This window comes from Mustela lutreola, chromosome 9 (genome assembly GCF_030435805.1).
Source record: "Mustela lutreola isolate mMusLut2 chromosome 9, mMusLut2.pri, whole genome shotgun sequence".
In the NCBI taxonomy this organism is placed as follows: Eukaryota; Metazoa; Chordata; class Mammalia; order Carnivora; family Mustelidae; genus Mustela; species Mustela lutreola.
In genome coordinates, this window is record NC_081298.1 from 137,223,587 (window position 1) to 137,295,184 (window position 71,598).

Sequence of the window (71,598 nt, forward strand, 5' to 3'; positions counted from 1 at the left end):
AAAAGGGGACAGGGCCGCAAAGCGACACTGAAATATGGTGGGTGTGGCATGACAGAGTGTCAGAGAGTGAAGGGGCCAGCCAGCCTCGTGGGGGCAGTTTCTGGAAGCTTTGTGAGAGAGATCACATCACCTCTGTGTTACAGAGGAGGAGAAACACAGACGCAGGAAGTTGGATGACTTGCTTCAGGTCGTAAATCAGTACGTGGCGCAGCCTGGAGTCAGCCCAGTTGGGTCTGGTTGCAAAGATGGTTCTCTTTCCAGTACCATCGTTTTGAACAACTTTGGGAGCAAAGGGAAGAAGTATGATGCTATTAAAAAAGAAAAAAAAAAATAAGCTTTTTCCTGTATCAAGATTCTTAGATTAAGGAAGTAAAACCCTCTTCATGCCTTCTTATTCACTAGCAAAGGCCTTTTATTCTGGGACATCCGTCCTGGTGTAACATTTACTGTGTTCCACTGAGATCCAGGGGTTGCGGAGATGGCTCTCCTGAAACTCACCTCTCCTCCTCCCTGCCTTTCCCATTCACGGAGGTGCTGTAGGCTCTGAAGGACAGTACCTACAGGTCACCGGGCGGACTCTTGAGTCCCACGGAAGCTCTGTTACCTGCATCCCCCCTAACTTAACCCTCCACAACTTTCTCCCAAGTTCACCCAACCAAACCTGATCTGTTTTTATTTCCTGAGGTGCCAGTAGCAGGTGCAAGGAGTTAAAAGAAAGTAGCCCTTGGAGTCACAAGATCTGGCCTCAGCTCCCAACTCTGCATGAATACTCGTCTGTCAACTTGAGAAAAATTCCTGGGGTCTCTGAGCCTGTGTCTCTTTGTTTATAAAATAAGAACATAAACATTGACCCATAGGCTTGATGGGAAGCTTAAGTGATGTTCTTTATTACCGAGAGCCTGGGAAAGTGTAACATCTCCGATGGTAATCAACATAGAGGGAAATCCATGGATAGGCTTCTGATCTGGAATCAGTTCTTTTTCTTTCTCTCTTCCTTTCCACTCCTCCAGGTTTACTGAGATACAATTCACATATAACATTATGCGAGTTAAAGATGTATACCTAATGATTTGTGCATATATATTGCAAAATGGTCCACAATAAGGTTAACACCTCCATTGCTCATGTAGTTACCATTTTTGAGTGTGATGAGTACTTTAAAGCTCTACTCTCCTAGCAAATTTCAAGTATATGATACAGTTTTGTTAACTATAGTCACGATGCTGTAGTTAGATACGTACAACCTTCCAGTTATAAGCTCTTTTTCTTTAAAGATAGGACCGTGCTGAATGCCTTCAATTCTATCTCTTTTGAAATGATCATCTTTCCGGGAGATGCCTCTTGCCCCTTAAGCTCTGAACACATAAATCCATCCAATCTCCAACAACTTGCCTGCTTCCAATCAATGCATAATTTTCTTTTCCTCCTCCGTCTCCTCTCCGCCTCCTTCTCCAACTTTCCCTCCACCTCTTTCGCTTCCTCCTCCTTTTTCTTGCAAAATGCATCTCTCTTTTCTAACGAAGAGTCCCTCCCGATATTAGCTGGTTGGAGCCCAAGAACACAGCATTTGGAATGAGGTTCAGTGACTACATGCTAGGGCATTTGGGCCCAGTATCAAGAGTGATCGTCTCCAGCACAGTCCAGACTGTTGACTGGAGTTCCAAGGGGAAGTAGTGGTAGCAGCGCTGTCTGAGTCATTGAACCTTTGGGCCAGGACCTGAGCAAGCAGCCTGCATCTTTCTTCTCAGGAATGCTCTCTGGCTGGCAGTGCCAGGCACGGGATGACTTTAGGGAGGGAGGCTTTGTCTCTCACTTCTCCGAATCTTCCTTGCATCTGTATGACATAGCAGCTAGCTGTAGGTTTTTCTGTGTCGTTCCCCTGGAAGGTTTAGCCAAAAGGGATAAGTCACCCCTTGTAGATTCTTCAGTCTTTAAGTCTAAGCTTACCTCGAAACTGAGGCAAGGGGGAGCACACATCTCTACCCTCCTTCGAGGAGCCTGATAACTGGCATAGTTCACCGAGCCCTTCTTAGCTCCATTGTGTGTCTGTGGGAGAAAGCCTGTAAGATTCCCTTTCAACACAGTAGCAGGAGGTCAGGAAGACAAGTTTAATTGCAGTGTCTGCCACCTTAGGCTAGAGACCAGACTTCCCTGAGCCTATTTTCTCAGCTGTAGAAAATACATAATAATGTTGCATTTCATTGAATCCAAGCTGCCATTATTTTATGCACTTCTAAGAAAGAGGAAAAAAAAAAAACTGCTGCCAATTATACCGATACATATTGACAATGAAATACATCCTGAAATCAGAGCTGTTGGAGTGTTAAAAAGGGGGGGTGGGGGGGAAAGCGTGCTAGAACAAATTAAATGTGGCACCTATCTCAGAGGGGCTCCTATGAAGATTAATTAAGATCATGCATCTGAAAGTGTTTTGAAAACTGTCAAGTATGGTAGATAAGCCACTATCTGTAATAGAGATACCACATTGCCGTAGAAAAGCGTGGGTTTTGAGATCGGCCAGCCTGGGTTCACACTCCAGCTGTGTGATCTTGGACAGTGTCTCTCCCCCGGTGGGTCTCAGTGTTCTGCTCTGTAGAGGAGTTGTGATTCCTGCTCTGCTCCTGTCACATGTGTGTGATCACAAGGATAGGCAGGACACACATTTCCTAAAAATTTATTATCTGAAATTCATATTTAACTGAGGATCCCATGTTTGTATTTCTAAATCTGATAGCCCTGTGTTAACCACAGGGATTAAAAAAATGTAAGGTATCTGGCCACTCTGGGTCAAAGGATTGACACTTGAGTTCAAAGGGCAGAATTAAAGGTGAATTGATGATAATCTGAGTCTAAGAATTCTTTTTTTTTTTTTTTTAACAATATTTATTTATTTATTCATGAGAGAGAGAGAGGGCGGGGGGGGGAGGAGCCTGATGCAGGGTTTGATGCCAGGACCCTGGAATCATGACCTGAGAAGAAGGCAACCACTTAACTGACTGAGCCACCTGGGTGCCTCCTAGCCTAATAATTCTTATAAGATCCCTGGGCAGGGCCAGAGAAGGGGTGAGGGGGCTATTCTGACAGTGTGAAGGGGGGGGATCCTGCGAGACAAGGAGGTGGGTAGACACCATCTCTGAAGGCTGAATGCTTGGGTGGCAGAATTTAGGCAGTGCTCTGCTGGTGTCTTAGGAAAAGCCAGGAGCAACAGACTCCAAACAAATGTCTTTAAAAAAAAAAGAGGAGGAAGACGATGACTAAGTGAGTACTAGCTTCAGAAGGAGAACTCAAGAATTGCATTAAGAACATGTTCCAATGTTTTTCAATAAATGAAGGAAAAGCTGTAAATTATTCATTTGTTATTTTTGTAAGATTTTCAAATCTCTGATTTTTTTTTCTTATTTCATCTCCAGTTTTTGTATCCGCCAAAATGTTTCTCCTCCTCCCTGGTAAGTAACTTCTTTTTTGCAGACGAGGTCTCAAACCACACCAAAACTGCAGATGTAAAGCTCATTTCTCCCTTTTGGGTCCCACTGGACAGAATCCAAGGTTGGCTGTGGGCTTAATACTACTACCTTGTTCTGAGGAGAAGACAGAGTGTGTGTGGCGCTGGGTTTGTTTTGACTCTAGGAGTTGCTAAATTCGGGTCTTTGATATTTGACCATGTTGCCGAGTTATTGAAATAGACTTGGATTTCAGTCAATAAGAAATGAATGGCATTTGTATTTTCTCAGAACATACTCATACCTGTGAATTAGGTAACCTGGGGTCACAGTTCCTGGCTTACCAGTGGGGAGACTAAGTCCCAGGGCCATAAAGTGCTAGCCCACGCTCCCGCAGTGAATTGGCAAGAGCTGGATGCCAGCCCTGGGTCTCCTCCTTCCCCACTAGCTGTCTTGGCACTTCGGTTAAAACCATCTGGGTCTCATTGCCTCATCGAGGAAACAGGATGAGTACTGCTGATGTGCAGGGTTATTTGTGCAGATCCTGTGAGATAGTAGGTATGGGAGGGTACAATAAACTGTAAAATGGCATATTAATATCAGCAGTTCTTCCATACATAGTTTATGGGCAGAACTGGGAGAAGAATCTCAATATTTTTAGATGAAGCCTTTATTCCTTATTTTCAACATATACACACCCTCATGTAGGTAGAAGAACTATCTTTCCAAGATTATGACTTGTTCCTGCGTTGAGATGTCTATCCCTTTCTTTGGAGTCAGGGAAAGCTAACCATAACATTCAGATGCCCACATGCAAGGTAGGGGTGGGAGGAGACAAACCCTTTGAATGACTGACAGATTCAAGTGCATAACACAAGGAGAAGCTCCAGAGGAAAAAAGGTCTTTCGGGGCACTTTGAATCTTAAATTCTATTTGCATATTGAGGGGGAAGACTGTTCATAAAGAGTAAACTATTAAGAGCAATGGACATTCAACGTCTTTTTCAGCACAATGTAAGTTTTGTTAAGAAATCAGAAAAAAAAACAATAATATGTTGGAAATATGAAAGCTGACTGCCAATGAGCAAGACCAACTTCCAAAAACTACATGTGGAAAGCAATATTTTCACTTAACCAAACAGGCATCATTTTTCTAGAATTCATATTATTAAAAATATGATCTAGATATGGACATTTAAAGCCAGAAGAAATCTATTAATTATATAAACCAAGACTTGCATTTTCCAGATTTTGAAAACAAAGTCTAAATAGAAAGAGATTTCGACAGTCCCTCATAGCAAATGAGAAGAGTCAGAAAGAGTCTACGTTGCTTGGCTCTCAGGAGCATTATTTTTTAAGTGCACCAAGCCCTTTTTCCCTCTAAGTGGAATTCATGTGCATTCTCCTACCTGGAAAATAGAAACGTTGCTTCTTCTTTGTAGTCCTTGTCCAAGGAATGACAATGCAGCAGTAATGCACCAGCATTATACTGTGGGTATCAAAATTATCTGAAGGTGACTCCTGTGTAGTGACTTTCTCAATGTCAACTCGTTTACAATGAGTTCTCATGGTCCCCGTATTCTTACTGAGACAGAAGGAAAACAGTTCTGTCTGAGGAGAGCATGGTTGGGGCTGGGACTTCCTGTGGCTCAGAAACTTCTAGAGTGATCAGCTGACCCTCAGCATTGTTACCTTCTTCAACACTGTCCAGCTCTCAGTAGCATGGTGTTCTCATTTGAATCATGTTTTTATTTTTTTTAAGACTTATTTATTTATTTTAGAGAGAGTGTGCCCATGTGAATGGGGAGAGGGGAGGAAGGAAAGAGGGAGAATCTCCGCGGGGCTCGATCCCATGATCCGTGAGATCATGACCTGAGCCAAAACCAAGAGTTAGAGGCTTAACTGACTGAGCCACCCAGCACCACCAAAGCACATCTTTAAAAGATTCTGGCTCTGTTTCCTTTTTGCAAAGGTTGGATAAAGAACCTTCCAGAACCTTGTAGAGATTGGCTAGAAAGATTATCTGCCGGTAAAACAAACACACATACACAAATTACACAAATTCCTCATAGACAAAAGTGTCTGGAACAAACTAAAGTCAGATCTCAGGGGGAGAAAAAAAGTTTGTTATACCTTGGCAGCTAGATTCTGACATCAGTAAATGAAAAGCACGCACCCTATCTTTTCCTTCTACTTTTTATCTCCTTCTTCTTTTTCTTTTTCTCCTCTTCCTTCTCCTCCTTTTTCTTCTCCTTTTTCTCTGCCTCCTTTTTCTTCTTCCACTCCTTCCCTTCCCCCTTCTCCTTTTCCTTCCTTGTTCTCTTCCCCTCCTCCCCGCTCCTACCATCTCCTCTGCCTACCTCCTCCTCCTCCCCCACCTTCTCCTCCTCCTAATAATTCCTCTTCCTCCTACCTCCTCCTTCTTCTTTCCTTCTTCTCCTCCTCCTCCTCCTCCTTCTTCTTCATCCCCCTGGAATTCTAGAAACTTACAGAAGAGATTGTATTCTCAGTTTTTATGTCTTCTTCCTAGAGTGCAATGTTCAGTCCGTTTTTGCCTTTTACCTTGAAATCAAGGATTTGTGTTCTAGCTTTGCTATGCTTTAGTTTGAGCTGCATGGAAGCATCTTTGAAGTGAGTCAATATTAGTAAAAATGGGTGATAGGTTACAAAGAATACTATATCAATTAGAAAGAATTAAGTAATATAATAGGCTGTGATACCTTAGCTTTGGTCTTCCTACCTGTGTATACTCATCCTTCTTTTTTTTTTTTTTAATAAAACTATTCTTCCATTTTTGTTGAATGCTGGTGAGACTGTCCATAATAGTGCCTCGTCCCCTCCACTGGGGTTGGCACCTGAACAATTGTTGGCTTCTAAGAGTGTCCCTCTGCCCTTGGCTTCACTGATTCATTCAGAGATAATCAAGTAGAACAAATAATACTCTTCCCTAGGATGACTAAATGCATATAGGGAGAGAAGATATGTCTTTCTTCTGGAAAGTATAAATCTAGGGCTGTCAATAGTCATATCATCACTATTGGAGGCCAGTTAGGACTAATGAAGCTGATAGGAGATAAGCAGAGTGGAGAAACGAAGAGGGAAAAGAAGAGAGAGCAAATCTGGATGTTCTTGTTTATGTTCTCAGACCTAGACTTATTTGAGGCCAAACTGAAGGGAAAAGCCCTATCAGTTTGAGCTCATTGACCTGCCTAAACTTAAAGCTTGATGCATCCAAAGATTTTCAATAAAGTTTACTGTTTCTGTTATCAAAATAATTTGAGTAGGTTTTTTGCACTTATGGATGAAAATGTTCTGAATAATAGAGGCAGTCTGGATTGACTTAGTAGATTAATCAAAGGAATCTTGTCTTCAAGTGAAATTTTACATGAAGTCCCAGTATCAAAAGACACAAAATGGCACCTCTAAAGGTGACATGGTGATGAGTGGAGGGAGCGATGCGGAGCCCAGCTTGATTTCCTCTGCATCCTCATAGTAGACCTTGAAACATTTTTGTGGGACCTGATTGCTTCATGCAACCAGGTTTAAAACCATGTATGTGGTGTCAACTCTAGAGCTCACTAGATTATAAACTTAGAGAGGACAGTGACCATATCTGTCTTATTCTCTCCCATACCCCAGTGTCTAGCTCTGTGGCTGGGGAGTAAATGCACAAGTAAACTGATGTAGAATGAATGATAGAGTTACATCCTGTTTTTGTCTCCTTCACTAAGTATCATATTTCCCTTCTTATCTTCCATCACTGCTGAGAGGTCTAGCAGGAACATGATGTGTATAGTATCTAGCATGATTCCTTTCCACCTAGACTCTCCTAGGAACTCTGTAGATGTCTGTTGCATTTAGTAGATTACACATGAGTTGGTGTGATCTAATGAAACTTCCTCTCTTCTTTGGGCCTCCATTTCCCCATCAGTAAAATGAGGGAGCTGGGTTAGATGAGCCCTGAGATTCCTTCCAAATCTACCACTCCATGGCTTAGTACAGAGCAGGATATTGATGACTCACTTAGCAGGATAAACAAGTTCTCCTAATGTGCAGTCTGCTAAAGTAATGAGCAATGAGTGGAACTCTTTCTAAACAGAAAAAATTTTCACACCAGACAGAGTCCAAAACCTCTGAGGGTTAAATGAGGGGAACTATAATACTAAGCAGATGAATTCTCTAAAATAACATTGCAACACCTCCTGGCATTCCTATCCTTGTTTCCATAGGATCTCTCCTGAGTGACTGAACTACTATGCATGGGGACACCTGAGGTCACCTCCAGCCCTGGCCCTGGTCCTGGCCCCACTCAGCCCAGACCACTTTGCATATTGGGCACACGGAACATCCAGAGACTTCCTAGGGAAACCATGGATTCATCTACTGCCAACTGGTAGTCATGCTTCCTTTTTCTTTCCTCTTAGCGTGTGTTTGGTTCCAAAGATTGCGAGGGTTCATAAGAAGCAAATTAAGATAGAAAGACTGAAATTGGATACCTAAAAACCACAGGATACCATTTTCGAATCTCTTGCATGAGTTATCCCAATATCACAATAGACAAATGAGGTAAGTAATATCATCCCCAAATTACAGAGGAAGGAACTGAAAAACAGAGAAGTAACTTAGACAATATTCTGCTTCAAAGAGATAGAGCCAAAATTCAGACCAATTGTATCTTACTCCCCTCTTTTGCTTTCAACTCCATTATGTCTATAGGCCTGGGAAGCTCTGTTTTCTTTTAATAAATGCGAGAAAGTAAGTTTTTTGAAAAACAGGAAGAATCTATTTCTTCCAACTGCTACGATACAGGCAATATAACCTGAGTCTTGGTGAAAGAAGATCAGGTGTTGAACCTGGGACCCAGAAGATAAAACGGCCCAAGAGGATGAGATTCTCATTGAGCAATGCTACCTGAGTTGACGGTGTAGGACGGAATTCGTTCTAAATGTTCCTGCTTGATTTTGCCCAATCTGGGCTATCCTCCACAACGTTCTACAACAAGAGTATCCCGAAACTAGAGGGTGAGGTCCAGCTCTCAGCAAACCCAGTATCAAGAGTTACATAATCCCTTCTGGCAGAAATTTTAATCCTAGGAAATCAATAAAGGCTCAAATTTAAAGGCATCTTTCCAGAATGTCTTTCCAGATGACCTCAGTCCCATGGAACTGTCTCTCTTCATTAAGGTTTTACATTCTCTGGCAGGTTGTGCCACCCGTGTCAGTGTCGAGCACACATTTGTTGGAACTTTTAAGGGACTGTGAAATCTGATCAGAAAAAATTTGTGTCTATGCCTGGGACAAAACTGATCCTGAAAACATTGCTTATCGTATTACTATATGCTCTTTCTAACACCTGAGGGGGACAAATTGTCAGGAAAAGTGTGTTTTCATGATTAATTCTTGAATTTTATTTACTCGGACACAGCAGATTTCAAACTAATTGTTCCAGCTTTGGGCAGCCATAGTCACCTAAGGAGGGGCTTTCTGATAGTTCTGCCTAAAAATACTTATCTACCTTCTTGGTTCACATATTGTTACTTATCCTTCAGGACTTGGTCTGGCCATATTTTTTTCAGTGAGTCCTGCTTTACCTCCCCTTAGGCTATATCAAGAGGCCCTTTAATGCCTCCAGCTTACCCGTATTCTAGTAATTCTCAAGGAACATTGTGATTGTTTCTTGTCAGCTGCCCCATCATACTCTGAGTTCCTTCTATGCAGGAATGATGTAGCCTTCATGTCTACATATCCTGAACAATGTATGATGCAGAAGAAGTCACTGGGGATATTTGCAGATTTAATGTCTGACTCAATAAATACACAAAGGAAGGAAGGGAGGGAGGAATGAAGGAAATGAAGAGAGTGGGAGGTCAGAATTAAATTTATGTTCAATCCTAAAAATGATTACCCTAGAGCTTTCAGCTACTTACTTTTTCTTCCTCTATCCTTTTTTTTTTTTTTTTTAGCCATGATGGCCATGTTTTATTTCTGAGGTTGAATAAGTACCCAGATCCCCATTATAAAAATTCTGCACATTCTTCAAAATCTGAAAGATTTCATAACATGTTTTTAAGACCTCTCCCCCAACATGTACACACTCTCCAAAAACAGATACAGCAGTAACTCTAGTATCTTCCTCTATCCTTTTATTCTATGGTTTCTATTCTTAAAGTTGTATAAAAATACTTTATTAAGAAAGAGTACAGGGGCACCTGAGTGGCTCAGTCAGCGGAGGATCCGACTCTTGATTTTGACTCAGGTCGTGATCTCAGGGTCCTCAGATCAAACTCCGCGATGGGCTCCGAACCTAGTGCAGAGCCTGCTTGAGATTCTCTCTCTCTCCCTCTTCCTCTTTTCCTGCATGCTCTATCTTAAAAAAAAAAAAAAAAAAAAAAAGAGTAGAGTGATACAAGTAAATTTATAAATATGCATAAAATCTCTGTGGAGTCACTTAGCTATAATAATACCAATACAATTGACAATTCTGCTAACCCCAGGACTCACCATAGCCCAGAATCACAGAGATGTGAACTGTCGGGACATTGGTGTCCTGATAGGTAAATGGACGATAGGAAAACTGAATCAATAAACTTTATGGATCAAAACTGCAAAACTGTAGCTTGCATCAAAGAGGCAACTGCAGTTTTTAAGCCCTTCTCCCTGCTTCCAACCTGGTGGGGTGCGGGAGACGGGGAATTAATGCCTTGAGATAGTCTACAACTAAGCAGTTCAAACTAAGAAGGGAGGCAAGTGCACTTAGCAGTCGGGCCTTCCTCTTGGCCTTGGGGTTTGCAGTCCGCACCCCTACCCCATCCTTTCCAGGCTAACTCCATTCACAGAGTGTTTTAGAAATCAGCAAAATAGTTGTCAATACTCCAGTTTTATAAATCACACTTGGGCCTGGGGAGTCTAAGTGATTCAGCCAAATTCACACATTAAAAGAGTCTCGGCACTGGAATTTGAGCCATGACTTTCTCATCACTCATTCATTATACTGCCTCTCAACTGCCAAGGGCCCCTGAAATTTCTGTGGGACTCCATGATACGGGTTATTGAGTCCAGGGTTCTGCTCTCGTGATTGGATGATTTAAGACTTACAGAGACATTTCCCACAGGGGAAGGTCAAAATGCCATTTGAGGAGGATGATACATGTGTGGCTTAAAAAAAGCTTGTTTAATAACTTAGCAAACTTATATTTAGAGAGATATGCATTCTAGAAATATATTAGTCTCATGAAGTTGAACAAAAGTGTCCTTGTTAAAATATAGTTAACAAAAATCTCATCATGAAAGTAGCTGAAAATAAACTCGTAGGGAAAATACCAGAAAATCCAGCTTGATGGATGGGGAGCAAAGATTGCCAAGATTTAACCGAACAAATACTGTCCTTCAAGAAGTCTGTCTAGCAGGAATGGCCTTCTATTTATACCACACTGAGCATCCCCAGGCCACTACCCTAAGTATCTATCTCAATAGATTTCGAACTGGCACTGAGGAACATTGTAAAAATAATTTAAAAGAGTCTTAGTCACGTTGAGATTACTTCAAAATTACTCTCCAGAATAACATCCCTGGCACAAAGGTCTCCAGCTGCTTCGGCTTTGTGAAGATCCAAGTCTGTTAAACCCCGTATTTGTTCTCTCCATGAATATTGGTTGATGGCCACTTACCAGATCCTGTGAAAGTTCAAGGATATAACGTGATGCCTGCTTAAGATGCCCATAATGTCTAGATGTCAGTCCCTTAAATGGTATGAAGAATTCAAACGTTCAATGAGATCGTGGCTGCACTGCAGTATTTTCAACTGTGTACAGCATCCCAGCTGCCAGCTGGACTCAACGTGGTAAAAACTACAAACTTCCTATGTCATAAAGAGAATTGTTAGTCATCTTTAGAAAAGATACTTTCTTCTACCCACCAGTTGTTCCTTGGTATCCTCCCTCTAACTGCCCTCCCCACAACTGCCTTTCCTCCCTACCTGGGCATTATCATCTCAGCTGTGAGATTCCTATCAGGTTCCTGTGCTCTGAATAACTGTGTTCAATGTATTTCTCTGCCTTGATCCTGAGAATTTCTCTGATCTATCTTCAATCATCCAACACTCATTGGATGGGTATTGACAGTGCTAAGACCTCTATGGACCACTGGAGGTAGAGAGAGTTCAGCCAAATCCTGCCCTCCAGGAGACCACAGTCCAGAGGTAGAGCAGAGCTCTTAGGCAGGTGACAGCTCAAGAGCAGTTTCCTGGAAAAGGTGACTGCAGATCCCTGTCTTGAAGGTTGATGTGAGAACAGCTTTCCTTCACTGAATGAAGTACCCTCAACCAATCAAGGAGGGGGCCAAACTAGATGATTCTTAGGTTTCTTTGCCATCCAAGTAGGAAGTATTTAAGGATAATTATTGTACAGGATAAGACATATGGAAGATTTCATATACACGTTCATTTTTATCACTAATAAAACCTTATATTTTAAAATTCCTTTTCATGCCCTAAGTGTGGTTCGGTTAGATGCTCATTCTACTAGAAGTCAAAATACCTGGCCACCAACCCTGGTATGGTGTCTTCCTGGGAAAGGAAGCTGTTAATCAGTGTCGGGAGCTGGTTTCACAGGACAAATCCCTTCGTTTCCTACTCCAGTTTCCAGGGCCTTGTGGGAATAGCAGTGTTGGCAGCAGAAAGTGTTGATGAGCAGTACTCACTTGGGGGGAGGGGGGGTGTCTTCCTCTGAAACCTCCTCCAAGGCTCCTCACCAAGAAGTCCACTCAGACCCCCTTTCAAGATTCCTCTGGGCCCCAAGCCTCCACCACCACAGCCAGGGGGGGGAGGGAAGATCTGGAGCTTCAACTTCCTGCCAGGCCCTGGAGATGTCACTTCCTTCCCAGAAGAAGAAAAGCTGACCCAAGGATGTGACCCATTGTTTCTCCTTGCTATGGGCTGGGTGGCTCCAGGGAGGATGTGTACTTCCCTTTGAAGTTGGAATTTATTACTTTTTAATGAGGAACAATCAGAGGACTGGGAATCCATAGGATTTTAAACCTGGGTCTCTCCAACAAGCTCATAAGCTCCTTGCAGTAAAAGCCATGCCCCATGCCAATCTCCCAGAAGGGGCATATTTAATTGAGAAGCCAAATCTTCAGAGTGGAATTTATATTTTCCTAAGAGTCATCCACTTGATCTACCCCACAAATGGTGTGAAAAGAGGTGGGGGAACCCAGGAAGGCTCGCACTCAGATCCCCCTTCAGGGAAGGATTCCTTGGGTGAGACTGGTGGGCAGCCTGCAGCTTTTAACAATCCCAGGTCCTTCTCAGGGTGGCCCAACGGAGGACTAAGCAAGATGGCGGTATAACAGTAATGATCACTGTGGGTGGGCTGTCCAAACCTGAATTTCCCAGATTCCTTCCAGAGGAATTTCACCTTGGAGATGTCCTACATGTGTGATTCTGACTTAGCTTTTTCTTCGAGCAGCCCCAAATGGCATGGTGGTACCAGAATTAGCAGGACCCAGAAAGCATGTGTTAGGATGGGATTTGAAGACTGGCTCACTCAACACCCAGCGGCATGAGGGACTCCATACCAGTGGTGTGTGGGACGCAGATGGGTTCTACTACAAAGTGGTGCTCAACTACTAAAACTTTCATGAGTGGTAACTCTCAAAGAATGTGTGGTGAAGAAGCATGCCCTGGCCAGAGAGCTGATTCGGGCATTTAGAGAATGGGGGTGAACAGTGCACAGGGGAGTGAGATTGCACAACAGTGGGGAGGATAGTGACAAATCCTGGGCAGTTAACAACTGGAAACAGTGTGAAAACCAGAGAGGCCTTTCAGAAGTTTGTATCTGGGTTAGTGAGAGCACACGAAATACTGAAATTTAGACTCAGGATTTAATACTTAGTAGAGACCTTCGAAACAATTTAATGTGTACCTAAGGAGGTCCATTGTATCAAAGCCAAGGCCCTGGCTGGGAAAATCTGGGTCACTGAACATCTTAGTGGGTTCCTCCAATGATTTTGGCTCCTCAGAATCCTGATGTCTCACAGTGGCCCTGTGAAGAAGTGGCCTTCTTTTTCCATTAGGAAGTAGCCCTCCTCCTGTGTGGGGAGAGACATCAAGGCTACAAGGCATCCTTCAAACTCTCTTCTTTTGGAATTACCAAGCCAATAAATTATGTGTAGCAACTGCTTCAACTGGCTAAAAATATGTACCATCATTATCTTCTAGACATTTCAAGGACCTTTGGTCATATAGTAAGATTGACAAAGATAGCCAGAACTCAAAGTGTCATCATGGCTCCGGATGGTACCTAATAAGGGAAGACCGGGACTATACTCCAAATGTATTACGGAGCTGGTGGGTATTTATGGTCCCAGAGTTTAATGATTCTTGATCAAGGGGACTAGAACATAAAACTAGGTAAAGGAGAGTCTATTAACTTCGGGATATGCTTCTTGGGTATAAGGTTTACTACGTCCAAGAGGCAGAATAGTGACCCACCCCTGACAATGTCCCAGTCCTAATCTCTGAAACCTCTCAATATGTCAGTTTACTTGCATTTGGGTTGCAGAAGGAATTAATGCTTAAGTAGGGAGGTCCTTAAAAGAAAAAAGGGTCAGAGGAGGAGACATGATCATGAAAGCAGAGTCAGAGAAATAGTGTGTTGCTGGAGGAGGACAGGAGCTCCAAGCTGAGAAAGGTGGGTGGCCTCTGAAAACTGAAAAATGCAAGAATGGATTCTCCCCCCAGAGCCTCCAAAAAGAAGGCAGCCTTGCTGATGCCTTAATTTTGAGTGTTTACAAGGAGTGAGTCCTATTTGTTTAATGAACCTATAGAACTCTATAACGTAAAGGGGCACGGGTTTGCTTTCTTGGAAGAGCACTTGACTCTTGATCTTGGGATCACATGTCCGAGCTCCATGTTGGGTGCAGAGATTACTAAAATAATAAATGAACCTTAAAAAAATAGCATAATAGATTTGTATTATTTTAGGCCACTGAGTTCATGACACATCGCAGCGAGGGTCGTGTAGATGATACCAACATGCTATTAGGGTGAGTGTTCCTAGAACCCTGGAAAAAGCAAAAGCCAACATCAAGTCGAGCTAAGATGCCCAAATTACTAAGGCAAACAGTACAGAAAGGGATTGAAGCGGCAGGGAGGAGAACATGCTGGAACAGGTGTTATGCGAGGCCAGGAGATCCACCAGAAGACTTTGTTTCATGGTAGTTATAAATTAAAAACAAAACAAAACAAAACAAAACAAAAAAACAGTTTGTGCTGGCATGGAAGGGACAATAATATATATTCACCAGTTTGCCCAGAGCTATGTTAATGCTACTGCTTTGTTTCACAGCATTGTCTGACGAGTGCTGGGCCATCGGGAAACCTGTAGAGCATCACCTTCAGCCCTCCCATGGATAAGATTCTGCAGTCAGGAAGGAAGAGCAAGGGCTGGCTAGCCTTCATAAGATGCCTGTAATTAAAGGATGGGAGATGAACCTTCTGAAGATTCAAGAGCCTGCCCCTTCATCAGTTTTTAAAAATCTGATGGTCCAGGACACCTTCTTCAAAGTGAACTATATATGGCTCGTTCTTTCATTGGCTACTTAGAAGAAAGTACAATGTCTCCTAGGCCTCCAGGTAGAGGTAAGGTGTTGAGAACTCACCATGGTTAATGGAAGAAGGGTTGGAAGATTCTTGCAAGTATGTTCTGGGCTCAGGATTTGTGAGGTTAAGGTCAGAAACAATAGAGCTGGGGAGGCTCAGCCTGGTGGCCCAAGCTCCTTTCTTTGGGGGGTCCTCCCTGAATCACTACCTATTCCACAGCCTCTGCGGTAGTCTCAGAGCCTGGGCTCATAGACCAGGAGCTCAGAGGGTGTTGGAGGAGTAGTCTCACTGGTGTAGGAGCTGCACCATGGGAAGGGGAGCCTGGGGCCGTGCCCCACGGATACTTCTTCACTTCATGGAGTCCTGTTGGCCCCCACCTTGCATCTGACTTAGAGTTTTAATTTTAGTACCTTAACGAGGTAACATGTTTCAGGCTATCTGTCCTTGTAAAAGCACGTGTGGACCACTTTACAGTTTACATAGCATGCACACTAACAAAAAACCAGTTACCCTCACAATAACACTTCTTCCCATTTCACACACGAAGCCGCTGGGACTCCGCCATGGAAGCGACATGCCAAACACTGTGCAGGAAACAGGCATGCGGACTGAGACCATCTCTCCAAACCACGCTGTCTTTTCATTAAACCTACATGTCCCTGCTTTAAAAGCTTCAACAGTCTGGATGAAGAGAAGTTTCTCTTCAGGGAAGGAAGGAAACTCAGGTGTGCAAAAGCTGCTGTCCAAATCCCGCTGAATTGTGAATCAGTTCAGGGAAATGCAAAACCTTCATTTAGTCTCACTATGATACCCTCAGCTTGTCTCCAGTCCCACGCCTCTGGGAGTTGCAGGAAACATTCTCCGCAGGATTTGGGAATGGGGGAGGGCCAGTCTCAACTTTCCCAGTTTTAGAATTTAGGTATCTGTGCTGAGATGCATCAGCATTTCCTTCTGGCAGCGTGGAATGGCTTTACAGACTGTAAAACCAGGGTTCAAACACAGGATTCAGCATTAAGTACCTGGATAGCATCCTTCAATTACTTTACTCTCCTGGAGGCTCACTACTCATTTATAAAACTTGCCTCCTACATTGAAAGGCTTATGCATGGATTAAATAGGAAATGCTGATTCCTATTTCCTTCTTCCCTTCATTTTTTTCTGGCCAGGTCTTTGTTCCAAAGTTTGGTTTCCTGCAGTGCCAACATATAGAGAGAGACTCAGTAAGCAGAGAAATTACACAGATGTGGTGGGGGTCACCTTTGGGCTCAGCAAGGAACTCCATCTCCAAAACTGAGCTGCCTGACTCTTGTATGTACTTGTGACACTGGGCACTTCTCTGACTTGTATAAATGGGGACACCTAAAAGGCAGAGATGACGAGTGAGAACACTTTGGGTTTAGACAATTGATATAGTGGTGTATAATAATAGTTATGGGAGATTGTCATCTGATACCCATTAAAGACCTAAAGATGGGTCACTGAGCTAGTCACTGAAGAGAACCGACAGAGTTAAGGACAAGGGCCACTGTGGAAAGGACCTAAGGTCACAGTGAGAGAAGCCAGGTGAATAACAAACCCACTGACGCTCATTTAAGGCCACCCACCTATAAAGTCCTTGCACACCTTGGTCCTCCAGTTTGAAGTCCATTACCTACTTTCTGAATGATTCTAGCGATGCCTTTGATTTCTCTGGATGTTGGATGCTTTATCAAGTTCGTTTGTTATCCCTTCAACGATAGTGGGACTGCTTCAGTAGTTTTCAAACCTATCTTGCAGCAGAAACTTTAACATCTTGCCTGAAAGTGTACATCAGAACTACACTCGGAAGTGCAACTGCTTTCACTGTAGCATGGGGAGAGTCTCAGTGGGTCTCTGTCACCTCTTCTTGAAGGCCTTGATAAAGGCTGATAACTCTCAATTCCAGTAGCACTCCCCAGTCAAAAGAACAGCACCCCATCATGCCCTTGGCTGATCAGAGTAACAGTCTCTATTCCGGCCAATCACAAGACACTCCCTTGTCATACCCTAAGTTGGTTTCATCTTCACAATACCCTGGGTTCTTACAAAAGTGAAGTGATTTTCCCAATCACAGCTAATAAGAGGGTAAAGTTTCAGAGCCCTGGCCTACGACTTCTCCAATTCCTGCCCTCACTACCGGTGGTCCAGGCCCCTTGCCCTGCCCCAGATCCAGATTATGTAGCAAGGGGGTGAAGTACCAATGCCCAAACGAATTAAAGAAATAAAAGATTTCTGTTGGCAAAGCCTTGAGACATGAAGGGGGAGGGAGCGTCCTGATTCTGGGTTCCCACCAAGGTGGAACCTCAGTACAGAAAGGTCAGAAGTGTGTGTGCCAATGCCCCCCGCCTCCAGTCGCCACACATGCAAAGGGTTGACAGAATGCAATTCAACCAGGCGTCCATTGGGCAACAGGCCCATTTCTGCTTAATCACAGGCAGTGAAAGAGCAAAGAAATTGGATCAGACTATCTGTGCCCTAGCAAAAGCCACCAGTGGGCTTCAATACTCACAAAGGCTGTTTTCTAATGATGTGCTGCTTAGAAACCTGGGGTTGGGAGGAAATTTAGCAGCATAGTGTCCCCACACAAATTATACCCCAATTCACAGTTGTTTACTGAACACCTCCCATGGGCCAGGCACTGGGTCAGGTGTGGGCTGAGGACAGACAAGGAAGTGACACGGCAGGGTAACATTTTGTGAGTTTAGAAAATAGAGCCAACTGCCTGGGAAGCCTCTGCGTTAGCCATGTCCTTTCAGATTCCACAAACCCCAGTCTTTGCAAGGACTTCGATGAGATCTATCCACAGCTTGGCACCAGTGATGCTCATTTGGGCGTGTCTCCAGAAAGTTCTCAAGGCATAGCTCCCCCTGCGTTTGCTACTGTTGTTTGTCATCCATCATTACCCAAAGCCACCACTTCCTGGACTCTTGATTCCACGGTCACCCCCTGCAAGACACCTGCCGGCACACGTACACTTAGGGGCTTCCGTGGATGTGTTGACCCACCACTCCGTTCTGGCCACCGTCTTTGTCTGCTTTCTTGTCTGTTCCCCATCCTGCACTGAAGGGATGGGGGAGGCACATGTTAGACGTTCCAGGATGGAACTGACCCTCTGGACTGTAGTTATTTCTAGTAAATGAGGTGCAAGAGAGAGATGGGATTGCCCATGGAGCCCACGTGTCTGACAATCTGTGCATCTGACCAGGGGAAGGGCTGTTCAGTAGGGATTAGTTTCTGGGAGTTCAGTGGTCTCCTCCTTGGAGGTTTCCAATGGGGTCTACAGCAGATGCTGCTTTTCCTAAGGAATCGTGTAGAAGCCTGGGTGGTGATTTGAGTCCAGGAGAGCCTGACTACTCCAGCACTCCTAGCATACTTGCCCTGGAAGCCTCTGGGCTCTAACATCATAGAAAACATAATGAGCTTCAGGATCGATCGCACCGTGGCCCATGCCTACTCGATCGCTTACAGGTGGTTTAACCTGTAAAGGTGCAAGTGATGCACCTTTCTGGGCTTGCTTCCTTATCTGTGATAAGAACATAATTCACATCTCCCCAGGCAGTAGTGACGGTTAATTCAGTGAGAGATTACCTCTAAATTGGCCAGCATATGTCCGCACATGACGGAAATTGGCTTTGGCTTTGTATTAACAGTCACTGATAACACGTCACTGATATCACGCTGAACCAGTGGGCCGCCGGGAGGACGGAGGTGTTCCTGGCTGGTGTGCGGTGGCCACAACAAATCCCAGATGGCAGAGACTCAGCATTTGCAGAACCTCAGCATTTTAGTTAAATACGCACAATTTTATTGATTGAAGAGATTAGGACAAAAACATTAAACCAAATACAGGACAAAGCACCAGAGGCCATAGATTCCCACCATGCACGTCACCAACCTTTCCTCCTACGGGGTACTGAAAAAAATAGGGGGCGGGGAAGAAAAACGGGTCCTTCTTGACACAGCACCATCTTTAGAATGTAAAACAAAACAAAACAAAACAAAAAACAAACAAGAAAACCCCCAAACCAAAAAAAACCCTCTCCTTTCTATCTCCCATTATCAAAACAGAATCAAGGGCAAATCCATGGCCGCCTTGTCTCCTGACTATGAACGGTGAAGCCACTCTCCTGGGAACACGAAGGCCGGGCTCCTGTTGAACAGGCATAAAGCATCCAAGGTTTGCACACACATGCCACGTACTATAATGAAGCACAGATTCAAGTAACATTTACACACTAGAGTCCACGTGTTACCTACCCAAAAACAGGACCATTTCACAAAACGTATACAGGCAGTAAAATCCAAACAAGTGAGGTACTGGAAACACAAATATTTATGCCAAAAGAGTTCTGTATCATACAGCAAATAGAAAAGCCGTAATAAAAAAACGTTTGCCACTCGAAATCAAATAAAGCTATCTAGAAAAGCCAAACAAAAGGTTACTTCAGGGACAGAAATACTCAAACAAGAAAAAATATATAGATGTTACTCACTACAGCATGTAACATGTCATCCCAAGTCAACCCGTAATTGAAAAACTGGCTTAATACATCACAATGTGACATTTTCCTTAATAAATAGAAGGATTCTTGAAAATACAAAGGTGCGTATTGGGATAGAGAGCTGTTTTTATTTATATCATCCTAGCTTCCAGCTGATTTTTCTCCCCGCTTGTCTCTACCGAGGGTTTCTGTCCAAACCAGAGGGCCTGCCAAGCGAAAAGGATCATTCTTCCTAAAGAAAAGGAAATAGCTGCCCTGTATTTCATACATGTGGGACAACCTGCTTGGTTTCACTCGTTTCCAATAAAACAAAGACAAAAGGTGTAGCTGAGACCAGAGTGGCCTATAAGCTTCAGACTCCAAGCATCTCCCGTGATCGCGCCCCGTTTGTCCCCATCCCGGCAGAGAGGACCCCCTATGAGGCAGCCTTCATCGTTCAAAGGAAAAAAAAAAAAGAAAAAAAACCAAAAAACTCATGAATTTCTCCTTTCCTTTCCCTTCCTTTTCTTTCTTTAGACTATGAAAGCAGTTAATGCATCTAGAAGTTTGACTTCTAACAGCTTCCTGCCACGAACCCATGGACACAGAACAGAATAGCTTGTTAAAGAACAGACTTTTTTTTTTTTTTCCCCCTTCAGGGAGCAAAGCATCAACATGTCATTTCCTGACCAGGATATTAAATAGTTTATTTAGAAGAAATGAGTTAAAAGAGCAATTAAGAGATTAAGAGACACAAACTGGATTTCTATTTTCTTTTAGGTTAGCACCCAGGTTTCTGGTCAGTCTGTGTGCACCGAATTTTGTTGTTGTTGCTGTTTAATGAACCGCATTGATTATCAGATAGGTGGTTGTCTTGTTTAAAAAAAAAAAAAAAAGAAAAGAAAAGAAAACAAAAAAGAAAAGAAAAGAAAAAAAATCCTTGGCCCATTGTACCTTCCCTGAATCGTGACAGGAAGTTAAAAGCTAACAGTGCGATGCCAAGATGTGTGTTTGAGGCAGAGAGTTTTGATTCTGTTGGGATCTGCAACTATTTTGGAACAAATGAAAAGTGGGGTAGGCAGAAGCAGCCCAACGGACCGGGGGTTCTCCAGGGGGGCTACATCAGGGAAGAGAAGCTCCGGGGCACCCGCCCCGCGGACCGGACCCCAGACCCCCACCCCGCGTCTCTCGCGCCCATGCTCCATGTTCAGTCAGCTCCTTGAAGGTTCTCCTTCTGTGAATCAAGAAACTTGAGTGTCAGTGTCTTTCTTGCCACCAAGCCAGGCGATCCGTGTCCCCTGGAAGGACTCTCCGCGGCCCTCTCTCGTTCCTGGTACCTGCTAAGTCTCTGTGGGGCACGAGCTCAGTTAAAGAAAGGGTCCAAGTTCTCTTCCATGTTGACATCCGGCACCAGCTGATCTGACCCTTCCTTAGCACCATATCCTGAATTTGAGACGCTAAAATCTGTAGAAAACCAAGGATGGTCCAGAATTTCCTGCGAGGTCAGCCGCTCTGAGGGCTCCCGCCGCAGGATGCTTCGTATGAGGCACTTGGCCTTGGGCGACAGAGTCTCTGGAATGTTGAACTGGCCACGTCGGATCTTGCTGAAGAGGGAACTGGGCTCAATGTCATGGAAAGGGTACCGCCCTACCAACATGGTGTAGAGCATCACGCCCAGGCTCCACACGTCGGCCGCTTTGCCCGAGTAGCTGCCACTGGTGTTCAAGATCTCTGGGCTCACGTAAGCCGGGCAGCCGTGCTTGTCGGAGAGGGAGTCGTCATCTCCCCGCAGAATGTAGGCATCTTCCAGGCTTTCCAGCTTGACCCGAGTCCTGCAAGAGAGAGAGAAAGGGTGAGCTCCCATGGGCACACCGAGGCACGTGAATCCCATCACCGTATCTTAGCTCCCGCTTTAATATCTCCAAGACCATGCATTCATTCATTCAACCAGTCAAACATGACTTAGTGAGCGTCAGACTGTGTCAGACACAGTTCCGGGATGGGGGGATCCAGGAGCGAATAGGACTGACAGGGAATTGGCATGAAGCTTAAGATCTACTGTGGGAACCCACACTTCTAGCGAGTACACAGACCATAAAAGACATGATTGTCTCCCCATCTCAGTGATGAGGGAACGGGAGATTTATACTATTCTCAGACACATCTAGGTTGTTGGGGATCCCCAGGATTTTACTCAGATCCAACCAACCAGGAAGCTCCCAGGAGCTCTATCGACAACTTCTGGATGATATGATGTAACAGTCTGAAAGGACCTTTGATCCAATGGCGTCTTGGCTTTATAACAGTCCTTTTGTGAGACGCGGAAGATTTGATGATTCCATTTTACAGATAGGAACATTAAGGTTCATGGAGTTTGAGTAACTTGTCCAAAAGCCTTTTAGCTGAGAGAAGACTTGGTCCCGCACCTTCCTTAGTCAACCTTGCCCACTACCAAGCTGCCTTACTTTAGGACACAGACCGAGCTGGGCAATGTTTGAGCAGGCAGGCATTACCATAAGCCCTTCCAAGGCTGACATCTTCATAGCAAGCCCATCTTCTTTCCAAGATTTGCTGTTGAACTTGCCTCCCGTCTGGCCTACCACACTCCCAGGGGCTGGTCCTTGACCTGATGCTTACCTGAGTTAGTTACCTGTATCCTCTACCTGTGCCAACATGTACATCTATGTGCGTGTGTCCATCTTCCCCTTGCCATTTAAGCACGGCTGAGCTGGCTGACAGGTTCTAGGACTCTCCTGGCTGCACTCATGAACAGAGGTGGAGAAACTCCACATTGAACTCTGAGTCCCTGGGGCCCAGTACTACTTTTTATACAGCAGAGCCTTATATGACCACTGGGCATAAAATAAGTGCTCGGTAAATATTTTCACAAGTAAGTTAAATTTTTAAAATTAACTATAACAACATGCAGTGAACAAAGCTGAAGACCAAGACATGAAGCGACTCTCTCAAGACTGGCAGCTGTCCCCTACCTAGCAACAGAAGCTCCTAGACCAGCATCCCTCCTTGGTTCAGGGCTTCTGAAGAATCCTATTCCCCCATTCTGCCATTCCTTGAGGGGAAACCTAGGTATTGTGACTTTCCAGGGCTTAAAATGGAAATCCTCTTCCAATCTCCTGCCAGAACCCTCCACAACAGAGCTCTTGTGTTCAACCCCGCAGAGTCAGCCCCATTCCTTCCCATGACGAAGACTTGCCACGAAGGTGACACGGGCCAGGGAGGAGGGGCTGGGGTGAGGGTTCAGGGCCTACAAGGTCACAATCATCCACACCGGTGGGTTCCTTCATCTCAAAAGTGCACATCACGGTTTCTACCCTGTTGTCCTGAGGGGTGACGAGGCTCAAATGAGCAGAGAACAGGAAAATGCTTAGAGAAAAGACATCGGGGCTTTTGCCTAAATCAGAGCTTGTGACTCAAGTCGGTAAGCTGCTTCCCTCCTCCTCCCTGGGTCTACGGGTCTTAGCCTTTCAGAGCGATCCCCTACTCAGGGAGCCATAGAAGGAAGGTGAGGTTCAAGTTAATCAGTTAGCTCTCTTATAGCAAAGAAGCGGACGAAATCCCGAGATTCTGAGATCTCCTTTTTGAACTGCAGAAGTTTCAAAGGCCAAGGCGTGACTGCTTCCCTATACTCATTTCTTCAGTGAGCAATAACATGGTGGTGTCCTCTGGAAACGGTGTTGGGCTGGGAGCTCGGAGAGCGGACTCCAGGCCAGACGACATCTCTCATCTGCCGTGTGGCTGTGGGGAGGTCACTCAACCTCTGTGTTTCTCCAACTTAAAGAGGAGCATTGGACAAGGCAGTCTTCTTTGTAATCATTATTATTATGGTTCAATGTACATGAAATTTATCATTTTAACCATTTTGAACTGTACGGTTCAGTAGCAGTAAGTACACTCCCACTGGTGGGCATGAATCTGGACAAGCCGGTGTGAAAGTCTCTGCCAGTTTTACCATTCTGGGTGTCTGTAATACAGAGCAACACGTCTTCTTTACTTGCTCTCCCCATACCCTGCTGTAACCTGTAGCACACACGTTCTTCTCCTCCCCCTTCGGCTAACGATCTACAGACGCGGGAAGGGTCTAGATGAGCTCATCTGGAACTGGGCTGATGGAAAGCAAAGCCCATTCTTCCTGTTGCTCTTTCTAATCGAAGGAGGCAGGTGAGGTGGACCCACACCAGCTTCCCTAGATGTTCCAAGATCGGAGGTGAGTCAGGGAAACCCAAGGGGGCAGAGGAGAGGGGGCGCACACCACGGGGCCAAGCAGGTTCCTTCAACAGCTTCCTTCATCAGACCCTCCCCGGCAGCAGCCCCTAACCCAGAGCTCAGGAGCTGGCCAGACTCCTGGCCTCCAAGGTCACTGTCGTGGCAGCAGGATAGCTATGGGAATCACGATAGCTGTGGCAACGGTCATCAGCTGTGGGACAAGGGGCAGTCGGGTGGAAGGAGCACTAGACGTGGAATCAGGTTTGGGGCTGGGTTCCTCTGCGGCAGCCCTCCGGTTTGCACGTGGGGCTGACGTCTTCTCCAAGGCTGCGCGGAGAGCCTCGGGCCCCCTGACTGCGCCTGCCACCCCGCCTGCTCTCTGCTCCAGCCCCGCCCCTGCTCCTCCAACACACTGAGCACCCACCACCCTGCCCGGGGCCGCTGTGCACATTCTCTCCCAGCCTCTGCCTGCAATGTTCTTCCCTCGGATACTTGGCCGGCTGATCCTGCTCACTTCTTTCCGGTCTCTGCTCAAAGGAGCTTGTCTAGAGAGCCCTTGCCTGACCATCCTCTAGAGAGGAGCACCCCGCCCCCGTCCTCTCCTGCCCCTCACGGCCACCCGGAGTACTGTGCATTCCTATTTGTACGGTCACGCATTTATACTCTGTGTTACTCCCGTGGGCACTGCAGGGTCCTCGTCTCAGTCCCACATCCAGGAGCTCAGGGGCAGGTGGCTGAGGTCACTCTGTATGCAAAGAACGTCACCGGTGTTGACGGCTGTTTCTCCTGCATCGAGACGAGTAGGGGCCACCAAGCCGACACTCAGAGACTGAAGGGGCATCCACACCACCAAGCCCTGGGAGCTCCAGTGTGCCCATCTTTGAGGGAACGACAGCCCTGCTCTGCGCCCCTAGCCAGGATTAAGTGGATGTCAGGGGAAGTATCCACGGGGAACAGGCTTTGTAAATTCTAGTACCTCAGTCCCTGGCGGGGGTGAGGGCAGGCGCGGATGTGCCTCCGGAGACCTGAGCGGCTACTAGCTTAGCCCTTGCCGGGGACAGACGTCAGCCCTCAAGCTCTTTATGCTGCACCACATCTGAAGCCCTTTTCCATTCTTACCTCCTTCCAGGCCACAACCCGAGACGGTCAGTCTCACCTTCCCTCTCTAACCCAACCAACCTCCCTTCGCCCGGGGGCACAGACCCTAACTCCAGCCTGACCCCCTTCTGGAATCCTTCTCCAGTTCAGAGAAAAGGGCCTTCAGAAATGGCCAAAGGTTCGATCTTGTCCATTAATGCCCTGCCCAGCATTCACCTCTCTCCTCCCCACTATCAAGGACTCAGGGGCTGTGCAAATGCCCAGTGGACCCAACAGGCCAGGGGAAAGCGCCGCGCACATGCTGTGGACATTCGGCTGCCCCAGAGCCGCCCCACCTGCCACATCAGGCTCCTCCCTCCCGAAGCCAGGGTCTAGATGGCCCGAGTCTGGATCTGCTCGTTATGTTCGGCTCCGTGAGAGCGGTGCCTGAGCGGTCCCATATACACTAGGGCAGCTCAGTCTTCAAGTCAGAGACCCGAGTTCCAGTACCGGCTCTGAAAACTACCAAGTACCAAATAGCAAACACCATCTAGATAGGTGCTAGGTATCTTCAGATATTTCCTCTTTAAAGCTGATAAATCAATGTTCAAGGCAGGAATTATTATCCCTTTATGTGGACATGGAGCTTGATGCTGGGAGAGGGTGCGTAAGCCCGTATGAATAGCGAGGCCCCTCAGGGGCTGAGGGCTCACCCCTCCCTGGGGCTCCGAGCAGCCCGCCCGCAGGCCTGGCCCTTCCACTGCAGCAGCGAGTGCAGGAAACCACAGCCGGGATGTCCCCGTCGGTGAGGCCGCCTCAGAGTGGGGAGCACATGTGCGCCCGGGGTCAGGGAGAGCCAGTGCGCGGGGCAGGAGCCTGCTCCTCCCAGGGAGAAGCCCAGACATCCCAGGCAGGCGCGGTGAAAAGAAAAAGAGAAGCCTCAAGAAAGACGGGGAGGAAGTGCATACTTCTGCCCCTGCCTCCTCCGCAGAACTCCCGGAACTTGTTTACATCACTCCTAGCCAAGGGTCAAGGCAAGTGGTCTGGATTGCGTCTTTAGACAAGGACCTTCCGGGGCGCACGCATGTCAGGAACCTGAGGCCGTGCTCCAGTCCCCGCGCCAGTCCCCACGGACTTGCTGGACCCTGGCAGGGACTCTCAGAAGGCCTCTGGGGTTTGGTTGCCCCCTTTCGGGAGCAGGTTGCCTCTGTCTGTGCTGGGGCGGGGGGCATGTCTAGCAGAGCACCTGCTCCTGTCAGCATGGGACAGACAATATGAATGAACAGTCTTTCAGCTTCCGCTGTCCCCTGAACAGCCTGAGGGTTATGCATTCCCAGGCAAAGGAACTGATTTTCCTAACAATCCATAAGAGCCGGGTGGTCCTATAATCATCGGCACCGCGGATAAGGACATGACAAGTAACACCGAGCTTCTTGGGTTTTCGCGAGGACTGAAACAACGGAACAAGGAAAGCCTGATCTCTCCCAGGCTGCCGAGCGTAGGAAATCTGCAAAAATCTGGTGGCAAGTCTAACGGATCTTATTAGTAAGATAACCCCCGTCAAGCCTAGAGCCTAGAGAAGACAGAGGAACAAGACTCAGGCAGATCCAAGTGGACGTGAATTCTGTGCCTGTGGTTTCTTCTTGGGCTCTGTGCACTTGCTTCCCACCCCGTCCCCCAGAATGTTCTTCCCACTCTCCCCCAAGGTGCTCAGCTCATTCTGCTCACTTTATTCACGACGAAAGCCATCACAATGGGCCTCGTGAAGGTCATGGGAGTAAAGATGGTACATGAACAGCAGAAATTTCTGAAAAGGACAAGGGAAGGTTGGCAGAGAATTTTTGCGACCAAAACGCTATGAATGGTCGTGGAGATCTCCTGTGACTTCTTGGAGGAAAGAGCCATTAGCCCGGGGCAGGACTGACTTGGCCAAGAAGCTGTACCCTGCGTGCAACTTGCAATGTATCCCTGGCAAAGGCAGGAACAGCCTGCTTTGCATTAACTTCTGAATGAAAAAGGCTTACACAGGGGCAGCCTGTGGACTTGGCACCAGGCCTGGTGTCTTCGGATCCCCAGCCAGGTGAGGCAGCCAGGACCAGCAGGATGTGCTTCTAGTCCCTGCCTCGATAGAGCAGCACGCAGCACAGGCCTTCAGGGTCCCAATGCCCCACCCCTTCCCAGCAGAGGCCCGTGAGCCTCCCTCGGGGCCCTTCTATCCAAGAGCAGTGGGACCATGGGCCCGTCTGGCCTCAGTTTCCCTTCTGTAAAATGAGAACACGGCTGCATGGCCTGAAAAGGGCTCTCCTAGCTTCCAAACTCCTGAGTTTAAGTTTCCTTTCTTCTGAAACTAGGAACCGCAAGACTTCCTCTTGGACACGGTGGTCCTAACAATAATGATCACAGTAGCAACACCAGCGGCCGTGAACTCAACACCTAATGCCACTGTGACTGGCTCAGTGGACAGGGCTACTTCTCAGTACGGAACAGAACGGCAGGTGTTACGGTACGGGAAAACTTCTTACACGATAAGGAAACTGAGGCACAGAGAACTGAAGGTCTCAGGCCACAAATGGTTACCTGAAAAAACCCGGGATTGTCCTCCTGGGTCTCTCTCTGTCATACCTCCTGACACCAGCACCACAGACTTGCTTAGTGTCAAAGACACAATCTCTGGAAGGAAGATTCTGTGTTTGTGCAACCAACATGGCCCCGGGTTTATTCTACAAAGACAAAGCCTTCGCATCCGTGCCCCCTCTGCTGGAACTCATGAACTGGAGAGGTGGCCGGACCTGCTCGTTGAGGAGAAGAAGAAACGGAGGTACAGAAAGCAGAGGGGACTTGCCCGAGGCCACCCTGCAAATGAGTGACAGAGCTGGGATTCAAAAGCAGGTGTTCAATGTGCAGAGTCGTGCCCCATCCAAAACGTCAAAAACGGCCTCCCCCAGCAAATCACGCTCTGTTTTGAAATCTTTAAACGCTGTCCTGGGCTCTCGCAGCAGGAAGGGATAGGGACAGGGTGGGCCAGGGTGGGGCAGGGCTGGGAGTTCAGCCAGACCCAGTGGGCCTGGCCTGGCCGGGAAGTCCGGTGGCCTGAGGTCAGTGGAATTCGAAAAGTCGCTGAAGGCCATTCCGCAGGGTGGATCCAAGCAGGCGAAGGGTCAGCGGAGAGAGGTCGGCCTCCACCAGGTCTGGCCTCACTCTGCCCCTGACTGCAAAGCTACCCTCCGCTGTCAGTTCGGTTATACGAGCAAGGGTGCCCCAGGGGGCTGCCATGGGGGGAACAGGACTGTCCCAGCCCCCCAGGCCACGTTCAGCTGATCCGACAGCCACCACTGGGACTTGACAAATAAGCGAAGCTAAATCCTGCCAAATAAACTGTAATTTATTTGTAATTCTCTGTTTCCTGTGTGCGTAGATTTTTTTTCCAGCAGTTGCCTCTGAGAACCCCTGATGGGCCAGGTCCCGCAGACGCCGTGAACAGACCCGACGCCCAGGTCAAGCTGCTTCTGCAGCAGCAGGAAAGCAGCAGGTGACCCACAAGGAAACCCTTCACCTCAGGGTGAAGGAAATCTCCAGAGAGGGGTCTGGCTGGTGGTCCTAGGGATTGTGTCCCCCTTACTACTGGGAGCTACTGTAGTCAGGGAAGGGGGTGGGAGGTGGGGGTCCTGCGCTAGTTTGATCTACCGGAAAATCGCAGTTAGCAAGATGAAGCGACTAGTTCGGGGACAGCGCTGTGGGGACAAGAAGCCCGATCCAACTCAAGCACCCAGGTGTTTCCACAGCACCAGGGTCCTGTTGTCTGTGCCCTGACTTATCATGGCCCTGGGGCGGGGAAGGGGCAGTGGGGGGAGCCACCCCACCTCCCAACTCCGAGGCCTTCCCACGGCAAGGAGGCAGCTCTGGAGCGCAGCCGGGATCTCCACAGGAACAGACAGGGAAGGAAGGCAGTGCAGCTTCACACCCCTCATTGGGACTCTGTTTGCCTCTTGCCCTCTGCATGAAGATCCTAGTCTCAGAGGATCCCCTGACCTCGAGTCAGTCGATTGAGCTTCTCAGAGAAGCTTTTGCAGGCACCCCAGCGCTCGGTGCAGGCCGGGGCTGCGCCAAGGGCCCCACGCAGCCTGGATTGTTCCAGGAAGCCAGAGCCAGGCACACCTCGAGGTGCTGCTCTGCCCTTGCTGCTTAGGCTGATTCAGAGTCCGGAACATTCCTATCATGCACCATTGGCAGGGCGGGAGCGGGCTCAGGCCAGTCCTTCTGACCCTACCAACCCAGGAACACTCTGGGCAGCCCAGCCCTGGGCCAGACAGGGATTTCCACTTGGCAGAGTCCTGAACTGGGGCTCACCCAGATGGCCCAGGCACATACTACACACGTTCCGGGAGCCAGAAAATCTGGGCTGCGCTCTGGGTCACTCCACTAACATGTTCTAGAACTTTGGAGAAAGACGTTTCCTCCCCATTTCTTCATTTGTCAAGATCAAAGCATGGGTTTAACCCGGCCTCTTACCCACCCCTCCTTGGTATCACCTCTTGGGTCCTGGTTCAGCCTCAGCATCCCGAAGTACCTATCCACCCCCAGGCCACCCTGCGTGGACACTTCCAGAATCACAACTAGACCCCAACCCATCCTGTCTAGGAAAAACAACAACAACAACAAAAAAAAAACCACAAAAAACAAAACAAAACAAAAAACAACCCTTCAATGTCTCCTCCTGGATTTCAAGTCAAGGTCAAGGTCATGGGCAAGCCTCCAGGTCCTAAATCTTGGCTTCCCTCTTCAGTCTCATCTCTGACCCCCCACAGTGTTCTCCACCAGCATGCCCCTCCCTGCCCAGGGTTCCTTCGGGTCTCTTGGCCTTTATTCATACTTTCTGGACACCGTTCTTCTTCACTCAGAACAACCCGAGAAGGAGCCCGTCTCCCCCAGACCCCCTGACACGCCCATTATCTACACTCCATTCTGCCATTAGGACATTTTCTTCTTGCCCCCAGTGAGCTAACACACACCCATCCTCTGTAACACGGTATGAAGAATAACTTGTTACACGATGTCTTCTGTTAGACAAGGATTCTCCAGAGGTGATTTTCATACCCTTAAACCCTTGCGCCAAAAGTACACATAATAGATGCTTACTTAACATTTGCAACAGGTGTGGCTCCCATATCGAAGACGCCCTGGCTGCAACGCGCTGCCTAGAGTCCAGTGTATCTGGTTGTGATTCTGCTTAAGAATTGCCCACTCTCTTAAGTCCAGAGAAATTTCAAACAGGCTTGACTCTATTTCATGCTTTAGAGAAACTCCCAAGAATCCTGGATGACGAGCATTTAAAATGGGTTTCCATCCACTGCCTCCTGCCATCAGTATATCCAGGGGATTTTTCTCATAATATTTATGCCTCCAGGGCCTAAGGGGCAATTCATACACCCATGTAGTCAATGGCCAGACATTCGCAAAGTGTTTACAAGGCTGGTCCTGTGCTAGGAAGGGGAGACAGAAAGATCATCGGACCCTACTTCACAGTTCCATGGAGAAAGCAAAACCCACTCCATAAACTGGAAACGCATAAATAGGACTGCCTGTGGGCTTGGTGAACCGGTGGCCCCTCGACCCCTCAGAGAAAGGTAAAGTACTGAGTGTTAGTACTCAGTGCTGGTCAGGTCCTTCTGGTGTTCACTTCTTACCCAACCGCATGAGAAAGTCCCTCCTCTAGTGGCACACAAAGGGTGGTATTCTACCTGGTGTCTCTTTCCTAGAGTCAGGGTGGTATTTGAGGGCCTGCACATGGGACTCTGGCGTCCTGGGTGCACAGCCTGAGGTCTGCCTCTGATTAGCTGTGGGACCCTGAGCCTCAATTTCGTCATCCATAACACGGTGATAACAGCACTAGTTTACTCGCTGGTTTTAAACTGGTTCATGTAAATTAATTACAATAAAATACAGAATTGAATCAGTTCTTTTAAGTGTTGTAGTTAGAACAGGGCCTGGAGGCCAGATAATGTTTCCTTGAAATGCAAGTCCCACAAGGGAAGGGTTCCGTCTCATGGGGCACTGAGTATCTGTGGCACCTAGAACAGTGCCTGGCTCATGACAGATGCTCAGTGCTGTCTGTTGAATAAGTAAATCTCCAGGTTGTTGGGTGGCAAGGCCCAAAGCCATTGGCTGGTGACCAGGAGCAGTCAGGACAGGTGCCTTTTGAAGGCTCTGCAGTCTGCTAGGCACGGAACTGGATACTGCAAGTTCATGATCTCCGACCCACGCCAGAGAAGGTAGGCCAAGGTGTAATGGCTCAGTGAAAGAGTAAGAAATCCGACAGCTGTGCCCTTGGCTCTGGTTGGTCAGTGTAGCCACTCACCGGACCTACTAAGCACAAGCAGTGAACTGCTCAGCCAGAAGCTCCCAGGCCAGCAGATGAGGCATAAGGACAGTGGAGGGATGCACACGGGCAATTCGAGTAGAGGGAGAACTATGAGGGCGCTGTGGGAGGGGGATCACTTACCCACTCAGGGAGAAGTGGAGGAGTGAGCCTCCCCCAAGGGCTGGCAGTGCCTGAAGCACACAGAAGTGGTCAGCGTGAAGAAGGGACTTCCAGGAGCTGTCTCCCTCATGGCAAAAGGTCAGGTCTTTTGCTAAAATACAATGAGCCTACGAACTACGGTGTAACTGGCTACTGATGAAAGAAGGCAGGGTCGGGTCTCCAGTCTGGTCTCCCTATTTTGTTAGATATGAAAGCCTCAATGGAGGCTGAAGATCCACAAGAAGAACCAGTACAGAAAGTACTGAGCGGGGGGGGGGGGGGGGGGGGGTGCGCACAGACCTCAGCTGGTGGGGGTGGCATAAGGCCTCCCTCACCCCGGAGACACAGGTCCTTTGCCTGGGCCGATGGCGGCAGGGGACACTGAGAGCCCCAGGGCTGCTGGGTTCCTACAGAGGGTCCAGCCTCCCTCCTGCAGAAGCAGGTGCTGACCAGCTTCCACAAAGCAGAGGAAATGCAACCCGTGACGTCAAGAGATAACAATCTTCTCCCCAAAGAAGAACACGGACAGAGGCATGTTTCTCTATTCACAGGGGTGATTTCTGTGCAGGGAAATGTCAACACTGAATGGAGATGGGGGGGGCAGGGAGCGTGGGGTGGAGAGTGACAAGGAGCCTGGTCCTAAGGGAGAAGAGAAAGCCAGCGGGCAGAACAGGGGCTGCTGCAGGAACACTGGCTCGCTCCCGGGGCAGCTCGAGTTTGCATCTACATGCTCGGCTCTTCTCGTCCTGACTCAGCAAGCCGCCCTTCGTCACTGGTCGGGAGGCAGGGGGGTGGGGGGGGGCGCGGCAGCAGGCTCTACACGCAAGGGAGGTGGAGACGGTGGGCGCTACGGCTTGTCCGTGGCCAGGTGTTTTTGATATGTTCATGCGCCAAGCCCTGGGCTCACCTGCATTCATTCATGGTTATTTCCACGCTGCGGATGAGGCGATCTGGACAAAAGAGGTTATGTAACTTGTCAAGATTGAGTCTGCTGATAAGCGCAGGAGCAGGGACTAGAATCCAGTGACTCGTCCTCCACACAGGAATAACCCGGTCTTCTCCTGAAGCTCAGGCCTTCCTTTGGAGGCTCTAAGTGAAACTGGTGGCCTCCTGCAAGAGGCCACCCAGGCAGATCAGCCTATTACCACGACAGGGAGGGGGAGAAGCTGGGGAAGCTGGGCACTACCCTCCAGCAGATTCAGGGTCCCCTCCCACACACGCCCCTCCCACTCTACAGGGCACATCTGATCTGACCACGGAAACCATGGATGCAAAGGGTGTGTCCACACTGAGTACAATCTGGGGAGGGGTTTAACTTCCTCAAAAAGCAAACAAAACAACCTTAGTTTGGCCCTGCAGAAACATCCCAGGGATGGAGGAGAAGCAGCAGCACAAGCCTGGGAACGCTGTGGCCAGTCCAGGCCTGGGGAGCGGGGTCTTTCACTCTGCACGCACCTGGTATCCGCCTTCCCCTGTGTGCATCTGGTCGACCTTCTGGCCTTTCTGAGACGCAGGTTCCCCCATTCCTTGCCCGGTCTATCACCCTCCCCAGCACCGATCTACTATTGCAATTAAACCAGAAAGGAGGAACCCTCACATCACAAGAGGTCCACTCCTCGTGAATGGCTGCCTGGGAGGCGGAGCTCATTCTCCATGAGCCTCAAGCGCCCTGGGAAGGGCTTGCCCACAATGGCACCGCTTTATGAATGACTTTAGGACCGGCTGGCTACCGCGAGCGCCTCCCCCGACCCCGTACATGTCTGGATCATTTCACAGCCGCCCGCAGAGAGGCAGTCTTCATTTCTGCTGGAGGAATGTGCAGCTCAGAGGCATGAAAGGACTCATCCAAGACCAGGTAGCTAATGAGGGGTAGAGAAAGAATCCAAATCTAGAACCCAGGTCGAAATAAAATGGAAGCAAAGGAATCGGCGGTGCTGCTAATTCAACAAAAGTTAGCAAAAGAAGGCACGTTGACAGCAGGCCCTCAGGTAACATGGGTGTCATGTGTGTATCATGTCTTCACAGGTGCTTGGGGGGAACTGGACTGATGGCCCTGACCGTTCTACCAAGAACATGTTCATGGGTGGTCATGGGTTCAGTTACACATGGTCATTGGAAATCCACACGTAAGGAGTCAGCACACAGGCTGGCCTCGTTCTGAACCCAGTGGGGCTTAGCCAACTTCACTCTGTAAAGCTTTCCGCTTTAGTCTCTTGCAAGAGCATCGGACAGTAAGAGGCACATCCTTGAGAGAGAGAAGACCATGCGCAAAAGAGGGGGTCTGCTGATTTGAAGCTTAATAAAGTGGTACTTCCAAAAGCCTCATCTGTCTTTTTTCCCCCAAAGGACCAATGCATAAAGGACCAGAAAACAGGCTGTCTCCATCCTTCAATGTTTCAAAAGCCTTTCAATTTAATCCCTTTGTTTTGTTGTCAGGAGAGGCAGAGACTCTAGTCCTATGGAAACACCTACTGCTGAGGTCGTGTTGCTTAGGATGGATAGTGAGGGCTGCCAGCAGCACTGGCCCTGTGAGGTCCCAGGCTGCTGTCCCCTCTCAAAACACAGGCAGCATGCTTCACACAGGCCACTGTGCAGACCGAGAAAGAGAAACTGTGCCACAAAACTCTACAGCTGCAGGGACACACGGAGGGAGAAATTCGCTGAGTGACAAAACCAGTCTCCTACTCTGAAATTGAGACATTCGAAAGCAAAACAACGAGGAAGGCTACAAGGCATTATTCCTCTTCCACAAAAAGTTGACCGCTGGCTGGAGAAAAAGTTCTTATCAGCTACTGATGAGAACATTTGGAATGTCCTTGAACATGAGAGTGACCTTCTCAGAGCTGCCCAGACAGAGACACTTGTCATGCCAGGAACGGCCAGGTCCTCCAGGACTTCAGCGCAGTGGGGGCAGGGAAAGGGCTCTGGAGTGAAATGAAAGGATTTCCAGGCCTGCTCCAGCAGCATGCTGGCTGTATGACCTTGAGCAAGGTCACTTAACTCCTGTGCATCCCAGTCACCTTGCCCAGCTACCATAGCCTGGTCTTTGATAGTGCATGGTTTGCATCTTTACTAATAAAAGGAGAAGAGGGAGCTATTCTAAGATCTCGAGTGTGGGGTGACACCTTTTCTCTTCTTTGGCCCAGAAGGAGAATGGTAGCTCCCTGCTGCAGGGCTGCATGGGCTCAGATCCTGTCAGACAGGTTGGGGACAGGTGATGAGCAGTTTCCTCCCTGTCACTACCGCTTCCTTTTTCCGAAGATAATGCTCTCTCGAGTTAAAAAGGATTCGCTTTGACATGCTTACTCCAGTGAGGTGTTCTGGTTTCACATCCACATGGGATACTTCTTTCTAGAAAGGATCATGCTCTTTTACAAAAGTCAAACTCAGCTCCAAACTCAATGTCCTTGTATTGGAAGCTTCCAACGTCTTGGGATTTCTTCCTTAGGCCCTGGGACATCAAGGATTTCAGCTTTGTCACCACACACTCCTGGGCACTCTTCACTTCCCCTGAAAGACAAGCCAGGCCTGAAGGAAAAGGCCTTCAACAGCAAATGTGAGGTATGTCTCAGTTCCACTTGCTTCCAGCCAGCTGTGGTCACTGAGGCCAGCATTCTCACCTTGGGGCTCTGATTCCAGGCAGCAACAGGAGAGGACTAAAACACGGCCCCTCAGGAGACCCTCGAGTCCACATGTGCTCCCATGCCCTGTGACTTAGAGATGTCCACCCTTCTATGACTCACTTCATAAACACGTAGTTACCATGCGCGTGCGCTCACTGGACACGCCCCCCTGTATCTGTGTTGGTGCCTGAAATTCCTCTCGAAAGAGCACAATCAAAGGGGACATTTAAAAACTTGGATCCCTGCCAGAGAGGACATTCATTGCCCTTACTCCCTGTGGCAGGCAAATGAATTTCTTGAGAGCAGATTTAATAGAGAATATGTCCTCACTTCTGCTCTTTCTAGTCTATAACTTTGAGACTTCACACAAGGTTTTGAAGTTCTCCTCCATCAAATGAAATGATGGTACCCACCGTACCTCCATTCACAGAGAGAATTATAAGTTAGGTCAACAATAACCTCATACTAGGTCTCTAAAGTGGTTCCAAACAACCACCTCATATTTTTGTAGTTACAGTGATTACATTTCCAAGAAAGGTGGAATGCAGAAGGACAAAGAAACCATCTTTGGCAGTATTCCGCTGGGGGTCAAGTAGCTATTTAATTTCCAATGAGAATTTTCAAAGAAGCAGACACCTGATGTTATAACTGAGAAGACCTCAGAACCAATAAAACAAAGCCAGGACAATACAGGGATAAGAAACTTGAGGCCAGGAGGAAGGAATCAAACTAAAAGTTCATAGAAAAGGGTGCCTGGGTGGCTCAGTGGGTTAAAGCCTCTGCTTTCGGCTCGGGTCATGATCCCAGGCTCCTGGGATGGAGCCCCACATCGGGCTCTCTGCTCAGCAGGGAGCCTGCTTCCCCCTCTCCCTCTGCCTGCCTCTCTGCCTACTTGTAATCTCTCTCTGTCAAATAAATAAATAAAATCTTTAAAATAAAATAAAATAAAAGGTCATAGAAAGCATTAAAGGTGAAACCAGAATAATAACCAGAGTCTGCAGGCTCCAAGGGCAGGTCCTTCTGGGCCAAAGAAGAGAAAAGGTGTCACCCCACACTCGAGATCTTAGAATAGCTCCCTCTTCTCCTTTTATTAGTAAGGATGCAAACCATGCACTATCAAAGACCAGGCTATTAGCTGTCACAATGCCGAAGATACTTGTTTGAGAAAAAATATGGAACATAACCAGTCTCCGCAGCCAGCAGCTCTCTGCACTTTCTATACTCAGTTGCATTATAAACCGTCATCAAATTATTTCATTTGGGTTAAGTAACCACAGATCCTTTACCTTTGCTAATCCCCAAATGCTTCCCAGATATTTGCTTCCCAATTAGCTCTAACCATAAAATGAAAAAAACAAAAACAAAAACAAAAAACAAACAAACAAACAAAAAGCAAAAAACAAAGCAGACACCACGAGATGTCATTATATGTCTATTCTATAGGATATCATTCTACAGGACAATAATCGATAGCCTAAAATATCCCAGGCCATTGGGATACATGGCACAGTAACTGGCAGGCAGAAAGGGCTAATAGATCTGCACCAAACACATAAAAGAAACTCTAGGTTTAAAAAAAAAAAAAAGTACTCCAGATATATTTGTTGAGTGAATGAATGAATGACGTGCATGGCTTTGTACTCAGATGGTCCTTAATAGCTTCATGACCACGGATCTCCACTTCATGAACCACTTTCCCAGGAGGAGCCGAGGATACCCAAGGTCATCATGGTAATTCCACGACCCACGTGGGTAGAAACTCTAGAACAATTTCTGGAACAGTCAGCAGTGAATGTAAATCACTTGCCTCCACGCCTCTAAAAAAGCAGATGCTTCAGAAGAAAAGGAGGGGCTCGGCAGAGTTTTACAATCAAAGTCAGCTGGAAGAGAAAGCAGGCCCCGTGGGTTTGCTCAACAGAATGTCGTGAGTGAATGGAAGAACCAGAATGGAACCCAGATGCCCAGCGTCCTGCCCCACTGTCTCCCACAGTAACACAGACCCTCACATCACTGAGTACGCGCCTTGGCAGCTCCCTTACCTGCAACACCGGTCCTTCCTACATCGTCTGTAACAAACTCACCTTTCTAGGGAAGCCCAAAACACCTCTTCTATAAATACTTTCTTGACTTCCAAGTCCTACTTAGAGTGGACATCCCAGCCCCCAGGTCCCATCTGACCCCCTACATAATCTCCATTCAGGGCGTGGAACGTTCCTTTGTAGGTGAGTTGACTTGCTAATGCACCCTGATATTCACAGGACTGAGAATTGTGAGGAAAACACGCGCAGTTCATCCGTGCATACACACGCGCTTGGGGAACATCCACTGAGTGAAGGAATGCACGAATGAATTAGAAAGGACTGATGCCAGGCACGGAGCGTTCTGAAGGTAGGATTATTTCCAAAGCAAAATTGGTGCCTTTACTCATATTAAAAATGTCACACCGGCTTGCAGCCACCTTTAGAATTCACGACACCAAAAAAAAAAAAAAAAAAGCAAACGAACAAACAAACAAAACCCAGAAAGAAACAAAACAAAACCTTAATCAGGCTACCCTGGCACCGGAGCTCTGACATTCACTAACACCCTGGAGGAGCCGCAACGTGGTTTCCCGGGGCACTTAAAACATCACAATAACCCATTCACCTCCCTCTGTCCTCCCTGCCTCCCTTGGAGGGCAGGCAGCAAAAAAAAAAAAAAAAAAAAAAAAAGTCCATTCGAACCTCTCAAGCAAGCCGCTCCTGAGCAGCCCGTCAGAGCACCAGCTCTGGACGAGTGACACTCACCTTTCTTCGTCCTTAAAGATGAATTTCCGCAGCTTCAGATCCCGCAGCACCAGCCCCCCATCGTGGCAGTGGGCCACGGCCGAGGCGATCTGGTAGAACAGTCTGGCCGCCTCCTCTTCCCTCAGTTTCTTGCAGGTGCGGACAAACGAATGCATGTCCCCATAGCTTCGCTCAAAGAACACATAGGCTTTGGTCTCTCCCAGGATGATTTCGGTGATTTGGTTGATGTTGCTGTGGGCAGACAGGCAAAAGCACGGGGCCAGGGATTCCTGGTAGCAGCTTATATCGAACACCTAGGACAGGATTCACAACAAGACCAAGAGTCAGGGGCGCCTCGTAAACCACCGAATCACAGAATGGCACGGGCTTTTGAGGAGACAGAAGGCAGACGGAACTTGGGACACAGACCACACTGGCCCTGCCTGTTCCCAGCTGTGTAATGTTGGATAAGCTGCTTGACCTCTCTGAGCTTCCAAGTCTTCATGTGTAAAATGGGCAAATGACACTTGACTTACACCGTTGGGAGGATTATAGGACAACATGGGGGCAAAAGCACTTTGCAAGATGTAACACGGGACACAAATGGTTAAGTCTTATTACTTTTTTCTCTCTATCCCCATCACCTGTTTATAAAAAACACTAAGGAAAAATCTAAGTGACCTACCCCAAGCTACACAGACAAAGCCTTGTTTTCCTTCCAAAAACCAAAACAGAACAGAGACGGACATCACTATACAACTGTAGCAATTGTGTACAACATATTCTATGGTATGCAAGTGTGTCGTATAGCACTCCACAACATATTAGCAATTCACAGAGTAAATAAGTAGGCTTTGCCTTAAGGTCCTCTAATTCAATACCTTCATTTCACAGATGTGGATATCGAAGCTCAGAGAACAAGTCGAATCGAGCCCCAGCGGCAGAGCTAGGAATAGGGCACACGGTCCGTAATAGGGAAGCAGACACGTTTCTCGATTCCCTCCACAGCTATCTAGCTCAATGAATCAGTTATGCAATGATTTTCTATGAATCAAAATTAGCCTGTGAAATGCCACCTCATTGTGGGGTTATTTAAAGAGAAAATCCATCCTCAATACCTTTTTGAAACCAACCTAAGAGGAATTAACACTGCAGAGAATCTTTGAGGTTATAAGAAAAAAGGCTTTCATTCATTTCAAGACCTCCACTAAATCGGAAATACAAATCCCTGGGTTTGGAATGTGGTTTCACTCTCTGCCTGGGAATGGAGGCACATGACTCTCTTCTGTGCCTGCATGAGTGAGGGGCAGGCACGAGGTGCTTCGCTGGAAAGCCCTGCAGGCCAAGAAGGCTCCAGCAACGAACACTTAAAACGGTCCCCGTGCACCATCATTCAGCTTCTTAAATCTTCGTCATTAGTTGGAACATCCTCTCCCTCATCCTTAGTTTGCAGCCTGGCCTAGAAATCGCCCAACAGAGACTCTAATCCTGGTGTGGCCACCAATAATCCGGATAAGATGGATAAAGCACTCAGGGACCCCAGGCCTCCCTCCTCTTCCTAATTGGAGATGTGATTTAGAACCCAGTTGACCTTTTTGGGTCCGGATCCCACGTGGGAACCTGAGAAAAGCTCTGTCCCCTCTCCCAGGACAATGCCCGTTCTCTAAGGAATGCACAATACTGGATTCATTTTCGAGGGATTCACAGGCCTTCGGAAACCCGTCCAGGGACGCAGGCTGCCATCTGAGAGCCAGGATTGAAGAGAAGTCGCCCTCAGGTTCAAAAGCCTGAAGATATCTGTGAGTCAAAGGAGGACAGTAAGAACCTCAGGAGGGCTGGTGCTAACCCAGGGCGAGGAAGCAAAGTAACGTTGTGAATGAACCATAATGAGGCATCTCAGGAAGGCGGCACAGCTGCTGCCACTATAACCTAGAATTTAAGAATGAATACTTCAACGTCTCCGGAGACCACAAATCACACCGTGATACTGTCAAATGATGACCTACGAGCCGTGACCTCAGAGGTCCGTTCAATTAGGAATCTGAAATGCCTGAGTCAACTCTAACACCCAGACTGCGGGCAGCAGAAATCTAGGAAAGCCTCAAAAATTTCACAGAGAGTAATAAACGTTTTGCAGTGGCTAATGTCAACACGCTGTGTTATATAACAGGGGAGGAGGGTGATGTGTTCTGAAGCACCAGGCTGCAGACTCTCTCTTCAGTGCTCCTGGAGTTACCATGCCTTATCATATACTTCCTCCTTCAAGTTGCATTTAAAAAAAAAAATAAAAGGTGGTTTTTACTCAGCACCTTCAGTCTGCTATTCTGTCCCACTGATGAAAAACTGAATGGACATAAAAATTAAAAAAAAAAATGCAGGCAGCTTCAAGAAATAGCCTGCACCCTCTGTAGGAGATCAAATTCCAAGATGGTGGACAGAGTATGAAAAATAAAACAAATACTTCTGTTCTCCCTAATGGGTAGGTACCAAACTTTCAGTAGCAGCTGTAACAGGCATTTATGGGGTTGGACTGGTATTTAAACCATCATCTTCAAATGCAAAATCAAGCCATAAGCCTGGTTGCCAGCTTCTTTTAAATGTTTAATTTGGAGCCTTAGTAATATAATCTGGCAGTTGAGATAAGGCAGTAAGATTAGGCCATCATTAGTAGCATTTGCAAAAACAAAAAAAATAAACAAAAAAACAAAAAGCAAAACCATGTGCCCATTATGCCAAGATAGTAATTATGTCCATGGGCACAGTAGCTCCCAGCATTTCATGAAAAGTATAAGGTAAAGACCCCCTAAAGCTGCCTTCCTTCATTTGCCTAGCTTACAGTGGGCTCGGGGAGACAATGAACAGGCTTGATTGTCTTGGTTAAATGACCCCAAATAGTGTCCTGTAGAATTCCCTTCTATAGTCCGCTACAGGAATGGCATCTTTTCATTTGGTCTGTTTTTGCAAAGACTTTTTCCTTGGGTCAACACAGAGCTAGGAGACAGGAGCTCTGTATTCTGAGACATCAAAAGGAACTTGATTCAACGTGTAGATTTCACAGTGCCTTGCAGTAAGCGGAGTTCACGCTGTGTATCTGAGGGAAGCTGCTGGAAGCAGCCTTATAAAAACCCCTTGGAGCTTCCTAGGATATACACAGCTATGCCTGCATACAAAGTCACCCACCCACATCACCCCTGGTAAAAAGGCAGGAAAACAGGCCGCCGTGTCTTAAAGGGATGACCTCTGCCAAGCAGAACAATGATACTGCACTTAAACCCACTGGCAGCCCCACAGTAATTGGTGAGGGGCTGATTCAATCTTTGCAAGAACTAAACCGGCAGATTAAGTACAGTTTCAGGCCAAAGAGCACGTCTACAAATGACACAGTGAGGTCAGCCCCAAGTGAAATATGTCTTGAAGAATCTGGAGGGAGAAAGAAAGAGCCAGGGCAGGTCGCCCTGCCTTTAAACAACAACAACAAAAAATACCAGTAAGATGCTCCTGCAGAATGTGAAGGCAGAGTCCCTCTACTTAAAAGCGTCTCCAGCTCTGGAGAAATACTAAAATGCTATACCCAAGTTAAGCAAAAGGAGGGAACACACTCACTGCTGGGGGACTGTGTGTATATCATAGGAGAGTAGCAGCTCTGTGGAATTCATTCATTTCAAAGGATGACTCCCCTATTGTGCAACCTTCTAGGTCTTCGGAGAATTCAATCCAGCTCGGAATAGCCTGCTGAATTTTGGTTAACAGGGCACAGTCACTTGCTCAGGATCTCAGTAACTTAGGAGAAGATGCAAAATACCAAATCCTCCGGAGAAGTGGAGGGCTGTATTTAAAGAGCCTCTGATTTTCCCCTGAGATCTGAACTGAGGAATTGCGAAACTGACTGAAGACCTCCACAAAACGCATTATTTACAATGCAAGACTCCAGCCCCCTACAAAATAAAGCAATCTGTGGTTAATGGTAAAAGTGCAATGTATTATCTGTAGCATAGCTGTGCAGGGCTCCTCACTCCTCACTACCCCCCTCCCCCAAGAAAAACCAAGAGTGACCAAATGTAAAATTAAGTGATAATGAATTCTTGATCTGTGCCCAATGTCTGGGGAGCTGTATGCCTTACTCTATCCTTTTTTTTTCCCCCCACTGTTCCCCTTCTCATTCCCTCATCTGGAGTGCGCACACAAAGACACACAGACACACCAGTCCCTGTTGGGGGTCAAAGACAAAAAGGAAACTGAAGTGCCCATCTCTGTATTAGCACTGCTAATCCCTGCAGCTCCAAACGCTGGCCTATAAACCATCCTGGCAAAGGTGTGTGCTGGGGGTGGGGGGCGCGAGGGGGGTGTTCAGGCACGGAAGTCTGGAGATGAGAAGAAACGAGGCAAGAGAGGAAGACCCAGAGGACTCACTCTTTCCTACACCCAAAGGTGCGCCTGTGGCTTTGCTTTCCACCCCCCAAACCTCCTTTCAAGGCTGCAGGCAGCAGAGAGCTCTTTGTAAACTCCTTCCCCGCGCTGGGCCCCTGGCTCAGCCAGAGGGGACACCTTTGTGTGTCTCTTTTAAAGGGCACCTTCCGAACAAAGGTTTAACACCTGCACGCTTCTAAGAACAATGGCTGCGAAAGGAACCCAGTCATCAGTGCCTTCAAATTAGCGGGGGATTCCCTACTCCACGGTGGAAGGGGAGGGGGCTGGCTAGACCCAGGGAGAACCCCCTCGGGCAGCGGCACCCGGCCCTGCGCCGAGGCGCTCCACGAGCCTTCGGGAGAACGCGTGTGCGTGGCCCCCGCGCAGTCCCGCCGCCCTTCCGAGCCCCGGGCTCTCCCCGAAACGCCCCCGCCGCAGCCCGCCCCATTGTCTGCAACGCACTAAAAACTTCGCAACTAGTCGAACGTGAACAAATAAATAAACCCATTTAACGAGGCCACAGATCATTATCCCGCGAGCCTCCCTCCTCCGGGCTCCGGAGCTTGGCGACCTCCCGCCCCCTCCAAACGGCCGGCCGGGGAACCTTTTTAAAAGACAAAAAGCGAAAACAAGCCCCGGGCTTTTTACCTTGCACACCAGCTCCTCCCCACTGTGCAGATGCACGGCACGAAAAACGTGGTCTCCCTCCAGAGGTTCCAACAATAAGTATTTCCCGATGCAAGAAACGCAATGCGACAAGTTCGGAGTCTCGGGCGGGCTCGGGGAGCCGAGGTTCGGGCTGAAACTCTGGCTGGGTTCGGCGGACCTTATAGACGACAACTCTTCGAAATCCTGGGTTTTGTTCCGCGATCTCCCATATCTTGCTATTGTGATGGGGGTAGACCTGTGTATGTTCATGAGTGTGGGGATCGCACTCGGCAAACAAAAAACCCGCTGGAGAGATGAGTCGCCGGCGAGCGCGGCTGCAGGCGCCTCCGTGCCACGGATTTTAAAACGGAACGAGAGGGGAGGGGACGGGAAGGGGGCTACGTGGAGAAGAGAGTTGGAAGCCCCCAGATGGGCGCCGCCAGGCACCTTGTCGGCTCCGAGCCCGGCTCCCGGGGGTGCTCAGTCGGCAGGAATTCGGGTCCTTTTGTTACCCCAAAGCAGCCGGCGATTTGCAGAATCTCCGCACTTTTAGTTTCTCTCTCTTTCTTTCTCTCTTTCCAGCGCGGATCTAGACGAGCGACCAGATTGCTAAGGTGGGGAGCTGCAGCGCCAGGTCTCCCGAAGCGATCCCCACGCAGGCTTCCGAATCGCAGACGGGGCGGGGGAGCCCTGCTGTAGTTTACGCGACCCTCGCGCGGCGCGCGGCCGCAGCTCGGTCCCCACGCGTTAGAAACCAAACAAAAAGAAAAAGGAAATAAGCACGGGGCTACCGGCTCGCGCCGCACGGCACACAGAATCCGCGCTGCACCCCCTTTTTTGGTGGAAAGGGTGGGGGGCGTGGAAGGGGGGGGGACGCCGGAGAGGGTAGTTACCTACGTTTTAACTGTAGATGGCGTCTGAGACTTTTCCAAGGATCGCAAGAGCTCTCCAAAATTTAAACAAACAGACAAAAAAAAAAAAAAGGAAAAAAAATAAAAAGAATAGCAAGGGAGCATTTAACTTAGAGCGGTCAGCGCTGCCAACAAAAGATTGCAAAAGCTGGGCACAGAGTTGCGGCGCGGGCCGGGCGCAGGTACCGCGACAAAGCCCAGGTTGGCCCGCCGGGCGGAGGTCAGCACAGGCTCATGCTGCCGCTGCTCGCTCGTGCTCCAGATCGTCCTCCGAATAAAGCGAGAACTGCGGCCAGGGACGAGGGTAGATCCGTGGTCTCCGATGCCCCCGGCACGAGCTTCCGGGGGGGGGGGGTTCCTCCGGGCGCTGGAAGGGGATGAGCCCCCAGCCAACCTGCGGCGTTCCTTTCCCGCTCGATAACTGGATCTTGCCTTGGAATAATTTACAACCACTCCGTCTCCCCCGACCCTAAACCTAAATTGCCCGGTGGGGGTTGTTTTGGAGAAAATTGATGGCTTTTCTTCTTCGTCTTTTTTTTTTTTTTTTCCTTTCTTCCCCAGAGGTAAGAAGAATGTGTATTTAAAATTGAAGGGGATGGCCGACGGTGCCCGAGGCCAATCCCCGAGCTCAGCACGCCCGCAACTCCCGGCGAGGCGGTATTAATAGTTACTTACGTGGCCGGGGATCTCGGAGCGAGCGGGGCCCTGTGTGCGCGTGTGTGCGCGCGCGCGCCTCGCTCGCGCTCCGTCTCCCCATTCAATGTCACCGACACATTTCCACGGAGCCTCCGCCCCCCCCCCCACCCGCAGCACCCGCGACTGGCTCAGCCCAGGGCCGGCCCCGCCCCACCCCCGCCCGGGCCCCCCTCATTGAGCCGGGCGCCCATCAATCAGCCCCGCCGCTGCCAGTCCTCGGGCGGCTCCCCCGCGCCCGCCGGCCGCTGCCACTGCCTTTGCAGCTCCCGGCCCCGGCGCGGGCGCGGGCGCCGGCCTCACGGCTCCCTGGCTCGGCAGCCGCGCAATATCCTTCCGCGGCCCGGGGCTGGGAGAGAGCGCACCCGCGACCGGGAGCGAGGGTCGCGGCACCTCCGCCGTCCTCGGCGGCTGAGCGGGAGTGGCGGGGCCGCAGCTGCCCGCGCGTCTCCCCGGAGCGGCTCCATCGGCGCTCGGGGTGCTTCTGGGTACCTAGTTCCTCTTCCTGGCGCGCTTCCCCGGAAAGCCGGGCATCCTGAGAGCACCGGGCCACTGCGCTTCTGAAGCTGCCAGGAGCTCTTCCCTGCTGGTGATCCCTTGCATCAGCGGTGCTGCCAGTAGTTTCACAAAGTAGTTTCATTATCTCTCCCCAACACTCAAGTCTCCATTTAAAAAGAAAACAGTGGCTTGCTTTGGGTTGATACCGCCCTCCTGTTACCACCTCCCTAGCCCTCACTCTCCACCATCGGGGGCTTTGAGTGTTTTCAGCATGAAGACACCTTTTTAACTCAGACCGAATTTAATCACTAATTCTCCTGTCAGGGCAGTGCCCAGAGGACCTTGGTATCCATTGAAATAGACCCCCTCATGCACGCTTTCACGTGCGCTTGGCTCCCACCAAGCGCGGGCGGGGCTGTGCAAGATCTCATCCGTTATCCACCCCCGTGCCGTTCCCCCACCCCGGTGCACACAGTACAACAAACGCTTTCAACGTGGAGAATCAGGTGCAGTTTCACAGGTCGCCCCTCCTGGTCAGTTATTCTCAACTTTCTGGGAAGGCTCCAGTCCTCTGGTTTGGACAGAAGCACCCCAGGCCAAGATCTTGAACTCCTCCAGAGGCTTGGGTCTCAAGGCCTGAAACTGGTATATCTTGGGAAACCAAAAGCAATATGGTTGTGGATGAACATCTTACAAAAAAAAGAAAAAAAAAAAAAAAGAGGAAAGAAAGAAAAAAGCAAGGGACTGGGAAAAGTGATTTAAAAGATTCTTGGAGTCCTCTGAGCTTCTATATGGACGTATGCATATTTTCTAACACAGGAGGGACAGGGGACCATACAATTTATTGTCCACAGTAGGACTGTTTTGAGTAGAAAGGGGACCTATTTATAATTATGTGCAGCTGAGTTACTCTAGAGATAAGAAGTTCCTGGAAGCTGGCCAGAGAGGACATGGAGGAGTAGACAGAAGGCCACCACAGGGCCAGAGTTTGAAAAGAAGGTCAGGAAATGGCTTTGTGGGTCCTGGCACTTCTCACCATCGTAGTGCTCTCACAAACTACCTAGGACTCTGTCCCTGGCCCCATGGGAGTTCATGAGTTCTCGCAGACTATCACCGTGACTGCCAAGCAAAGTCCTTTAATCCAGTTCTGTCGCCTGAAGACACTGGAGTGTTTGTGTCCGTCTCAGGAGCAGACCTGAAGCAGCCTCTGCAGATGGGTCAGAAAGGCACTGGCCTCCTCCGTTACAGTGGCCACCAAGACTGCTTTATTATAACGAGGGGCTGGGAGCATTGTCCCAGTCCCATCTGGGCCTCTGATTTCAAATGAAAATTGAGTCAAGACTTTTTTCCTCCCTGGGTCCCTGTTTCTTCAACTGTAAAATGAGAAGCGTAACACCCGCCCTGCTCAGCTCACGTGATTGCTTTAGAATTATATTTTCAATTCCAGGAAATCTATGCAGGCTTCCTATAAGCCAGGCCCTGTGCTGGTTGTTAAGGACCCACATATGAGTAAGATTTGGTCTCTGCCACCCAGGAGCTCAGAGTCTAGCCCCAGAGAAGGCATGGAAATACATCATTTCATTGCATAACAATGTGGCAATTAGAATATCAAGGGAGCATACAGGAAGAAACAACTTTTCCTGGACTTCAGGGAGTTTTCCCAGAAAATGTAATTCCTTTTTTTTTTTTTTTTTTACCTTGAACTAATCCAGAGCAAATGTTTACTGAAGCCTACTACGTGCCAGACACTGGCTATGAAGATACAATGATATAGAAATATATATGTGCTGTCTTGGTGGGCCTTGGAAAAATTCTATGAGCCATAAGATAATATGAATAAGAGATCCTCGTGGACATTTCAGGCAGAAAGAAAAATGTTCAGAAGCAAAGGAGTGGGGGAGTGGGATCCTCTGAAATCTCTAGTTGACTCACCACGCTTCAGTATTGGCAGTTTGGGAGCAGGGGCCAGGCCTGCAGCTGGCCAGATGGGTTGAAATTAGAATGCGAAGGGACCGGAAGGCCATCTAGAGACCATGCTCTTCTTGGTAGCGGGGATATACAGCGTCAAATCTGGCGATAAACTGAGAAGTGGCAGGGTCTGATTGGGGTTTTAGAAAAATCAGGCTGCAGATCATGTGCATGCTTTCCAGAACATTCCAGCGAGCTTCCCAGGAAAGAGAGAGCTCTGTAGCTAGAGAGATCAAGAAAATTATATACTGATAGTGGTGTGGAACTGATGCTTACATGACTGATAGTGTATTTATTACTTCTGATATGAAGTATGCAGTGACTACTTCCTCCTCATTCTCCAAGGCCAGGTTCATGTCCTTTGGAAGCTACTGCCATACACGGTAAATTAGATAATTATACCAAGTGCTTTCAACATTCTTATGCTTATTAACAGTCCTCCTGGTCAGATGGGGGGGGGGGGAAGCAAGTAGTGAGAAGATCTAGGTGGGACTTCTCATTCACGCACTATTTAGCCAGATGGCCTTGGATGAATTTAGAATATCTTAACTATACAGTAAAATTATTATCTAACACATGAAAATTCTGGAAGATGTGTATAAGGCAACAAGTATAATGTCTTGCAGGTAGTGGAAAGAGTTATTATTATTATTTCTATTCCTACTTTTATTATGATTAGAATATACATCTGCAGAGCAATCCAGCATGCAATGATTAATAATAGTAATAATAGATACGGGCGCCTGCATGGCTCCATCAGTTAAACATCTGCCGTCAGCTCAGGTCGTGATCTCAGAGTCCTGGGATCCAACCCCTGATTGGGCTCCCTGCTCAGGGAGGGTCTGCTTCTCCCTCTCCCTGGGCCCCTGCCAGCTGCTCATGCTCTCTCTCTCAAATAAATAAATAAAATTGTCTTAAAAATGGGAATAATCGATAAAATAGATAAAATGCCTAGAGTATCAGAAAGGTGTGTGGGAGCTGTTAAACATACAGTGGTAGGAATGGCTACATACCATATGTAGCTATGATTTAAAAAAAAAAAACAAAACGGTAATTTAGAGAAGGGAGGCCCTTGTTAACCCATCTACTTTAATCCAGACTGGATCAAATCCAGTCGTCTTAGTTTATTAGCCTGCTGTGCATGCTTTCCAGAATATTCTCCATTTTGCAATGAATTTAACTGCCCACTCCTTTATGTCAAGGCTCATTAGTTCATCCATTTAGTAGGCATGTAGTAGTAAATACCTGAGAGGTGTGAATTCTTAAGCTAAGGGCTGTGTTTATTAACTCGATCAATGGTTTTTGAAAACAATTCCTAAGATGACTGTATCACTTCAAGTCTACCAAAGGTGATGACCTTCAGCTTTCTTAAGCAGCTCATACAGCAAAACCTAGCTAGGCTCAAAAATTTGTGACCAACTTCCAGGACAAATTGTAGAGAATGCACCTTATGCCGATGTTCAGACTGTGGACCCCATGACTTCAGAACAGTCTGTTTCCATTGAGGTCTCTGTGAATGACAGCCCTGGAGGCGTTCAGAGCAGTTTTCCCAGCTGGATGTGGACTGTGGAGTGTGGAGTTTAGACTCATGGGGCTGGAATTCAAGAAGTAGACCACTCGAACTCCTACTCTCATCTGTTCTTTGTGTAAGGAGGAAGGGGAATATCCAGGGAAGAAGGTGCACTTGTCTACTGCTGTACCCACTGGAGAAGCATTTCGCCAGGTTTCCAGTGACCCTAGGGTTTAAGTGCAGTCGGGGCTGGGAGATACATTTTCAGTGGCAATGCGGCCTGTGGTTTGCTTCTAGGTTCTATGCCATAAATTGCCCCATTACTTTGGAATCTTCTCAATTACTAACTTTAATGTTAGTTATATTTAATTATGCCTTTTGAGTATGACTTTCTTTCTCTCTGGTTCTTACACAATGCTTCAAAATGAGTATCATTATCCTCGCTTTACAGATGAAGGAACCAGGACCCAGATAGATCAATTAATTTTTTTCCATGGTGACCGTGCAGGGGTGTGTGTGTGTGTGTGTGTGTGCATGTGTGTGTGTTGGGGAGGAAGAGGAGCAGGGCGATGAGTTCCTTCTGAAACTCTGATGTTTTACTACATCATGTTGCCTGTCATCAGGCATTCTAGAGAGTTCTAAACCTTTGGGTTGAATGGCCAACTCAAAACCTTCCCATAATGTGACTTCTTTTCTCAATTTTTTTTAAGCCACTCATGCCCAGAAAGCGGTTGTTTATTTACAAGATGATTCCTAGGAGTGCCTGTTAAAAGGTGACTTCTTGGGGCACCCAGGCAACTCAGTGATTTAAGTGCCCATCTCAATCTCAGCTCAGGTCTTGATCTCAGGGTCATGAGTTTTTTTAAAAAAATACATAAAAATAAATTAATAAAAAGTGACTTCTTGTTCATTTTATCACGGCAAGGTAAGGGATGTGTTTTTCTTTTTGGATAAATGGTCCAATGTATAAACACTAAAGAAATTGCCATGTAGGAAACATTTTCCTCCCAAGCCGTGGTTTTGTAAGCTCTTCTTCTCACACAGGAAAATAGCTCTGAGTCCTCAACAGTGAAATGAGCAGAAGAGAAGTGTTACTGATATTCACATTAAGAGGAGGGTAGGAACTCCAGCTTCTGGGAATTTTCTGGGTCTTGCTGATGGTCTACGATCCTATTACCCATTGTTGAGCAGCGAACAGAAAAGTGAAAGCAGGTAAAATAAACCGACCCCTCCAGGAGGTGGTCTCCATTTACAAGTCATTAGAGTGCTAGGTTTCTGTCCAGAGGAACTCAGCCTGAAGCTGTTACGGTAAATCCTGGGTGTGTTTCCATACAGGATAGGAGGAGGCCCCACAGGCTGGAGGGCTCTGAAGGGAACTTAACTTTCCTTCCCTTCTCGGCGTAAAGGTAATAATACTTTGCTGAGAGAGGGAAGAGGAGAAATAAGATGATTGCCTCAGTCCCCCTCCAGCTTTTAAGATCCAAATTTCAGTGGCGGGGGCGGGGGGGGGGGGAGGCAGGGCAGGGAGGGGGACACAGGCTGGTCACCAGGAGACCAATGTCCGAACAATGGTGCATTGAATTTTCTTCCCATTTGGGCTCCAATTCAGCCAATTAACAACATGGCCTTGGATGGCCCTGATTGCTCAGATTCAGGTTCCTAAGAATTAACATGTGCAACAGGCTTGCCCACTTAGAGACCAGCTTACAGATTTGTCCCCTTCAATCCTCACAGCGCCTCCATAAGGAGATTTTATTATCAGCTCTGGAAGAAGAAAGTAAGTCTTAAGGAACAGAAATTGCCGGGGACTAAGCCCAAAACCAGTCCTTCTGATGGCACAGCCTGCGTGTGCTCTGTGATCCAGCTCTGCTTCCCACCGCGGCTCCTTCCTTTTGTCCCTTTTCCTCCTCTGTGCGTCTCCTCTCTCTTCTTCCGACTTTGTCCACGTATTATCTTAAGTTTAAAGCCCTTTTTGGATCCTATGGTGTGGGTCCTTGCATGGGATTTCATGTGATGAAAACCATAAAGTTGCAACCGAGGAAAGTATGTCTGAACAGAATAGCGATAGAAGAGCAGTTTCCACCTTGCGAGCCCTGGATCGCCAGGTGGGCTTGGAGCAGAGCACGCCGGGCGATGGGGACTGAGCCCCACGTGGGGAAGTCCACTCAGCAGACTCTGGGGTGGGGGGTGGGAACATGATATATCTCACGCTTGTCCATGGGTTTCACTTTCAAATATGCATGAATGCTTTGGTGGTTAATAAAATATAAAATGTAAACAAATCACCGATTTCATAATACATTTTTTCTAGGTAGGCAATTAAAAATTATCTCAGCGTCCTTGCTATCTCTGGAGAAAACATGAAATTTTATCTCCTTCGCCGTGGGTCCCGGAACTTGAAGGCTGAGGCTTGCTCGACACTGGATGGTTGGTTCCTGACAATTCACCTGACATTGAGAAAATGATGGCGCAGGGTCCTGAGCCTGTACATTGGAGGAAAGGTTGCTGAAATAAAGTCCCTTATAAATGTGAGTGGTGCCCCAGGACCTAGGGGTCATTCTTTTCATTTGCATGATAAAAGATCCTGCTAATAAATATGACTTTTAGGGGGTTTTGCCACAGGGAAGTAAGCCACTTTCTCTGTGGGCCCCAGGGTTGCTCAATGACCACAAGGCTTGATCCCTGACAGACTTGAGGAGACAGCCTCTGGGAAAGAGCTCAGTGCAAAAGCCAAACAACTGTCCCTCAGCAGGCAGGTCCAGAAGACATTGAGTGAGCCCTTATTTAGAACTTCAGGAGCTCTGTGGCCTTCGGTCAGTTCCAGGACATCCCTAACCCTTAGTTTTTTGCTTCTTTAAAATGGCCGCCATCATAAGGGTTCAGTGATGTGGATGAAGTGCTCAGGTTGGCCCTTACTTACCACAAAGCTACCACCACCGTCACTACTCAGTCCTGCCAGGACCCCTTTCTCCTCCCCCTTCCCCTCCCCCTTCACTTGCTCCCCTGCTTCTCTCCCTGCCTCCTCCGCTTCCTTGTCCTTACTGACCCTGCACTGGGCAATATCCTTGAAGGTAAACTAAGGCCCCCCGCCTCCCCTTGAGCTGCTGTCAGCCTGGTGAGGAGAGACAGCACATCAGGGACTGGTGTAAAGACCAAAGGCACCGCTGGGAATCCCAGTCCAAAATTCAATTTGGTTTCCATTGGCTGGGCCCATTCCTTTTCTTAACGTTCACTAAAATTCCTCAGGTAAAAGTGACAAAGGATCACATTTTGAAAATCCTTTACTTAGCTCATCATCTTCTGTCCTTGAAGGGCCCCTTCCTCTGTCCTCTCAGGGAAAAAAAAAAAAAAAAAAAAGGCCCTGACATATGTCAGGAGGCCTTATCTCCAGATGACAAGAAAGAGTCAGACCCTGGTGTCATTCATGCAGCCTGGACTCAGGCATGGGGCTATTTCAAAGGTAGGGACAATCCCAGAAGGATGTGAATCAACTTTCAGGCTAGAGGAGGCTTCCTTTGTGATTTATGTAACCAGGGCCCAAACTAAGAAAGAAGGGTAAAGATCTTGTCTCAGGTACAAAACTGAAAGGAACACCAAAAACCTCAGTAATCAAGAGAAATAGTACTTTAAAGCAATATTTAAAAAAAAAATAAAAATCAAGGGAAAAAATCCACAATGAAAAATACATCCAGATTTTAAAGAAAGAATAAATCAGAATCTGTGATGTTTCCTTTTGCCTCAGGCTCCAAAAAGGCTTCTCGGCCCTCTTACTGATCTGGGCTTTCCCGAGGGGAGGGAAGAAAAGATAGAAGGAAATGAGTAGCTTTTTCTGTGTTTAGTTTATAACCAGCTCTTTGCAAACACTATCTCCTATTTTCCTCAAGAGCCCAGTGTAAAATAGGCATGATTAATCACATTTCAAAGAAAGGAAAGGGAAGAGGTGTTCTTGTTGGCTAGTACAGGGTAGAGAGAGAATTCAAATTCAGACGAGGCCAAGCCCACGGCTTCTGACTTTTCCACACCACTGTGGACCCACTCAGCCTGCTGAAGCCCTTGATTGTGCTCTTGTCAAAAGACAGTGTATTCGTCTGCTCCGGCAACCATAACCAAATTGCACTGACTAGGTGGCTTCGGCGACAGAATTTCGTTTTCTCGCAGTTGTAGAGACTGGAAGTCTAAGATCAAGGTGTTGGCTAAGTTGGTTTCTCCTGAGACCTCCTCCTGACAGGGTCACTTTCCCCCTATGTCTCCTTGTGGCCTTTTTCTCAGTGTATGTGCGTTGCTGGTGCCTCTCTCTCTTTTTCTCCTCCTCCCCCTGCTCCCCCTCCTCCCCCTCCTCCTCCTTCTTCTTCTTCTTCTTCTTCTTCTTCTTTTCTTTTTATTATGTTAGTCACCACACAGTACACTATTAGTTTTTGATGTAGCATTTCATGATTCATTGTTTGTGTATAACACCCGTGCTCCATGCAATACGTGCCCTCCTTAATACCCACCACCATACTCACCCTGCCCCTTCCCCCACCCCTCTGAAACCCTTAGTCTGTTTCCCAAGGTCCACAGTCTCTCATGGTACGTCTCCCCTTCTGACTCCCCCCCCTTCATTTTCCCCTTCCTTCTCCTAATGTCCGCCATGCTACTCCTTATGACCCAATTTTGCATCCACATGGACAGAATTAGAGGAGTTTATGCTGAGTGAAATAAGTTAAGCCAAGAAAGTGAATTTTCTTCTTCTTCTTTTATACATTTGTATTATCTATCACTGCATTACAACAGCTCCTCAAAGCTTCTGTTTCCAAGGTCACTATGGTGTTACTGGCAGGATTCAGGCCCTTATATGTTGGCCTGAAGGTCTTATTTCTTCAGTTGATGTTGACTGGAAACCATTCCCAGTTCTTGGCCACTGGCCTCTCCGTAGAGTAGTTCATAGTATGACAGCTTGCTTCATTAGAGCAAGTATTTGAGAAGGGCTAGACAGAGGAGACAAGCCTGACGGAAGCTACAACCTTTTTTAGTCTAATCTTGGAAGTGGCATCCCATATCACTTGGCCATATTCTACTCATTAGAAGCAAACTGCCAGGGCCACCCCAAAAAGATAGAAGAGGGTTACACAAGGGGGGCAGGGATGATTGGGAGCCATTTTATTTATTTTATTTATTTTTTAAAAGATTTTATGTATTCACTTGAGATAGAGAAAGAGAAAGAGAGAGAAGAGAGAGAATGCACAAACGGGGTAAGAGGCAGAGGGAGAAGCAGGCTCCCTGCTGAGCAACGAGCCTGACAAGGGGCTTCATCCCGGGAACCTGAGATCATGACCTGAGCTGAAGCAGATGCTTAACCAACTGAGCCACCCAGGCACCCCATGGAAGTGGTCTGTCTTGGTGTTCTCTGGGATGATATATCAGAATCTTGGGATGGAGATTATTATGTTTAACTGGAAGGGGTAAAAGCTAAAAGGTGTTGACCCAAACTGGTAGAACGGATATCCTTCTAATATCCAAGGATTTCTCCCTCTGACATGATGACTCCGTGGCTAGGTAATGAGACATCTCAGCTTCTCCATCCCCTACTAACTTGATCTACCTGGAGACACATGAACATTTCTCTGGATTCTAAGAATGGGCAGACAATGCCCCAATCTGGAGACATGGAGGTCCTTGAGACTTAGGGGCATATTTTATATCCCTCTATACTCATAGTGCTAGAACAGTGATGGACACATGTTGGCTATTATCATTGTGTTCTGGGTAAGTCAATCTACGAGTGATGTTCTCTTAGAAATCTAGTGTTACGAAAAGAGCCTGGGCCTCGAAGTGGGGCAGAGGGACCTGGGATTGACCCAAATCAGTCTGTGCCTCTATACATCTGTCCCCATCCAGGACGTGCTGTTTCTGCTTGAGCGAAAGGGGCTGCACGGTGTCACCCAGTCTTCAACTACTTTATGGATGTTTCTAAATGATTGCTTTTTAAGTCCACATTTCACAACTAAAATGATTCCATTGTGTTCTGAAAATCTCCTTAATTGAATGTTCTCTTTGTCAACCCAATAAACTGCCAGTTTTGCAATAAGATTCCCCTGGCACCTTTCCTGGGAGGTTTAGTGTGAGAAATTCACTCACATAACAAGAAATATAGTAACAAATGTCTGTCCATTAGCTCAGTTCTGTTGATGGATCACTTTCTATGTGTCAAGCATCGTGCTAGCTGCTGGGTTGAGCACAGTGGATCATATAGGAACTCACAGTTTAATGGCAGAAGCTTCTCATACACTGTCCTGTTTTCCCATCTGAGATTTTTCATTTTTTTCTATCACATTTTTACTTGGTCCATAAATCACCAAGATTTTCTTGCACACATGAAGTAACACAGTAGGAAGATAAATGTGCCAGCTAAAGATGGCCACCCATTTTTGACACTCCCCTTGCTGAGAGGCAAAGTTCATTCCCCTCCCCTTGAATGTGGACTGGTCAGACTCCATAGATCAATACAGAATGGTGGATATTATGTGTGACCTGACCCAGGGCTTACCTTTGAGAAGACTGGAGGCTTCCTCCTTGGGCTCTTGGAGCCCTGAGCTACCATGCATTAAGTCCCATTGACTATTCTGCTGAAGAAACCACACAGAAAGGCCCTACAGACTACTTGTAGAGGAAAGGACCCCAGGGGAACCAAGCCTTCCAACAAACCTTGAAGAATCTCCAGACACAAGAATGAAACTGACTTGACTCTTCCACACCAGAGCAGTACCCAAGAGAGTACCACAGAGATGCCCCAGTTACGCCATCTTTCCAAATCCCTGACCAACAAAAACGTGGTCTAATAAAATTGTGGTGGTTTTATAGCGTTAAGTATCAGTTTAGTTTTTTTACTCAGTAATAGAAAACCAGAACAATGTAGTATAGTCATCTTATGCAGCCGGCTAAAGCAATTTCCCGGAAGACTTATCCATAGGAGTAAAAAAACAGAAAACAAACAAACAAACCAAAACCAAAAACAAACAAACAAACAAAAAATTCCCACAAAACAAAATTAAAAAATGATAATGAGAGAATATTTGCTAAATAGGCTGAATGAATCTTGGGCTCTCCTTCTGACAGATCTGCTAAGGAAATATCTTCTTTCCTGATGTGCACAACATCAATTAACAATGATTTTATAATGAATTCTGATTAATCTGTCATGTTTGTAGGAAGTGAACACGACTTTCTCAGGGGATCAGGAACTCTCTGAGGGCAAGGACCAGTCTTCCTCTCTTCCTTCCTCCTTGTCACAGTGTTGGGTACATCTGCAAGTCAAGAGAGTGAAACTCCATCAAGACAACCATGATTGCTTTGGTCTAGAGGCGTTAGAATTCATCCAGTCCTTAGAAGAGCCTTGACACCATTCAGGGAACCTCTCATCTGCTCTTGCTCTGCCCCTAATTTATCAGGGGTCTGTGATCCAGACGATTTTTCTCCCTAAAGCTTTGTTGCCTCATCTGTAACATAGGACATGAAATTAAATGATACTCAAGTCCCTTCTTTGTCTAACAGTCTGTATTCCAACCAGGAATTTTTAATCATTCATTTTTCAAACCTTGGTAACCTAGCTGCCACAGAAAACGTCTCTAGGTCATGGAAAGCAGCACATATTTCTTGGAGAATGAAGAGAACCTGTTCCTTTCTTTAGGGATTTGCATACTCAGGAGAATATAGATAAAGTAGGATGATTCCTTTCTCCTAATTCGAGTAAGTTCAGCATTTTACAGCAAAAGTTTCGCATGGAGATGGGCACAGTAGTTGCCATGGGGGTCGGGGCAGAGAAGCCGCAACTGCCGTAGCATGAAGACTCTCCCCGAAGTCCCCTTCTCGATGTTCAGAAATTACCGATATTTGTAGTACTAACTAATATTTTCTAATAGTGATAAATACGACTTATTTTTAAGTCATTCTGTGCAATGCAATAATTTTCCAGTAACCCGATGCTCCTAGTCTTGACTTTGTGGAATGCCCTCTCATCTTCGTAAATCTTGCTAGGATGCATCTTGAGTGCCATATCTTTCAGGAGTTCTCAGGTAGAATTAAGAGTCTCTACACTGTGCACAGCTCTATCTTAGCCGAGCCGTATTTCATCGAGATGATCTCTGCATCTATTCCTATTTTTGACTCGTCAGTTCCTTGAAAGCATGGATTACATCTTACTCAGCCCGGCACGGATCGCTCTATGAGGCCGTTGCTCTTACTCATGGTTGCGTCTATAAGGTTTACTCAGTGCCTGCGCGTTATAACTGATGGACCCAGCGCTTGCCCACTGTCACAGTTTATGAAGGGTGTTCTTTATGCTCCCCATTAAACAACTGAAAGTGACTTTCTTAAGATCACCTAGCCACACACAGAGGGGGCCCCACACAGAGGCTTGCTAATATTCTTCCCCACATCCTGAGAATTGGGGACTTCTCCCTGGTGGAAGGGAGACAGCTCGAGCCCTGTCCTCCCCATGGATACGTAGCCTTTGTTTTCAGTGTCTGGGAAATGCCCCAGGATTCCCTGCTGCGTTACCCCGGGAGACTGTTGCTCAATCCCAGCAGCTGTTCTGGAGGAAAAGAAAAAGCAGACATTCTGAATGTATCATACATACAATGCAATGTCGAATTGAAGATCGCTAATGAGCGAGAACTCTTATTGTGCAGTCTACTTCCAGCGAGGTCCAGCTCTTAATTTTCAGTGGGCGTAGCAGGAAGTGCTAGTATGTAAAATAAATAAATAAATAAAATATATATATTACTAATACTGTTGCCATATAAAACAATATTTGGCCAAGATGGTTAAGATATGATTCAGTCCTTGTTCATCAAGTTGCTAAATATTATCCAGTGAGTGGAGTCAACCATATGGCATAACTGAGTTTCCTCGGGAGGCTGGGTCAAATATTGTGTTGGATATAGAATTTGGACTTGGGCAGGTCTCCGGTGGATCGAGCCTGGATCAAGCTGCAGACTGCTAATTCCATGAAGATGAGAGACTAAAGACATGCAGAGACTAAAATGCACATGCAAATGGAAAAAGCACAGCCCGGCACGGATCGCTCTATGAGGCCGTTGCTCTCAGACGCTGATGAGGAGTGGGCAGAGCCACACATCTAGACACAGATGCAATCTTGAAAGAAAAATGTGTGTGGGCAAGCACAGTACCAGCTGGGAAAGTCTAAATGACTGAAACCTATGACTCAGAAATCTTAAATTGCCTTAAAATTAATGAAGCTCTGCGGGGAGGACTCCGTTCATTCATGCCCTTAGCTTGCAAGCTTAAAAGCTTGCAGAAGGGGCCATTGTCCGAAGTCTGGAAGGTCAGACCCCAAGGAGAAAACCAGCCTTCCACGGACAGGTGGTCTGGGATCCAGGTCCGGAAACGCTGGCTGCAGGGGCAGCTGAGCTGGGGCTCATTCTTCCCACAGGCTGAGGGACCTCGGGCAAGTGATACTCTCTCAGGGGACCTGATTTTTGCACCTGTAAAATGAAAAGGAGAGATCAGAAGATTTCTAAATGTCCATCAGCTTTGATACTCTGATTAGCCAGGGTCCCAGTAAGGAATAGAATTTGATCCAGATGGTTCACAGGAAGGGAATTTTTAGGACAGGGACCCCTTGTAGATGTGTGTGCCAGGCCAACAAAGAAGGCAGAGTGAGTTAGGTGCCCCGAGACTAGGGAAGGACCACTAGAGAGTAAGCAGGAGGCAGTCCGTCCCACGGCCAAAGGACGAAAGGAAAACAGGGTTCCTGGAGCCAGATGAAACTGGAACTCTGGAGGACACCCACCCGGAACTTGGGAGGGGGTGCAGGTGGGAGCTCCAGTCCAGAGGGTCACACAGCCCCTCCCAGACACACAATACTGACTCCAGGAGGGAGCAGAGAAGAACTCACCAGAATCGTGTCTTATCCTCTTCCTGGTCCAGTTTGCCACCAGTGCCTCTCGCGTCTCAGACCCGATGATACCAGGCAGCGGAGCTCATGTTAAACAGGCCACAGGATCTGGCCTCCTGTGGCACAGAGAACTGAAAAGAAGGGTGGAGAATACATCCGGACAGGGTGAAAACAAAAATACCAGCACCTATTTTCTGACTTTACGCGTGTCATTCTGCTTCTACCGGAGGCAAAAAAGGCAGAACGCATTTCTTCTTCCTGGAGCGACTGAAGGACAATTCTCAAGTGACAGAGTTCTGGAGGGCGGGGACCAGGTTTGGCTTCCTTTCTTCACCCAAGGGGAATCTATCACATTGTTTGGCACATGGCGGGCAATCAGGAAATATGTGTTGAATCAAAGGCAGATCAGCAGTCCGCATTTATCAACAGCTACGAGTGCACAGAGCACGATGCCGGTGGGTGCTCTGTTAATATCTGTTGAATGAATAATGAATGTGTAGGTTCAAAACAAATTACGTAATCTTTCGGATGAAAGGTTCTGCAAACCTCAGGCAAACCCCTGGTATTTTTGTTCTCAGAGTTGTTTCGACAATGATTTATGGTTGTCATTGCACAATCCGTGTAAATTTCCTGGGCTGTGAAAATGGGCGCCACAGCGTGAGGCTCAGTGATGTCATCAATTAATAAGCAAGAGTGGGCTTAAAGGAGACATCTCCTGCCTACTGTCAGGGCTGAGCTTTTTGAGCAGGAGTGCTTATAGGAGAGGGATGCCTGGTGCATTCAAACCCATATGACATCCCCTCCAGATATGTAGATGTTCTAACGGAGGGATGGTCTTCAGAGTCGGACAAGCCGAAGACGGACACCGGGCTATGCCATCTCTGGGCTTTCTGACTTGAGACGAGTAGTTGACCCAGTGAGCCACAGTGTACATCAAATTTCTGTCGAATGAGGTGCGTTTACCCACGCAGGGACATGATGTGTGACAGGCACCTAGGAAGGAACCCGCAGAAAATAGACGTTCACCCTCTCTCAGTTCCAGTTTTCGAGCATCAGCAATTTCCTTGGAGTCGATGTGAGGTATCGACCAAGAAAGAGAAAATGTGTTTTCTGCATCGCTATGAATAAGATCTTTATTTATTTTTCTTTTAAAGATTTTATTTATTTATTTGACACAGAGAGAGATCACAAGTAGGCAGAGAGGCAGGTAGAGAGAGAGAGAGAGAAAGGGGAAAGCAGGCTCCCCGCTAGGCAGAGAGCCCGATGTGGGGCTCCATCCCAGGACCCTGCGATCATGACCTGAGCTGAAGGCAGAGGCTTAACCCTCTGAGCCACCCAGGTGCCTCCTGAATATGATATTTAAAAGAGAAAGGAAGAAGCATGAAGAGATAGTAAAAGTTACAGACTTATTATTACTTCTTCGTGTTTAGGGACTGATGTTCACATGCATCCCTTAGCATATAGAACATCAACAGAGCTATGGGCAATTCTCGTTAGTGTTTGTTTAACTCATGCGCAGACACAATTGTCTGCAGAGCCCACAACCTTTCCCGGACCCGTCCTCTATCGTTCTCTCGCTGGTGGTTGACACTCCAGATGCCTTTTCCCCCAGCCTTCCTTGCGACGGAGCCAGGCCATACGGTATATTCTTGACCAGTGGAACTGAGGAAAGCATTCTTGAGAACACTTCCCGAAAGATTTTCCTCCCACTCTGGTAAAAAGAGTGCTTCACTTGTGAAGTGCTTCACAAGCCCTTCTCTTGTCTTGAAATTAATGTGTAAGGATGTGATGCTTGAGGCTTTACCAGCATCTCGTGACCACAAAAAGAAAGCCAAGACGGGACCGTGGGGCTTAGAATAAAAAATGGACTTTGGGTCTTCCTCCGCAGTTCCTGGCACACAGCTCCTAAAACCCTTGTAACTTCCTATACAAGAGCCAAAGGGGCACCTCTTTTAGAATATTTTGTTTTGTCATCCCGTTCCTGAAATAGCTACCACAGCAATAAAGGTGAAATGGGTGACTTTGGTTGTTTGTAACAAGCCCCTTTCAATTACAGCTGAGTTTATGTTGATGAGGTGATTTTTGGAAACTCCCCAGGATATGTGGGGAGGGAGGCAGTTGCCAGGGAAACCGGCCAGGATTAGAGGGTTGACACTTTCAGCTCCACCCCCAACCTCCGGGGAGGGGAGAGGGGCTGGAGACTGAGTTCACCTCTAATAGCCATGTTTTAATCACTTATACCTATGTGATCATAAAGACCCAGAAAGGTGGATGCAGAGAATTCCAGGTTGGGGAACCATCTGTGGACTGGAGCAGGGTGTACCCCAGACTCCATCAGGACAGAAACTCCTGTGCTCAGGACCCTTGTAGACCTTACCCTATGTTTCTTTTCATCTGGCTAGTCAGTGATATCCTTTAATACACTTTGTAATAAATGGGTAATCTAGTTACTAAACTGGTTTCCTGAGTTCTGTGAGTCACTCCAGCAAATTAAATTGAACCCTGGGAGGGGGTTGTAAGAACCTCTGATTTATAGCCTAATCTGTCAGAAGCACAGGTGACTACCAGCTTTGGGGTTGGGGTGTGTGTGTTGGGCAATCTTGGGGGACAGAGCCTTGAACCCGTGGAATCCAACGACACCATCTCCGGGTCAGAATTGAGTTCAGTGGTAGGGACATTCAGTTAGCGTCACAGTATTGCCTGATGCATGGAAAATCTACATTTCTAGTGTCACAATGGAGTTGGGCTGGGGTAGAGTCCTGGGAGCAAAGGAAACATACCCCAGGGGTGTTGTTTTTTCCTCTGCAGAAGAACCAGAGAGAAGCTGGTCTACGCCTTGCTTCATTCCTGCGTTCTGTTCCGAGCTGCCTAAAGCACTCTGACAGAGAAGTTCTCTTTTCAGATCTGTTTTGGAGGAATAATTGAGTTCCTGTGCTTCTGCTTCTCTTCTCCAGTGGCGAATTAAAAGCCTAAAGGTTAGACATCACACGTTAGGTGTTTTTGATCCTTCTATCCACTTACTACTGATCCATTCAATGAACCAATCATTGTTTGTTCAACCAACTCGGTATGTATTCAAGACATACCGACTTCAATCTGGGGGTTGACTTCTGCGGGTCTTCTCTCTGCTCTAGCGTTACCACTCAGAGGAAGTCTTCCTGAGATGCCCATACCCCCCAAAGGCCCTTCCTTGGTGCATCGTTAGCAGTCAGCCGTGACACCCTTTTTGGCATTTGTCGTATTATAGTGACATGATTTGTTTGTACATCTTTCAGACTGGAATATACTTCTCCTAAATGTAGGAACAACCCTGGCCCACTCCCTCCCTTTCTTCTTTCCTTCCTTCTTGGTTTCTTTCCTTTTCTCCTCCTCCTCTGTTTCTTCTACTCTGTGCTCAGAGTATTGCAAAGTTCTTGGCCATCAATGAGTATTTTGTTCAAAACTCTTTGTAGACCAGAATTGAACTGGATACCATGAGAAACACAGAAGAATAACACAGTTGGTAATTAAGGGCAGAGACGGTGCTTTTTAACTTTGTAATCCTATCGCATGACCCAGAAAAAGTGCTTAGCACATGTTTGCTGAATAAAAAAATTGGACTCAAGGAGAACTGACGTGACAAAACTGATATAAGAACTATTTTGGATATGAGTTAATGTTACCTCATGTAGCATTAGGTAATAGTGATGTTTCATAAATATGCATTAAATAGATAATGTATGCCTTTAATGCATCCAGAATTTAAAATTAAAAATTTCATGTGTTGTGAATTATCACTCTAACCTGATAGGTCATATTTTTGCCTCATTTTGTGCACAGTTTATTCTTTCTCTGATGATTTAAATTATTAATTTCATTCATATGTTAAGTACACATAGGTAAAATGGATCAGTTTCTGGAATCCTTATTTTTTTAGCTTGCACCTTACAACAATGCCACACTGTTTCCATCTGGATGCATCTGTGAATGCGTGTATCGCACATTTGTCTTCCTTTAATTTCCAGAATTTTTCAGTAATTCCTAGACATTTCGGGATCCAGATAAACTTTGGGCTTTGATTAAGCTCCATTAACATCTCAGAATGACTTCCTAAAGTTGAGATAGTACTAAATTTAGAGATTATGAAATGCAATGTAGCACAGTGAATAAAAGCACAGCTTTAGATTTAAATGCCCAGAATGAAAAAACTGGCTCTACAACTTTCTAACCTGTACTATTGGACAAGTCAGTGAATCTGTTTCTTCATCTGTAAAATAAAAGTAATACTACCACCTACACATACAGTGGTTAACTAGATAGAATAAGAAAATGCATATAAAATATTTATCCCAGGGTCTAGCATATAGAGAGTATTAACAGATACTAATTAGATACTTAATTTTCCAGCATTTTCCAGAAAATTCCCACACCCCCACGCATGGCTGATTTGGTGAGGGTGACACTCAAACCCAAGTGAACCAGGTCACAGGAGGGGCTGAGTCATTCAGATTTTCTATGTTTTGAGGAGACTCAAACACTTCCAAAATCTAATTAAAGAAAGGGAGCAAACACCATGGACATATATAAATTGATTTTTTAAAAAAATATTCAACATTAGCTCTGTACATACCATGTGTATGCATTTATTTTTACATTTTGACAATACAGCTTTTATTTTGATTGGTAGGTCCCTACAGTTTATCTGAAAGGCTTTTTTTTTTTTTTTTCCTGAGGCACAATTGACATAAAACATCGTATTAGTTTCCAATGTCTATGAATAGTATTGTTAATTCTGTTTGCCTTACAGCCAACTCCAAGCCAGGTTCTGTCATGCAAGTTTCTTAATCTTATATTTACATTACCTTGTAAAGACAAATAATCTGATCTTTAATGATGAACATTTAAACTGAATTTGCAGTAACATTTAAATAGCTTTACCTTGATTTTATGAATTTAAAAAAGATTAATTATTGAAATAATATGACTTTCCATTTGAAGTATTTTTTTTAATATAATAAAACTAGAATCATTGAACACTCTGCTCATAGAGACAACACATGAACCATCATAGTTTCACATTCGGTATGTGCACAGAGAAACGCAGAACAAAACAAGAGCCGGTTTAATTTGAATGGTGACTTGATCTAAATTCAAAGTCATGCTTCATACAGTGATCACAAACATACCTTCTGCCACTTTGTGTGTTAAATCATGGTGGTCGGGCACTGCCTCCTTAATTAGTGTTGAAATGGATACTGATGTTTTTTCAGTGCAGTTGGTCTTTTCGTTTCCCTGCGGTCAGTGATACCACAGCAGCTCTCCAGGGTGGAAAGTCAATGTTTGCAAGCATTATGTGACATAGCATAACTAACTTTCTTGAAAACAGAAATTTATATGGTATATTGCATTAATTATGCAATTTGGGGGTTCTTTGTGCCAACATAATTAATAGTGAAAGAAAAAAAAACCATGTCACATAAAACCATTAGAAATAGTTAACATTCTTCTTCTCCTTAAACATTCTAAAGCAGGCTTCTCAAACTATTTCCTGCACATTCCTCATCTCTATCTAGCCTGTATTTTGCCAGTTTTTACACTCCCCTCCAACTGGTGACTTAGGAGCTCTGGGAAGCCTGCCAGCTTCCTTGAGGTCCTGCCACAACTGGATGGTATACCAGCTGACCGGTAACAGCAGCTCCAGCTTCTCTCCCAGGGATACTCAGAGATGGAAAGAGTTAGCTATCCTTAGCTGCTAGAGACCAAGCACATTTTGCTTTATTTGCAAGTCACTTGCACGTTGTCACTGAAAGAGAGGTGTTAGTTACATTCTGCCTGGGAAGGTCGGTAAAAGAAAGATGTGTTGTTTTGGCCACCTCTCATATTTAATCATATGTTAACATGGGTCTCTGTTGAGTGCCCTCATTTCAACTCCAGGAGATCGATCATGCAGAAGTAGATAGAGCACGCAGAAGTTCTAAGTCAAGGTCTACCAAACCCATCTGAGCTTATTTCAGTGCAACAAATAGCAATGATTTGTTTAAAAGAAGGAAGAAAAGAAAAAAGACTAGGAAAATGTAAACTAGGTGAGACACGAAGACAGACATAAACCAAGGCTGTTCTGTATAAATGGAGATACATGGTCATCCTATGTAGAGAGGGGGAAAGTTAGTTACTGCCACAAAATTACTGCAAACAAACCACTTTTGAACTCAGTGGCCTCAAATAACAATCACTTATTCTCATGGCTCTGTGGGTCAGCTGAGGGTCTTACTTCTAATGAGCTTGCACATGCTTCTACAGTCAACGGAGATCCACTCACTGTGACTGGGCTCTGATTCATGCTTCTTTCCCCCACCCTCCCTGCCAGGCAGCTCCGCCTGCACAGAGTTTTGCTCAGGGCAATAACAGAGCCAGAGGAAGACAAGAACAACCCCGCAGCTCTTCTTCAAGCTTAAGTCACACCAGTTAACATCTCATAACCCAAAGCAAGTCGCGTGGCCAATTCCAGAGTCAAGGACTGAAGAGGAAGTTTGCTCTTGGAACTAAAGAGAAAATCTTAATATTTGTGGATAGTAACCCAGTCTCCCACCCACGGAATCCCAGGGAGCCCCAGTTAAGAGTTTTCATCTTTCATTTTGTGACTTTTCTCCTAAGCCATCTTCCCTGATATAATTTGCAATATATGTAACAATGCATCCCTCGTTTAATCATCACAATTACATATGCTAGTGTAGCATTATTTCTAATTTGCAAAGAAAAGAACTAAGGCTTCAGAGACCTAAGTCTGGCCTGTTGGATGACAGAGGCACAATTCCTCCAATCTGAGTGAGCTCACACACAGCCTTTCCTCTTAATTTTTTTTGCTAAAATGCTCTACTTAATTATTTGGCACAAAGAAATTGCTTTCCTGATGGTTGCTAGAGGTCCTGCTAGCAGTTTGGAACACACTTATTCTCATCTGAGCAGAATATAATTATTGATATAATTCTGAGCTGCTGTAATTTCATTCCACTAAAAAATCACAGCGTGAATCTGAAATATCAGGAAGACTTTGGGGCTAAAGGAAACAAAGTGCCTGGAAAAAGGCTGCCATATGTACAGGATTCAAGCGGCATCTGTGTGTGTTCATTAGAGCCCACCACTCTGTATCTGTTCAATTTGTTCACCAGGTAACTCCAACAACTCATGGGGTTGATGGTAGGATGTGCCCAAGGCCCTCTGCCTCTGGCTAATGCCTAATAAGGCGGTTTGTTATTTTATTTTGTATCCTACAAAGGAGACAGTATTTCTTCTCTCAAACCTATGGGTAAATACCTTCCCAGTATTTTTCTTCCTATTGAGAGCGGCATGTTTATTATAATACATGTCATGTCTTTCCACTCCAGGGCTCTGCCATCAATGGTGTTCACTTAGAAGTGGGCTTCAGGAGTGAGTGGGCTCGAGGACGGAAATTCGGGCAGGACTGATAACGACACAGACTGGGGATGGCCAGAGGGGTTTCTGAAGGAAGAGCAGTAAAGGAGGAGTCTCCCGAATCTACAGCCTCTTACTGGGTTACAGCACGGGAAGCCAGGAGCAGAGACTGGCAGGTCTGCCCTTGCGTGTGCTGGAGGCACAGGTGGGTGGTGGGGGCAGTGAGGTCGGGGAGAGTGGGGCAGGGCGGTGGTCGCTGAAGTTGGGACTGCCGGCTGGAAATCAAGTGGTGATCTGTGGAGATTGACTCAGAATTGGAGCCAAAAGGAGATGAAGCTGAAATGGGATGTGAATCCTGGAAGGAAAGCAGACGGGGACAGAGAGGAGGGATCTTGGCACAATCCCAAAGGCAGAATGTGGGTGACAGAAGTGACTTCTCAGGCTAGCACTGCGTGGTCTTGGGGGCCCACAGGTCCCTAAAGGACCTGGAGCAGTTGGACAGTAGACAGGCCTGGGATTATGCCCATTGTCGATCAGTCCATTAGCTTCTCTGGGGCCCCCAGCAGAGAGGTCCTCCTCAGGAGCTGCTTCAAAGCCAGTCCTCTTCCTGCGTGACCCTAATCCCCTGTCCCTCACTACTTCCCAATAGCTTCACCAGAAGGCTTGGCGATGGGCTTAGTGCTCAAAATGGATAAGGAAGGACTCCCTAGGAGCTCCAGGCTTGAATGAACCACAAGGAAAAAGGCTTTTGTTTTCAAGACGTGGCCTCTGTGGACAGATGGACGCACTGCTACCTGTCCCTTTGCATGGCTATTGGCAACATCTGTAAGTTTTGCTGACCTGTCCTTGTAGATGGCAGCATTCAGGGCTCTTATTTGGAATATGGAGAGACCAGGGGTGATGGTGTCAAATTTCGGGATGGGGTAGGGGGGTGTGGCTTGTGAAGCAAATTCCATTCTGCACCAGGACATATGAACTCAGCCTTCTTTGTCCAAGTCCAAAAACCAACACATTCGCCTAATGGCTGTATCACCCCTGCAGGACCTTGGAGAACAGTAACTCATTGAAAAATTGAGTCAGAGCTGGCAGGAGACTCGGTGAAATGACCACTAGACCCACATGATCTTTCTTTCCCTTTTACCCATATTGTTTCGCATATGAAACACTTTGTAAACTGTAGAGCACTCGTAAATATCAACTAATAAGATTTACTCATTCATTCTGCAAATATTTGCGGGGCATCCAATCTGTACCAGTTGCTGGATTAAGTGATGGCCACACAGACATGAATAGGACCGTCAGTGGTCCTAGGACTGCAGAGGGTTGGGGGACAGATCCTATAAATGCATAATCACAGTCACCAGACCAAGACGGCAAAGGGGAACTCCAAGGTCTCACCCTGCCTGGGAGGCCCATGGGGGTGGAGCGTTTGTGAGAGGGCAGGTTCAGGGAAGGAGGTTCCCGAACTAAGCATTGAAAAGTAGTCATGTTTGGCTTGTGAGGCAGAAGGAAGAGCAGGCTCGAAGTCCTGAGGCAGGAGAAAGCCTGCTGTGGACAGGGACCAGGGGAGCGGAGCAGTGAGTGGGAGAAAGGCAAGAAAACCAACAGGTGTGATGGCTCACGACAGTGATGGCTCACGACAGGAGTTGGAACGTCTTGAAATATGTGATGGAAGGACACTCTTTTTTTTTTTAAGATTAATTTATTTTAGAGAGAAAGAGCTCCTGAGGAGCCCAGGGAACGGGAGAGAGGATTTTAAGTAAGCTCCCCACAGACTGTGCAGCCCAGCTCTGGACCCAATCTCCGGACCCTGAGATCATGACCTGAGCTGAAACCGAAAGTCTGATGCTTAACCAGGGGAGACACCCAGGTGCCCCCCTGAGACACTCAACTGTTTTTACTAGGGAGAGCATTTTTTTTTTTTGGACTCTTGATTGTTTTATTATCACTGTTGTTGTTACTTCAGAAAGAACTCTCTGGCCACACTAAAGGACTTGCACTCACTTCTGATAGGTATATGAATGAACTGTGGAAATTATTATTATTTTTTAATTAAAAAAAAATGGAGGTGTGGTGACCAGAGCCCTGTGGTGGAGAGCGAAGTGAGATCTGATACGAAGAGGAGGGCAGCTCTGAAAGGCACAGAGCCTGGGAGAGAGGGGGGAGAGAGTGTTGAGGAGTTAGGCAACTTTCATGGTCAAGTTTACACAACAGTTGGGTCCAGTATGGTCTGGAGCATTGTAGTTCCATATTGACCTGTTACCTGGGTTGCAACTCACTATCCTCCAGCCACTATGGCATCCATTGAACCAAATGTGGTGGACGCTGGGTAAGGGAGCCGTGGCCTCCCCCAAAGGGGCATGTACAGAGGTGGCACCTTCACGCCACTGCTCATGAGAAGCACCTGGAGAGCTTTTTAACAACGTAAGGCCTGGGTCCTACCCCAGACTAATTAAAACAAAATCTCTCATAGGAAGGATACAAGTCCTAATTGAAGTGTAAGGTGGGAGATGGGAAGGTGCCCTGCGTCTTTGGGGAAGATGGGAGGACGCGCTGTGTGTAGCGGAAGCGGAAGCGGAAGCGGAAGCGGCCTTGGGAGACAGGATGCAAGCTGGAGGAGGCAGCGGGTGGGGGGTGTGTCTGCAGAGGGGGTCAGCCAGGGCGCTCCCCGGAGACGCGGGCTCTGGCTCTGCCTCTCCTTGCTGCTCTGTCACCTCAGGCATTTGTCTGAAGTCTGTCCTTTCAGTGTTGTCAAAGGTAAACTACCACAGACTGGGGCTTCAACAGCAGAGGTTTCTTCTCTCACAGGTCTGGTGAAGCTGTCTGGTCCCAGCCCCTTCCCCCGCTGCGGGTGGTCTGCTGGCCATCCGTGGTGGTCCTTGGCTTGTGGAAGCATCACGCGGACATCTGTCTTCATCTTCACAGAGCGCTCTCCCCGTGTCTGTGTCTGTCTCCAAATCTCCCCGTTTTATAAGGACACAGTCATACTGGATTAGGGCCCATCGTAATGACTTCATTTTAATTTGATTACCTCTGAAAAGACCTTCTTTCCAAATAAGGTCACATGTTGAAGTTCTGGGGTTAAGACTTCAACCTCTGTATTTGGGGAGGATAAAATTTAACCCGTAACCACTGGGAATAAACATGTTACTATCACCATCCTCTTTATGATCATTTCTACCCATTTTGGAACATGCGGAGCCCGACTCGGCAGAACATGATCTTACGAACCCTCCCCCGAACACCGTGCAGTGGACGGTATTGACCTTATTTTAGCGCAAAGAGCCAAAGGAGCGGGACTGGGCTCGTGAAGAGAACCAAATGGTGGAGGCTTACCTAATGTGTGTCTGACTGTGTTATCCCACACGCTCCCATGAAGGATGGGCTGAGTCTGAGCTCGGAAAGCACTTTCAGGCCTCGGAGATCTGTATTTTTCTGTAAGGCTAGAGTGAAAGGCTTTTTTGGCATTGCCATTCTCAAGAAAATGGAGCTCTGCAGGACTCACAGGAAAGGTATGCACGTATTGAATTAGTAACAGGATCCTGAAGTACCAGCTGTCTTTCTTTATTCATAGCTTTTCAGAGCCGGAGGTACAGTGCAGTGCAGGAGGAGGAGGAGGTAAGAGGAGGACAGGAGGTTGTGTAATTCTTATAGGAAGAAAGCCAAAAAGAAAAGGAAAAATGCAAGCAGCAAACCCACACAGGCGACTTTACGGAAAAGAGATGAATGTTCCACTGTGTCCCGAAATGGTCATGGAGCACAGGGCTAGAGGAGCTGTTGCCTTTTGCAGTTTTGCTGGAGGCGAGATCTCGACTTCATAAATTATCAGCAACTCTGCTCAGCTCAGCTCAGCTGTGTTCAAGAAACATGTACCGAGAAGCTGTTTAGGCTGCTCGCTCCCGTAGACAGTCCCTGCTCTGCAGTCGCTGGGAGTGTGTGGGCGCCCCAGACCCACAAAGCCATCACCTTGGAACCAAGTGCAAAAGAAAGCAGAGGAGCAGAAAGAAAGCCGAGGGCAGGCTCTGGAGCAAGGTTGAGGATGGGGTGGAGTCAAGGAAGGCTTCTTGGAGGTGGCAACCGCTGGATCTTCAGAGTTGAGTATGGAGTTGCTAGGTAAAGTAAGAAGGCAGGAGCATGAGCAAAGGCACACACGTGTAGAAACACACACATGTTGACCAGCATGCACGGTGACCGGTATGCATGAATATTCTAATTTGGGCTAAATGTGCCCCTTCTGGTGAGGTGAATAATGCCAAGCTTCTTTTCAAGGGTTAGGAGAGCACACCTTTCCAGCTTCTTCCACTAGAATTTCCCGGGGACAGAAATATAACACAATCATGTTTTGGCTCAGTTGGCTTAGAGTTGCCAAATATATACTCAGCTTGATATGAATCAGAAAAATCAAACCACTTTAAGGAAAGGATTAATTATTAAGAGCATATCTACTAAAGCTTAGCACTTAGGAACTAGCTACAGATTGGATCTGAATAGAGCAGGGAAAAGATCCTGGACATCTTCATTGGGTTCTTGCTTCCTAACATCTCACAAAGCATTGGCTGACCCAGGTAACAGAAAGAGAAGTTCACATAACCCCTGCTAACTATTAAAATTTTTCCATTACCTCCCCTTGAGATCACCCAAAGATTAGCCAAACATTAGGGAACGCATCCTGCTGTTGCAAGTTTTATGTGCTGTGTCTTCCTGCTGGTAAAATGATGCTTAGTTTGTAAAAGTAACAAGGGGCAGAAATTCAGAAAACGAATCTGTTGTTATTATAAATATACTCCCCTCCACCATATTATGCTAACAGAGATATCAGATAAAACAGCCACATCACAGAGATACATTTTTTTTTTCTTGGAACAAAAGCCTGTTTTCTTTGTAATGTTAATCCTAATGTGGCTTTTAGAAGAAAATTAAATATTGATGAACCTTTTAGAAAATCTGTGGAATATAATGTGTCTTACTTCATTATAAAAACTTTTAAAGAAACTGATGATTATTCTTTCAAAATTGCCTTTCTGACCATAAACACTTCAATGTCTACTGAAATGAATTTTTTTATTATAAAATTATAGATCCGTAAGGGAACTCGTCTTTAAGGTGGGGGCTTCAAAATTTAAATCTTGTATATTTTTTTTCATTAAAAAAAAATACGGAATGCCTCATAAATTTACGTGTCGTCCTTGTATGGGGGTCTGTGCTCATCTTCCCTGAGAAGATTCCCTGAATCGTTCCAACTTCAGTGTATGTGCCTCTGCACCAAGGATTTGTCTTTTATTGTTTTTAAGGCAGCACATTTTTGAGGACATGGCTTTCCATCCGTTGCAAGTATGCTTGTGTGTCATTCAAGAAAAGCAGAAGCCACTTCAAGCCTTCAAAGCAGGAGGGATTTAATCCAGGGAATTAAGCACACTGGTGAGGAAAGATAGGCAAAGCCAACTAGAATAAATTACAAGTACAACAAAGCAACCCAGAGATTAACAAAAGGAGGAAAGCCATCCCAGATTGGACAGCAGAGGAATGGAGGTGTGCTCCCCAAGGTCAGGGGCTGGTTACCAGCTAGGCTGGTAAGTCGTTGCTCTGAGCCTGGAGAGAAGAGGAAGAGGGAAATCCACTTATTTTTCCTTCCTCTAGCATTGCCATCTCTCATTCAAGATCTTCTTTGGTCAGCTGGAGCCCAAAGTGGCGGAGATAGGAGCTTGGAACAGCTGGGGCAGCCTATTATCATGCAGGTGGTGGCAGAGGAAAGGCCAGGTAGAGATAGATGGGCAGACAGTCCTGGGGGCTACACAGCTTGTCAGCCTTCCATTGGCATTATTATTTATTTTTTAAATATTTATTTATTTATTTATTTAATAGAGAGTGAAGGCGCATGAGTGGGGTTGGGGGATGAGCAGAGAGAAAGGGAGAAGCAGGCTTCCCCCTGAGCAA

The 71,598-nt window shown here is 46.9% G+C and overlaps 1 protein-coding gene and 1 pseudogene across 1 annotated transcript; both read right to left on the reverse strand.

Annotated features, from left to right (window-relative positions):
• Positions 1–18,837: 18,837 nt before the first annotated feature.
• TRIB2 (tribbles pseudokinase 2) lies at positions 18,838–44,485 on the reverse strand. The gene is made up of 3 exons (XM_059132614.1): positions 42,798–44,485; positions 37,764–38,056; positions 18,838–21,368 (listed from the first exon to the last, which is right to left on the reverse strand). The coding sequence occupies exons 1-3, from the start codon at positions 43,065–43,067 to the stop codon at positions 20,900–20,902; spliced, it is 1,032 nt and encodes a 343-aa protein (XP_058988597.1). The 5' UTR covers positions 43,068–44,485; the 3' UTR covers positions 18,838–20,899.
• A 26,328-nt stretch (positions 44,486–70,813) lies between these two features.
• Positions 70,814–70,927, reverse strand: LOC131808720 (U6 spliceosomal RNA; annotated as a pseudogene).
• Positions 70,928–71,598: the final 671 nt, after the last annotated feature.

Bases quoted from the DNA above. Each gene is read 5' to 3' on its own strand.
- TRIB2 (XM_059132614.1), bottom strand. From the start codon at position 43,067: ATGAACATACACAGGTCTACCCCCATCACAATAGCAAGATATGGGAGA. The intron at 38,057-42,797 runs GTAAAAAGCCCG...ATCCTGTCCTAG, and splicing joins GGGAGGAGCTGGTGTGCAAG to GTGTTCGATATAAGCTGCTA. The intron at 21,369-37,763 runs GTGAGTGTCACT...TCTCTCTTGCAG, and splicing joins ATCTTTAAGGACGAAGAAAG to GACTCGGGTCAAGCTGGAAA.